At 30.2% G+C, this 72,089-nt stretch overlaps 2 protein-coding genes and 3 pseudogenes across 2 annotated transcripts; 2 read left to right on the forward strand and 3 right to left on the reverse strand.

The window, feature by feature from the left end:
• Positions 1 to 3,037: 3,037 nt before the first annotated feature.
• LOC108462393 (cytochrome P450 CYP736A12-like) lies at positions 3,038 to 7,582 on the reverse strand (annotated as a pseudogene).
• Positions 7,583 to 8,332: 750 nt separating this feature from the next.
• On the forward strand, positions 8,333 to 26,922 carry LOC108461778 (uncharacterized; annotated as a pseudogene).
• Positions 26,923 to 29,167: 2,245 nt separating this feature from the next.
• Positions 29,168 to 33,343, reverse strand: LOC108463465 (cytochrome P450 CYP736A12-like). Its single transcript, XM_017763402.2, has 2 exons — positions 32,558 to 33,343; positions 29,168 to 30,307 (listed from the first exon to the last, which is right to left on the reverse strand). Exons 1-2 carry the CDS (start codon positions 33,245 to 33,247, stop codon positions 29,474 to 29,476), a joined length of 1,524 nt encoding a protein of 507 aa, XP_017618891.2. The 5' UTR covers positions 33,248 to 33,343; the 3' UTR covers positions 29,168 to 29,473.
• Positions 33,344 to 49,228: 15,885 nt separating this feature from the next.
• On the forward strand, positions 49,229 to 51,612 carry LOC108463243 (laccase-17-like). The gene is made up of 6 exons (XM_017763184.2): positions 49,229 to 49,397; positions 49,474 to 49,625; positions 49,753 to 49,997; positions 50,089 to 50,217; positions 50,322 to 51,284; positions 51,375 to 51,612. The coding sequence occupies exons 1-6, from the start codon at positions 49,287 to 49,289 to the stop codon at positions 51,503 to 51,505; spliced, it is 1,731 nt and encodes a 576-aa protein (XP_017618673.1). The 5' UTR covers positions 49,229 to 49,286; the 3' UTR covers positions 51,506 to 51,612.
• Positions 51,613 to 65,608: 13,996 nt separating this feature from the next.
• On the reverse strand, positions 65,609 to 68,257 carry LOC108462392 (cytochrome P450 CYP736A12-like; annotated as a pseudogene).
• Between the last annotated feature and the right edge of the window lie 3,832 nt (positions 68,258 to 72,089).

The raw sequence follows: 72,089 nt of genomic DNA on the forward strand, positions 1-72,089 counted from the left end.
AGGCCATGTGGATCAAATGGGCCAAATACCCAAGCCATGTGGGTCACACGGGCCAAACACCCAGGCCGTTTGTATCCACATGGGCGTGTGGGTCAAAATTTTGAAATTTTGTATTAATATTTTTCATACTATTATTGTTATATTTTAGGTATTATATCTCTATTTATATTTATGTATTAATATCATTATTTTACTATTGCTATATTTTTCATACTATTATTATTATCACTACTATTACTATCATTTTAAATAGTTTTGCATAATATTTATTTATTTACTACCAATTTCTTTATTTTCAAATACTTTTAACTTATTTATTATTTCTCTCTTATTTCTTTTAGTTCATCCGTCTTATTTTATTTTTGCTTTTATCGCTATCGTTCACATTCGCGTTTATATTCATTCTGTCATACCTATTAATACCGAAAATTGTATTTATTTATGCATTCTTTATTATCTCGTTTCATTACGAATTTATATTTTATCCAACCCAATATTAATTCTTTCATAAAGGTGATATTTCGTATTTAGAAATTCGAGAAAATCATGCCCTAACTTACTGGGTTTCGATTTTTCTCGTTTAGCCTAAATAACAGAATATTCTTTTAAACCGCAATATGAGTTTTTGAATAAAAATGTTTACTCTCGGAGGTATGAAGTGTTGTGCCCCAACTTACCGGGTATGACAGCTTATTACCTCGAGATAAGATTTTGGTAAACAAAGGCAATATCCGGTATTTGGAAGTTCGAGATATCATGCCCTAACTTACTGGGTTTCGAATTTTCTCGTTTACCCTAAATAACCGAATATCCTTTTAAAAATGGGGTTAAAATACATGAATTTTAAATAAAAGGCAAGCTTATTCTTGAAGGCTCGAGATGTCGTGTCTTAACTTACTAGGTGTGACATTTTATTACTTCGAGATGAGAAGGTCTCTAACACCCGTTTCAATTTATTCGATCATTTTTAAATTAGCATTAATACAAAAAAGAATCGTATTTTAAATTCTTTCAAGTTTTCAAATCTTCGACACTAAGACACTAATTAATCAACTAGGTACCAATTTTGGGCGTATCGAGGGTGCTAATCCTTCCTCGTGCGTAATCGACTCCTGAACCCATTTTTTTGAATTTCGCGGACCAAAATCGTTGTTTAAATAAATCAAAATATTTATTAAAAACAACCACTTTTACGAGGTGATCCGATCACACCTCCTCAAAAAGGATTGGTGGTGACTCCTTTTTTTTTTGTTTTCATGTCCAAATAAAGTCGACCCCGTTTTTCATTAAAATAGTTTCGACATCCACGATCCAAAGGATTAAACAAGGTAATCTGATTCGATCCAATCTTCAAAATATGTTTCCCCAAGTTATATGAACTTCATTGATAGACTAGATATCATCCATATACTCAGCACAACCCATAAATACCATTTAATAAATTGTCAGCATATCAAATATGAAAATTGTCTTAAATAGTTCCAGTGGCCACTCCCTTGGCATTAAAATCTAATTCCCTAATTTCAATAATTTAAAAGTTGAAAGAGTTGTGATAAAAATTTGAAAGGATCAGAAACATTGTGGTGTGAAATGAAGATGTTTGAAAATGATTTGGATTGATTTTAAATTTGATCAATTTTTATTCCTTGCACCCAAGTCTCGAAACTTACAAAGTCAATAGCTAAATTCTATAGTAAACAACCAAGTCTCAAGATTTAAGGTACAAGTCTCGATATTTTTAGCCTGAAATGCTTAACAATGTGCTTTTATGCCTTAAGCCCTTAACTCGATGCTGGATAATTTCTATACGTAATTGCTTCATAATAGGACTTGGGTAATGGCTTAAAATGTTAAATGGGACCTTGATAATGTCAGGTTAGCTAATGAAAGTTTATAAGTCATTTAATTGTAATATCGCTTACTCGAGTAAACTTGTGGATTCTGGTAGTTCCGTTCTTAATATTTTTAGGGTCTTAGGCAAAATAATAAAATGTAAGTTTTAGGTTCATTAAAAGTTGGTAAATACTTTTTTTTATGTCCCTTAAAAGTTGGTAGAAAATTTTTTTTGAGCCCTTAAAAGTTAGAAAAAAAAAATTGGGGCCCCTTAAAAGTTGATAACAAATTTTTTTGACCTTTAAAAGTTAAAAATTTTTTTGGGCCTCTTAAAAATTGAAAAATAATATTTCGAATCCATTCCAGCTTTGGGCCCTAGGTGGCCGCACCTCCCTACGACCTCCAGGGCCGGGCTTAGATTTAGGTAAAAAATATTACATTTAATAAGAATGATGAACTTCATGTAGTTGTAATTGTGAACGTTATTTTACATTGTTGAATAGAACAATCCACTAAAGAATTTTAATTCAAATATATAAAATCTAGTAAAATTTATGATTTCAGCTAATTATGGATTTGTATTATTTTTATACTTGTAAAGCTTAAGGATGCGTTTTCCATTGTGGGGAAAAACACTTTAAAACTAGAAGTAAAGTGTTTTTCCACCATAGAAGTTAATGAAGAACACTTGGCTTTTGGAATCAAAGACAAAAAAGTGTTTTTCCACTCAAATGCAAAAGCTAGGTTTAAAGAACTTTTAGTTTTTGGCTTTTGTATTTGGAAGTGAAAAATATCAAAATATCTTTATTTATATTAATTATTTATATTTTAAAAGGTATATAAAAATTATTTGAATATCATTTATATTTTATATATTATTATATTAAATTATTTGAATATAGTTTATTTTATATTAAATTACTCAAATATTATTTATTATTATATTTAATTATTAAAATATTTTGTAAATTTTACAAATAATTTATATTTCATGTATCATAATATTAATTATTTAAATATCATATATCTTAATTAATTTTTACTTTTGACTATCATATTTAAAAAGAATATTTAAACCATCAAGCGTAAATTTTTTGCAGTAATAGAGAACTAAAATTAACAAATTATACTTTTTCATAGCACTTTCCTACCGAACTTTTCAAAACTACTTTAGTTTTATTTCCCATTGCTTTTCAAAAGTATCTTTTATGAGCATAAATAATATTTAAGAGATAAATTCTAAAAGTATTTTTAAAAAACACTTTTTAATTGCAACCTTAAGTTGATGAAAGGGTAACATAGCAACCCATAACCAAGCCCAAATGAGAACCTTCGACTGAGGAACTCACATTAAAATAATGGGACTGTGATAGTTACCTTTATTTTTTCGATAATTGATAACTCTTAATTAACACACTTTAACTAACTAAACGGTAAGTTGGGTTTGCAAGCAAATGATTAGCCCTTGGCAACGTGAGTCCAATCTTCGCAGTCATATCAAGTTCATTAGGTAACATCCCATCAGGCAACTTCCAATCAAAGCAATGAACTAATTGAGCTATAATTAAACGCATGGTGGTCAATCCCAACTGCATTCCAGGACATCTTCTACGGCCACTCCCAAACGGGATGAGTTGGAAATCATGTCCTCGAGCGTCTATGTTGCTATCCTTGAACCTTTCTGGAAAGAACTCTTCAGCATTGTTTGACCATACTTTATGGTCTCGCCCGATGGACCAAATATTCACTAAAATTCGTGACTTCTTTGGAATGAAATATCCATTAATGGTGATATCTTCTGTCGATTCACGTGGAAGTAGAAAGGGCGCCACCGGATGCAACCTTAAACTCTCTTTGATGACCATATCTAAGTAAGTAAGCTTCGGTAGATCCGACTCTTCTACCATTCAATGCCTTCCAACAATTCTTTCTAGTTCTTGCTGGAGAACAACCATTACTGGAGGATGCCTTAGAAGCTCTGCAAGTGTCCACTCAATGGCTGTAGTTGTGGTCTCAAATGAAGCTGCCACCATGTCCACCATTATGGCCTTGATGTTTTCTCTACCAATGATGTACCGCTGCTCTTCATCGTTAGGGTTAATGGGCGTATTCAACAATGAAACCATTACATGAAAGAAATCTGTGTAAGGTTTTTGTTCCTTGGCGTTAGTCCCTTGTAAATGTTCATCAATCATTTTGTCAATAATTGCGTGAAGCCCATTGCTTGTCCTCTTAAGCCTTCTTCTATATCCCTGCAGTGAAACGATAGATGGAATCTGTAATATAATATTTTATTCTTCATTTCTCTCAAGTCTTTCTGAAAATACTAGATTTATTTGGTCAATCAAATATATATATATATATTTTTAATTCGAACTAGATAATTTCTAAGGAAGGTAAAGATACAACCACTATGTCACAACTTGAGGTTCATCAAGTATTTTAATCTTTTAAAATTTATAAAATCAAATTATTCAAACATAATTAAACTCTTAAAACAGTACTTCTTTATAATTAGTCTAGACCGATTCTTAAATCAACTGTTGAATAGGTTTTCTTTTTATTTTTATGATTTAAAATAATTTATTCAATTGAAACGATTTTCAATAATTAAAGTGCAACAAATAATTTAAAAATCATAAGAACTAGTGTGACGCAAAACAACTAAAAGCATGAAACTTGACTTTTTTTTTTTAAAAAAAGGAAAGGGGTTGAAGTAATTTGTTCATGGATCGGGTTATCTATCTAGGCTCGAAGGCCTGTCCAAAATTTAAGAGGGTTTGGGCAAGAATATTAGGTTTGAAAAATGAGTTTAGGCAAAAAAATTAGGCTCATTTAAAATATGGGTTGGGCTCGAGCTTAAACATTCAAGGCTTAAGCCTGGTTCAACCCGTTTTAAAGTTTATAATACTTTATATTATGTAATTTATAACACATTAAAAATAAACCTATAGTAAATATATAATACCACTCTAATGTAAACATTAAAATAATGTTAATATGATTATATAAAAATTTCAAAAATAAAAATATATAAAATTATTAAATATTAAAATAATATAATATAAATATTTTAAAAAAATAAAAAAAATATGGACGAGCCTAAAATAGGCTTGAGTTAATTTTTTGCAAATTTAAGTGGGTTTACATAAAGTTTTAAGCTCATATTCTGGATCAAACAGAACTTGAACAAACATAAAATATATTATTATTATTATATTTAATACCGACCCATGAACACCTTTAGGTTTAGGTTGAAGGGAGAAGAGACTAGTATTTTTGGAGCTTGAATTTTTGTTTTTAAAGGTTGAACCTTGAAGTTCTAGTTGCGAGTAATTTGTGAATATTTTTAAAACTTGAAGCTCGATGGAGTAATATATTAAATATTTATTAAATTTATAATTATTTTATTTAAAATGTATTTTATGACACTCTCAATTTGTAAGTCATAACTCGGTAGTTTTTTTTTAAATTATTTAATTGTAGAAATAAGTTTTTATAAATATTATTTACTCTATTAATAACCTTTCACTTTTTAAACATAATGTTATTTTATTAAAAAAGTTATTTCATGGATCTTTCCTGACACATTATTTGCAATCCCTAATTAATTATATAAGGTTTAACTCATAAATTGGCACTTAAACTATGCTGATTTTTCCATCTTGGTATCTAAACTTTTTTCAGTCACATGTGACACTTAAATTACTTTTTTTTTTCAAGTTGGTACCTCTGTTAAGTAAATCGTTAGTCAAACCGTTAAATCTTTTTTAAAAAATAAGCTTAACCCATAAATTGGTACCTAAACTATACATTTTTTCCAGTTTGGCACCTAAATATTTTTTTAGTTACAAGTGATACCTAAACAACCAGGGGCAAAGCCAGAAATAAAATTTTAAATTTTAATAGTTTATATATTTATAATTTTTAAAGGATTAAATCAAATTTTTATAATTTTAGGGGGCCAAAGTGCAATTTTATCTTTACTAAATTAAAATTTTAAAAATTTCTAAAAGACCTAAATAACAATTTTTCATTGTCAGCCCCCTTAGATTCTCCTCTGTAAACTACTTTTTTTCCCCAAATTGGTATATATGTTAGTTCAAGATTGTGGATTGTATGAAGTTGTGATTCCACGTCATCCATATCTCATTCCAATAAGATAATGACAAATAAGATTTTTCCTCTTGATTTTTAGCATTTTCAATTGGATTTGAATTTTTTTCAGAAGAAAAAAAGCTAAAAATCGAGAGGAAAAATCTAATTTGTTATTCTCCTATTAGAAAGGGATATAAATGATATATAATCATAGTTTCGTATAATTTTTTCTCGTTAGTTCAATTGTTATTTAAACTATTAAACCTATTTTTTAAAAAGATGACGTGTTAAAAAAGGCAATATTTTTTTTCTCTTGTACATATATATTTTTATTTTTTTCTTTAAAACCAAACTGATGGTTGAACCGATTAAGTCACCAGTTCTCAATTTGATCAGTTTTTTTGGTTCGATGAAATATTATTGGTGATAGGCTTTTTTTTTTTTTTTTTAACTTCAGCTCTTGTTTTCAAGATAGATTTTTTTTTCTAATTTAGAAGGGTGTGCCTTGATACATTGGCAACATCCACTTAAATATATATATATTTCATTTTTCTCTCATCATGTATACTTGTGAAAATACAAATATTTTAAAAAAGATATACACTGGTTTCGCTAGACATAGTGATGGCACCAATAATTTTTTAAAGAAAAAACATAATTATTGGCTGATGATTGGTCGAAAAAGTTGTGACGTAGCCGATGTGTCAGATGACACCTGTTTGCACGGTAACAAACAACTCATTTTCGTAAATAAATTTTTATATTATTTTTATAAAAAGCGATATCTTATACAATTTTCATAATTTATTTATTTTTATATTATTTTGATAAAAGAAAAAAACCCAAGATGGAGCAAGTAATTACAAAATAAATTGTGAAAAAGAAAACAGTGCATATAAAATAGGATAAAATGAGAAAAAGAAAAGATATTCACCTGAAAGTCAAGTGGAGCAAGAAAAGGTAGATAATCTGATAGATTGAAAACCCCAGCCAAAAGCATGGTCTCGTCAACTAGCGGTTTAAATTGGAATTTATCATCCATAGACTGCCCGAAAATCACTTTACACATCATTACTTCAATAACCCTACCTAACTTCCGGCTAAGGTCCACCGTCTCACCCACCGTCACTGCTTTCCTCACCGATTCAACCAATGACACCACCTCTTCCTTCCTAACTGGGGCAGAACATTCGATTTTTGAAGCACTAAGGAAGTGCAAAGTGCACCATTTCCGTATAGTTCGCCAATAGGAACCGTAGGGGGGCAAAAGCCAAGCCCTTGCCACTATAGGTCAAGTACTCGGTAGATTGGAGGTTAGGCTTGGAAGCAAAAACAAGGTCATGGACCTTGAGGAACAGTTCAGTGGCTTCAGGTGATGATACCACAATGGTCGGTACATAGCCTAGCTTTATTGACATTATGGGTCCATATTTTTTGCCAAGATGGTGAAGGGTTTGGTGAGGAAGGTTCCCTAGCATATGGAGGTTACCAATAATGGGAAGAGGAGCAGGACCGGGTGGAGGCTTCCGGCCATTTTTGTGGTGGTGTCGTGGGCGGAAGAAGTAGATAAAGGAACAAAGTGGTACAAGGAGTACCAAGAGTATGGCTAACGTTGAATAATACATTTGGGATGGGAAAGGAGAGGCAGCCGATTGACAATTGACAATTGACAACCCCACCTTAAATAAGAAAGGAACAAGTAAGAGTTCCAAGTTGGTTGACAAGTAATAGTGTAAGTTCCAAGTTGGTTGACAAGTAATAGTGTAATTACAAATAAATAACCGAAATATGAACCATATATTTCTCAAACAAAAGAAGAAAAACATTAAACATTTTTATCGAAAACTACAAAAACAGAAAAAAATAGCAGCATCTTTGGTTGGCAGCCATTCCATTCACTTCAGATTCAATGTTGAACAATAATTCAATAGTTTGATTCATTAGTAGGTTATTCAGTGGAATCCATTTCTTCTCTATTCATTAAATTCATCGAATCAACATTCAGTAGAAAAAGTTAAGAGTAGCTATTCAACATTAACACAAATAGAAAATTTTTGTTTTAGTCAATTTTACCCGGTATTTTTTTTCAAACCCACTCTTAGTAATTTTCAAAAGCTTCAAAAATAAATTGCAGAACCCATTTCTGTTTCCATTTTGTTTTTACTTTAATTTTATTCCTCATTCTCTTCTACTCTCCATCAATTTCTAGAACATAATAAGAAAGAATAAAAATTCTTTTCTCAACACTTTCAGCTCTTGATTAATTTCCAGAAGATAACCAAAAAACTAAAACTAAAACCCATTTCTTAATAATAGATCCATAAAATTTGATTTGGAAAGGGAAGCTTTCTTACTCATTTTTCTTACATATAATAGATAAATAAAGGGAGAAAACAAGAAGATGAAAAAAAAAAAGCTTAAATTAGTGGCTTTTGGAGCAAGTGAAATAGTGGACAATGACGCCACCGGTGGTGGTGGACTGTTGGTAATTGATTCCAATTCATGTTAAGAGAAAATTAGATGAAGAAGATAAGTGGTTAAGAGTAATGAGGAAGAAGACGAGAAGAGAAAATATTAAAGGAAGAAGATGAGAGAGAGGAACCATAAAAAAAGAGAAAAATAAAAACACTCAAAAATAATATTAAATTTTCTATAATTAGGTGGGTGTTAAATCAATTTTAAAAATAATTTTTTAAATATAAATACATGAATTTTTATATAGTACTATATAAAAATACCCAAAAGAAATTTTGAACAAATTAATATTTGACATATAATTTATAAAAATATCTCTTGATATTAATTTTACCATAATATTCTTATTTTATTATCAAGTCTAATAAATTTAGATATACAAAATATGTATTAATAAAATAAATAAATAATATTTATCTAGTTTAAGGAAATAATATGTATTAATTCATATGTTAATAATAATTTTAGGTAAAATTTTACTAAAAATTATTAAGAATATTAAGAATGTTATTAAATTATATATTTTTATTTTTATTTAATTATATTTAGTAATAATTATATTAAAACATGATTAAATTATTTATTATTTTAATAATAATCTTAGTAAAATTTAATAACGATAATTATGTACTTAAAAAAATCATTAAGGGTACTCGGTTATTTTAGTCTTTTTCTTATACTATTACAACATCATTCCATTCAACCAAACACAAGAATGCCATTACAGTTCTATTCCATTCCATTCAACCAAACAATTGAATTACTAATTACAGCTCTATTCTATTATAACTCTATTCCATTACAACTCGATACCATTACAGTTCTATTTCATTACAGCGAACCAAACGTGCCCTAGATTTTTACATTAGATTTATTTTTAATGACATATTTAAAATGTGGGTTTATCCCTTAACTTATATATTTTTGGACACAATGTAATAGCCCAAAATTGCCCGGGCCCGTAAAATAAATAAATAAAAACAGAAATAAAATTAAGGAAATAATAAAAGTCCATTTACAATAAACAGGCCTAAAGGCCTGATGGCTACACTTGTAACCCAACTGGTCTAAACCAGAATACCCATTAACCCAGTAGCCCATTACACTTAAAAGCCCTTTAACCCGAACTAAACCCAAATTAATGAGACCCAGGAAGGCCCAATGCCTAAACTGAATCTGGAAACCCTAGGGTTTCCAGAAGCTTCGCGCCGCAAACTCCAAACATCACGCCCCTTCGTCTCGCGACATTTCAGTGACCCTTCATCGACGCCTCCATCAGCGTCGTGACTGTCGTAATCTGCACACAAATCAACACCCCATCGTCGCCGAATTTCTCGCTAGTACCTGCAAAAAAAGGAAAGAAGAACAACAGAGGCAATACAAATATGGCAGGGAATAAAATCAAGCATGTAAATATTATTTTCAGTGGCTATAAAAAGCCCGAATCAAAATGATGTAAAGGGAGATTTTTTTTTATATACAATAAAATACAGTAGTTTATCAAGGATATGAGGTCTTTTACAGGCATATATACAATAAAAATCAAGAAACAGAGGTGATTTACTTTTTATTTTGTTTTTTTGTTTTCGTTGTGAATACATACAAATATTGCTAAGAATATAAAGAAGGGGAATTTACCGATGGATTTGCGCTAAAAATCGGAGCTTTCCAGCTTCCGGCCACCGTAAGAGGCGGTGTTGACAGAGTTACGTAGGCGCGTGTAAGCCCGTAGACGGAGGCTCGACAGAGCTCCGAAGACCAGCTCTCAACCCTCTTTCAGAGGATGTTTTTGTTTTTGTTTTTTTTTTAAATCGGGTTTAAAATGATTTTAGGGTTAAAATTTGACTTATATAGCCTTATGAAAACGATGTCGTTTCGCTTAAAACAATAAGTTTCAAAAAGGCATCGTTTTAAGACTGAAGATCCGCGTGTTGACCCGTGACCCGGGGAGGATCCGCGCGTTTTTGGTAAATGGGCTAATTGCTGTTTGAGCCCTTCCCCATTTTTCATTCTTTTAATTTTGTTTAATTTTAAATTTTATATTTCAATTTGGCCCTGACTTCTTTATTTTTGTTTCAATTTAGTCCCACCTGTCAGTATAAGGCTTGTTTTGCGAACGACGCCGTTTCGGGATTAGGGCAAATTGCCCAGTGAGTCCCTTGGAGTTTTGTGCGCGTCCCAATTAGGCCTAAACCTTCTTTTGTTATTTTAAAATTAGCCCTAGAACTTTAGTTTTATTTAATTTTAATGCTTTTAAATATTTTTGCATAATTTATTTATTAAATACTTTATATATTATTTATTTTACTATATTTATATGTAAATTATTACATATTATATTATTATTTTATTTATTATATTATTTATATATCATTTTATTATAAACTATTTATTATTAAAATTTTGTAAATTATTATTGAAAATTACATTTTATATATCATTGTTTAGAGTTTAGAACGTAATATTTTAAAATTTAATGTGAAATTTTGTTCCTATTTAATATATTAATATCTTTTATAAATATATTAAGTTATTAAATCATACAATATATTTACATATATATTAACCTTTGTCTAAAATTTTCCTTTATTATTTATATATATCGTTTTAAATATTTTTACCTCATTTATTCTTTGTAAATTGTATGTAGATTTTATCCTTTTATGCACATAAATTGTTTGTTTATTTTAGTACTCTTTTTCATATCTATTTGATGTTGTTTTGATATAATAATCTTATCTCGTAAATTATTTGTTATTTTTATATTATTTTTGTTTTATACATTTGCATGAAATATTATTACATATATATTATGTAATTATATTGTTCTATTTATTATTCGCCACATTGTATTTTGCATGGAATGATAATGTTTGTATATTTACGTTTTACGATTATATATGCATGAGATATTAATATATATTATGTGAGTTATGTCATTATTTATCATTTTCTACACTATATTCACATGAAATGATAAAGCATATATCATGTAGATAGGTTTATTTAGTATTGATCTTTCCTAATATGTAAAGTACATCATTAATTTCAAAAATTATATCTTATTTAATTCAAAAGAATTTTAAAAAGTGAGGCAATGTTTTTGGTATTTAGGCATTCGGGAGGTAGTGCCCTAACATGCTGGGTTGCGATTTTCTGTTTGTCTAAATGTCTAAAGTATCCTTCTAAATAGATTTCGTAAATCACAAGATGATTTCGGTCACGAAAGTTTAAAGATATTGCGTCCAATCATGCTGGATGTGATGTTTGTACTCTTTTGGAGCGAAAGAATCTCGACTTTCAGCAAATTATTATAGTTTTAAAAAGGGGATCTTATTTCCAAATTCCTTCAAACTTTTGACATCAAGACAGAAAACTAATTTGGTACCAATTCTGGGCGTTGCGAGGGTGCTAATCCTTTCTCGCGCGTAATCGACTCCCGAACCTATTTTCTCACATTTTCGTAGACTAAAATGTTTTATAAGGTGATCCAATCACACTTAAAAAGGTTGGTGGCGACTCCCTTTTTTTTAAATACCCTTCCCTTTTAAAATCAGGTTTCGACACACAATGTATAGAATTACCTATAATTCCTCTCTAACCCATAAATAGGAAGATAATGCGTCTCAGCGCACTTAAACCCACATACTCTTGCATTGACAACAATACATATACTACTCAAGCTAAGACTCAATCGACTGCGTTAACTTATATATTGATTGAGATTGATGCTTAATCTATTTAAAAAAATTGTTTGAATATTGGTTTGCAGATGTAATACCCTAAACTCGTAACCATCGTCGGAATATGGTTACAAAGCATTACTTGACTTGTACATCAAACAATTATACATTTCATATTCATTTCTCAATCCAAACATAAACCATTCAAATTCATTCATATGGTCACTAATTTGAGCCATTGAAGCCTAAAATAGACATTAAAGATGGTTCAGGACAAAACTGAGTACTCACAAACATTTTAGAAAAACATTGAAATTTTTGTAAAGTACAGGGGACACATGCCTGTGTGGCCAAACCGTGTGTCTCACAAGGTCAAGAGACAAGCTCGTGTCTCATACCATGTGGGCATTCACAATGGGGGCACATGACCGTGTCCCAGCCTGTGTCTGAGCCCATGTAACTCACTGACTTATGTCACACGGCCAACCACACGCCCGTGTGCCTAAGCCGTGTACCATTTGAAATGGCCTCACACACCTGTGTGTCAAGCCGTGTTTTAGGCCGTGTGAAAATTGGAAGGTATACTGACTTATACCACACGGCCAAGTCACACGCCCGTGTGCTAGGCTGTGTGAAGCTACTGACTTGTTTTCTAAAGATGTTGCAGGGGAAACATGAACATTTCACCAGCCGTGTGTCACACATGGTTGAGACACATGCCAGTGTCTCTACCTATGTGGACAAAATAAGTCATTTTCCAAGCCATATTTCTCACCCAATTTGATTCTAGTCTAAATTCAACATTTTGCATATGACCATCTTGTAATAGGCATTCAAACCAACCTAAATTCAAACTCAACCACATGTAACATCATCACATACAACCATTGAATTTACTAAATGCATATTTTACCTATATCAATCTTACTCAATTCATAACCTAAGTGCTAAGAATATGTCTGTAATACCCCTACCCGTATTCATTGCCGGAATAGGGTACGAAGTATTACCGGAGTTTATGGATTAAATTTTAATTTTTTTTAACTCAATATAACCCCTTTATAGATATTTAACATTCCTTGAAATTTTAAACCAAAAACAATCCACATCAACCAATCCAATTCAACATATTTTCAAGATAAATTCATGCATATTTATAAAATAACGTCATCACATACCCAAAACCAGGTTTGTTAACCATACCAATGGCTAACTCTACATTCATTTCACAGAATCATTTACTTTATTAGCTTATACATGCCATTGATTTCCAAAATAAAGTTTCTTTATATACCAAAATCCTGAGGTTGATAGTGTGATGTGTCTCCGACCAAATCCGATCTCCGAGCTTTTAACACTACAAAACAGGGAAAAAGGAAACGGGGTAAGCACTTTGTGCTTAGTAAGCTCATGTAACAAGAATTACACTTACCTAATATTTTCAATACAGTACAATAAACATTCATATATCCATTCAATGCATTATTACCCTAATATGCACAAACTCAACATTCAAGTTAGTACAATAATTTCCATGTACCAATAATATATACCATGATTGATGAGCTCATCAATATCATAATTTCCATTTCCTTGTTATTTTTCTATATTTATCCCGTTGAATTTATCGGAAATTCGATGGATTTTTAGAGGTACACTTTTAGTGTACAATTCCGGGTCCGTCAATTCATATTCATGTGCGCACATTTCCATTTCAGAGAGCACACTCTCGCGAACCTCAACCTTGCAGCGGGATTACCAGTCCAGGCTAAATCCCCTGCAATATAAACTCAGAGTATTATCGGGATTACCAGTCCAGGCTAAATCCCCTGCAACGACAATTACTCTAACGAGCTTGGATCTGAATTTCCAGCCCAAGCTAAATTTAGACCCTAATTCGGATTACCCGTCCGGGCTAAATCCATTTTCCACATATTCTTCGGGAGGGCTATATCAAGATAGGATCACCCGTCCGGGCTATATCTTTTTTACCGTCAATTCCTTTTTAGAGATCCATCGAATTTTCCTTTCAATGTCTACTTTATCTATCAATCAACCAATCAAGGTAAATCAGCGAGATAACCAATTCATAAGCAAACTTTACTTCCAAAATAGCATAAGACTTCAACATGTATTTACAAGTATTTACACTTACAAAAACATATAACCCAAGACTCCATACTCAAAAGAGATGCTACAATAGTTTGCATCCTAGGTACATGCCAAAAACACAAAAGGGAAAAGTCACCAACTTTGAGTACGGGGTTCTTGCGGGATGCTATGTCCGAGTCTACTATTTATCTAACCTGTAACAAGTAAATTAATCTAATTATTTTTAGGTTCCAATTGTTAGCTAAGTACAATTCTAATCACCATTAATAGGAATTTCTATCTTGACCAATTAAGAATTCAATAATTCAAGTAACCTTATCGTAAGATTTATTAACAACATGGCACCCGGTGCCTAGGGGTAAACCGCAGAAAGGTTGTGCTCAATGCTAGTTGGATTAACCGACAATAATGAATGTGAGCCTAGATCTAGTTGGAAAAGCCAATGATATTGCACCTAGTGCTAGTCGGATAAATTGAAAATAATGAATGTGAGCCCAGCTCTAGTTGGACAAGACAACGATATTGCACCCAGTGCTAGTCGGATAAACCGACAATAATGAATGTGAGCACAGCTCTAGTTGGATAAGACAACGATATTGCACCTAGTGCTAGTCAGATAAATCGATGATGATAAATGTGAGCCCAGCTCAAGTTGAACGTATCAACGATTATACAACGGTTTATATCCATAATTTCCTTCATTTACCTTCCTTACATTAATTCAATGATAAGCATACATTTTATATCAATTTTAAGTTTGGAAATACTTAATTCAAGTAATAATTAGAAATAACATTAAGTTCGAGTCCATGAACTTACCTCAGATTTGTACGAAGAATTGATCGCTTAATCCAACGCTTTATTCTTCCCACGATCTAAGTCTGTACGTTGTTTTTCTTGATCTATATAATCAAATTCAACTAATTTAAGTTTCATTCTATACAATTCAATCCAAAAATAACATTATGGCAAAATTACCATTTACCCCTATATTTTTGACTTCTTTACAATTTAGTCCTTAGGCTCGTAAAATGAAATTTATGCAATTTCTCCCCTAACCAAGCCTAGCCGAATTTACTACATGCTTATAGCAGCCCATACATTTCACCATTTCTCACATTTATCATATGATTTATCACATTTCTCAATTTAATCCATAATGACAATTTTCATCAAAATCCACTTAACAAAATATGTATATCAATCAACAACCATTATTTTCATACTATAAAACTTCAAAACTCAATATGTTCATCAATTGCAAAACTCAAACAATTCAATAGTTTTGCAAATTAATCCCCTAATTAGTTAGGTTAAGCTATAACGATCTTGAAAATATAAAAATCGTTAAAAACAACACCTAAATACACTTACATGCAAGCAAAACAAGAATGGGCAACCTAGAAAACTCCATGGCTTTTCTTCTTCTTATTTTAGGCACTAGCATAGTAAAAGATGAAGACTTTTCATCTTGTTTTGTTTAAATTTTATCATTTATTACTTAATTACCTTTTTACCCTTACCTAACTTTAAAATTTACACAATTACCAAGCCATGCACATCCACTATCACTTTTAATGGTCTAATTACTTAGTAAGGACATCCACTTTAAAGTTCTATAGCTGTTTAATACTTTTAGATAATAGAACACGACTTTCGTACTTTACGCGATTTAGTCTTTTTTCACAAATCGAACACATAAACGATAAAATTTTTTAACGAAATTTTTTATAATATAGTACTATCATGCTGTAGATCTTAAAATTATATTAAAATAAATTTTCACTATTCTGATTTTACTAAAAACGGGCCGTTACATCAGATTCATGACGTTTAAAGTTGTTTCATAAAAAAAACTGAATTGTAGAAGAAAAGGGAAAAAAAGAGGTTTCGGTTGATGCAGGTGGTGTAAACAGAGAAAGCTATATACTATCGATTTTAATAGTCCAGTGACTTTAATGAAAATTTTTGAATAATTTATTAACCAAATTGTAACTTTTTTTTAGTTAAGTGACCAAAATGAAAATTTACCTATAATTTAGTAACTAATGGTTTTATTCATTTATGGTTTAGGTTTCAGACTTTATTTGTTATTAAAAACAGCAAACAATAAAATATTATTTTTGTTAATATTTATATATCTTATAATTTTTTAAAGTCATATATAATCTTATAAGTAAGTACTATTCCTATGGTGCATGGATATTTAATTACTGTGATAATATATTCATTTTTTATTTAATTAAATATTAAAAAGTATTTCCTAATTTAATCAAAGACAAATATAAGAAAATAACCACTTTTAAATATAATGAAGAATTATTAATTCTTTAAAAAGGAATTATTAATTGACAAAATATCAATATCAATGCAATTAAAATGGTTAGTAAATGTAATTGAATTAATTACAACTAGAGGTGTTCATGGGCCGGGCCGGGTCGAGTTCGGGTCAGGCTCAACTAAAAAATCATACTCATTTATTGGGCTCGGGCCGGGCTGGGCCCAAAAAATGGGCCTAAAATTTTGTCCAAGCCCTACCCAGATAAAAATACTAAAACCCGGCCCATCCCCAAACAGTATTAATTTTTATATTATTTTTAAATATATATATAATACATCAAAATACAAAAATATCAAAATAAATATTTCCCAACATATTAAAAATAAATTTTAAAAATATGTAGACTTAAATAACATTAAGATAAATGCAACTTAACAAGCAAATGCTTCTAAAATTATAAAAAAATAACAAATGCCTTTAAAATAATAAGAAAATTAACAATAAAATAAATTTTATACAATATCCAAACAATAACAACAAAATAATAGCAACATAATAGTAAAATGGTAGCAAAATAGGGAGAAAACAGCAAGAAAATAACATTCAAAAATAAAAAAAATATGCAGATTTTTTTTGTCCTTTAGTGATTCGAGCCGGGCCGGGCTCGGGCTAAAAATACCTTACTTTAACCTAGGGATAGATTGCAAAACCTCTGCACATTCAATCATGTCCTTCTACAATGGCGATTTCTAGAGAAAAAATATTTTAGTATTCCAATCTTATAGTGAATGATTTCTAGAGAAAAATATTGTATTATCTCATTAACGATTTCTAGAGAAAAAAATATTGTAGTATTCCAATCTTGAAAATTATTCGAGGAACATTCCTGTGAACATATGAATATTATGTTTAAATATGAAATATAATTCTCAAGTTATTTATTACTTCTTATATTTTATTTTTATTGTATAATAATCAAATTATTTGTTTCACTAATGATATCTTAGCATATTATGTAGTGCGTTTAAAAATAATAAAGTAGATTATATATTATTTTTATAGTATTATATATTATGATTTTTAATTCATATAATAATAATTATATTAAGAATTTTATTAAATTATATTTAGTAATAATTATGGTAAAATATGATTAAATTATTTATTATTTTATTAAATTATTTTTAATAATAATCTTATTAAAATTTAATAATAATAACAATAATCATCTACTTAAAAAAAATTCAACTAAGGGTATTCTGGTCATTTTAATTTTTTTCTTATTCTTTTACAACATCATTCCATTCAACCAAACACAAGAATTCTATTACAGTTCTATTTTATTCCATCCAACCAAACAGTTGAATTACTTATTACAGTTCTATTCCATTACAGCTCTATTCCATTACAGTGAACCAAACGAACCTTAGAGCATGTTTGGTTGAAGGTAATAGCTAAACCATTACATGCCTATTACTAACCTATTCTTCAGGCCAACTTAAACTGGCGTTTGGTTCAACGTAATACCTTATTACGGGTGGATTCCATTCCGGGCTTAAACAGAGATTTTTGGGGATTTCTATTCCGTGCCTTCTTCACCGTTTACCTATTCGTTGCTTGAAGAAACCTATTCCACCCTTACCAAAATTTCACGTCAAAAACACTCTCAATCAGCAGCCATTTCACATACCCTTTGATTCCGGCATTCCTCCCCTTCATCCAAGGTCAGGTAAACATTTTTGCTTCTTCTTCCTTCACATCATCTTCTTTCATTGTTTCATCATCTATCTCCTTTCTGCAGTTTCAACTACAGGGCAGCAAATTGACTTGGCACGAGCGCTTCTTGGTACTTTTCTTTTCCAATTTCTCTTCCGCAGAGTTTTGTTTGCTTATTAATTTCTGGGCTCCAAAGAAAGGTACCAAGAAGCGCAGATTGGGTCATTCAATCAGTCACAGAGGACAAAGAATTGGCTTCAAAGAAGAACAGTCATTCCCATGAACCTAAGAAGCTTTTGTTCCCAAATGGCTCCAAAACTTTGAAGGCTTCTTCTTCAGAGGTTGGAGGTAGTCACGGTGATGATGGTGATGGCCATGATGATGTCGAGAAGTTGAGTAGTAGAGCAATCAATGCCTCTATCGTTCTTGGATTTGACACATTTTTTGTATCCAAGTTGCTTACAATTGATCATAATTATTGGCATGTAAGTTATCTCCTAGGTTTTTCAATTTTTTTTTTTGCATTTTAATTCTATTTCCTGTTTTACTTAGAGTTGAATAATGATTCATTTCAAAAGAGCTTTTTTTTGGTATGCTCTTGTTTTGAGAAGGGTATTTTTGCTTGGTAGTAGTTTTCCTTGGTTTCACTTCTCTCTATGCTAGAGTTGGTTAATCTTTTTCGTTCGTCATTTCATGATTTTAATCTTGAAAATTGTTGAGGTGTTTATAACTTTCTAAACTAACCATGAAATCTGAAACATTGCTTGTAAAAGAAAAAGGAGGTCTTTATTTATGATTTGTGCTTTCCTGGAAATTTGAGGTTTATGCAGATTAGCTTTCAAAAACCAAGTGAAAGCTGGAGTCCTCAAAATAAAATGAAGTGAAATCTAAATGCTACAATATTGTTTTTTTTTCCTATCTCAGTATTTATTTGATTCTTATGAATGATTAACAGGGATGGACACTTTATGAGGTACTCCAATATATTCCAGAACATAATTGGATTGCATACGAACAAGCTCTTAAAGCCAAACCAGTGATAGCCAAAATGGCAATAAGTGGGATAGTCTATTCAATAGGAAATTAGATTGCACAAGTAGTTTCTCTCTCTTCTCCACTCTCTCTATTAATCCTTTAAACGTAAACATATATTGCATTCAGCTCATATTGTATAGCCTGTGTGTAGTGTTATGAAGGAAAGCCTTCAGATCGGGCCTTGTTGGATTTACTCTTCATTGATCCCTTTCTCATTATTATTACCAGTTTTGAGAGGTAATACTTGTGGTTCATAGTTTATCTGTTTTGCTGCTTTGAGTCATTTTTTTTCCATGAAGCACTGAAACACTTTGAGTTCCAGGCTTTGTTTCCTTTCGATGACTGGTGGGTGGTTCCAGCAAAAGTTATCTTTGATCAAACAGTTTGGGCTGCAATCTAGAACAGCATATATTATGTAGTTTTGGGGTTCTTGCGTTTTGAATCCTCGGTTAATATCTATAAAGAACTGAAGGCAACATTTTGGCCTATGCTGACTGTAAGAAGCTTTTCTTCTGTTTCTTTTGATGCATATTTTGGGTGTCAATGGTTGTGGTATGAATTGCAAACGATGTAGTCTACTCTACCCATGATTTTTGATATACTGGAATTCTATTTCATGCTTTATTTGTTAGAGCAGGATTTATCATATATGCTCATTTTTCTTTTACTTAATCACTATCAATGTAAAATGTCTACCTCTTCTCCATGATGTATTGGAGGATTCAACCTTTCTTAATAGGTGTACCTTAAAATCGACTTAGAAAAAAAGTTGTGCGGAGAAAGTGAAATCTGTATATTTTAATTTAGTACTATAGATCATTGGGATATTGAAATGATCAAATGACTTTTATGTACTGTTCTTCTTACTTGATGGTTAACTTAACCACTTGAATGTCAAATAATGCTCAAGAGCCTATTATTTGCCTATGCATTAGGGAATAAGAGACATTTATTTTTAGTATATAATTAGTAAAAAACCTGTCATCCTTCTTTAGGTCTTGAAGGAGGCTTCTAAGCTTTATACTGCAAGTTGGGTAAGGGATATTGGTCCTGATCTTAGACCAAACGATTCTAAGAAGGATGATGGAATTAAAGGTAAATCCAATGGAGATAAGAGTAAGAGTACAGAGATAGAACCTTCGACCTTGGAGGATATTGGTGAGGAACTTTACTTTGTGGTTTCTTATCTTGAAATGTTCAAATGTATAAGTTGTCTGTAATGAATCAAGAAGTATATAGCATGACTTGCAAAATATATGGCATATTATATATGCAATAAACCGTTAGATTAGTGCTTGAGACATCTTATGGAGGTCAAGGAACAAAGTCCCGTAATGCTTGAGTTTAGTTAGGTTTTCATTTAAATTTCCCTTTTTAGTAGAACTTTTCTAGAGGTAGCTTAGAATTTATTCTTTGATTTCTTTTTCCCCTGGCTGCTCAGAGTCATCTGTGACTGCATTTTGTTTTATTTTGTTGTTGGCACCTGTGTTCAAGTCTTATATTTTACACTTCCATTGGCATATTTTTGGTGAATCCCTTCTTCACCAGGCCAAAGTTCAGTTGTTGAGGAAATATTAAATTCTCAACTAAAATTTTTGTAATAGCCCAAATTTGACCGGGTTTAAATAAAGAAAAAATTAAATAAATAAATAAACATTTATTAAAAAAGTCCATTGAAAGTCCAGGCCTGCTGTTGCTACCCAAAGCCCAAATACAAAAACCCATATCCGGGTATAACCCAATAGCCAGAACAATACCTAATACCCCTAAGCTAAACCCAAACCCAAATAAGACTCGTTACACCCAGCAGCCCGTCAGACTCATTATGCCTGCTAGCCTAAGTCAGACCTAACCAATTACATTACAGACCTTGACCCAAAACAAAACAGCCCAAAAGGCCCAACAGACTTAAGAGAAACAGGGAAACCCTAGGGTTCCTAAATACTGTGGCGCCGCAAACATTTCTGGAAGCTTCGGGGAGTGTCTGGCAACCCCCAAATCGAGGCCACCGTTTAATGAGTTGTCCCAAGGGGCTTCAATGCTCATCAACGCCCCGATCATCAGTCGTCCCTTGGTCTGGCCCCAAATTACGTCATGAATGTTGTTGTAGGCCAATTTTGGCCCGTTTACAAAATACCCAGGCCCATTAAACCATTTAACCCATCCTCAAACCCAAAACCTAAAATTAACCTAGCCCAACATCCAAGCCCAATCCCAAAACCCTAGACTCCCACTTGCCTCTTCCCACTCTCCCATGCTGCTCGCCACCAAGACCATTCCCATTCTCCCATGTCCGTCTCGCCACCAACACCATCACACACTCCCACCGCACTTTGCAAAGACAGAGGAAGGAAGCAAACATGCAACAATAGTAAAAATAGTAAAAATAGTTTGTAAATAAGGCTATAAAAGCCGAATGAAAAGATGGTAAAAGGGGGACTCTTCTTATTTTTTTTTTCTTTCATTTTTGCAGAGAGAAATGAGCACAAAAACAAGAAAGTGAAACATTCAATCTCGATTCAATATAGTGATTCAATCATTTAAATACGAAATAGCATTCAAGCATAAAAAAATACCAAGATCAAAGGATTGAAAGCTTAAAAAAAAACCTAAGGTGATTTCTTTTTCTTTCTATTTTAAATTCGGTTTTAAGTTTTTTTAACCTATATATATATTAAAACATAAAAAAATATACAAAAGATATACAAAAAATATACAAAAAATATAAATTTTTTTTTTTTTACCTTTTCCTACCATGCACAGGTTGGCATGAGCCTCCGATGGTCGTCGGTGGCCCGCCCGGATTCCCTTCCCTCTCTCTCCTCTCTCTTCTTTTTTTTCTTTCCCTCTCCCAAATGATTTTTTGGTTATTTTAGGCCTTATATAGCCCTCCAAACGACGTCGCTTTGGGGCTACACTTAAGCCCCAAACGACGTCGTTTTTGCCATGTCCGACCCATCCGACCCGACCCGCTAGGAGGATCCGTGTGTTTTGTTTGAATGGGTTATTTATGCGCGCGGTCCTTCCGCTTTTTCAAGGTTTTACAATTAAGTCATTTTTTTTATTTTCAAATTGGCCCCATAAATTTTCGCTTTTCGATTTAGTCCCGCTAATGTGCTGCATTTTAATGGGAGGAATAATTACTGTTTCGGTCCCCTTTGTTTTATGCGCTCAAATAAGCCCTTTTTCTTTATTTCCTTTCACATTTGCCCCGAACTTTGTTATTAGTTCAATTTTAGTCCTTTTTATTTGTTTTGTTTCTTTATTAAATATTACATTTTTGCATTTCAATATTATTATTATTATTATTATTATTATTATTGAAATACATTAGTGTATATCTTCATGTATGTATATATATATGTAGTAATGTTTCTATTACTTTATTTTAATATTTTTATTATAATGGTTTTGTGTTTCAATATTATTATTATTATTATTATTATTATTATTATTATATATCCTTGTTAGATGTATACATATGTATATTACTGTTTTTAATACCTTTATTTTAATATCATTTTATTATATTTACCTTTTGGTATTGTATTACATGGTTATTATTATTATATTTATTAGTGTATGCCGTTTACCCCCGTATATATTTTTAGTACGTATTAATAGTCAATTTTTAATATATATTATATGAATAATTCATATATAATATTATGTATATATTTTAATATTATCAGTTATATATACTATATGATTTCTAATACTATTATTTATATATATATATATATATTTTCTTAGTACCACATTATGTATATATCATGTATATATTTATTTTACCCATATTGTATTTATTATTAATTTTAATACATTTATTTTATAGTCCGTATGCATATACCTTTCTTATTTGTATTATTTGTGTATGTTGCATTATTGATTTTGTATTTATTATTTTCCTATTGCTACTTATTATATTATTATTTGGTGTATATATATCTTTTACTATTATTAGTATAAATGTATTTTCCTTGTCCATAGTATTCTAATATTATTGTATATGTTGAATTATACTATGTGTATTTGTATCTAGTACGTATATATTTAGTAATATTGCATATATATGTCTATTAGGCATTATATTTTCATACATCATGTATATATATCATATATTATATTTTTGCATATTATCTTATGTATATATTACCTTATACTATTATTACTAAATGTACTTTATATTTGTTTATGTTTGGTTTTTATTTATCTTTTAAATATTATTATTGTTTTACTCTGCTCTAGTATTATGTTAATATTTTCATTTGAAAATGTCATTGTTTGCATATTTGATTTATTTCAAATTCTTATTTCATGAATAATTTTTATGTTTTAATTATTAGTTGAGGCAATACACGGTTTAACGTTAAGTCGTAAATTTCATCGCTATGTTGGATGGAATTAGTGGCTCGTGTTAAAACGGTATATCCTTCTCAAAAATCAAAATTGAAAGTTCTCGTCTTTTAAATTGGATCACGATTGGAATTTAAATTGAACTAGCATTTTTGAAAATTAAGACAACACATGTTTAAAAGATACCAATTTTGGGCGTCACGAGGGTGCTCATACCTTCCTCGTGCGTAACTGACTCCCGAATCCTACTTTTTCTCTGATTTAACGTAGACCTAAACTCGTCCTTCTTTTTAAAGAAAATAAATTTATTAGGTGTCCGATCATACCTATAAAAAAGATCGGTGGCGACTCCCATCTTTATTTCTTTTTTTTTTTTTCAGTTTATGTAAAAAAAAAATCAAACTTCAGTTTTAAAGTTCTCAATAAATTGCCACAATTAGCGACCCCAAACCAAAATTTTTTTTTACGTCGCGACAAATGTCATGACCATCACCAAGGCTCCATCAGCGCCGTGATCAGTGCACGCGTCTACACCAGCATGGTCACTGCCGGATCCCTCGCTCGATTGCCTGCAAGAAAAGGAAACAAACAGCAGATACGCGAAAAAGCAGAGTAGAAAATGGCAAGGAAATCACAGCACATCAGTCAAAGATACAAGAAATCAGAGATTTCTTTCCTTATGTAACAAATCAGTAGGCTATAAAAAAAGCCTTTGTAACCCTTGTAACGATTACACAGATACAGAAATAAAGAAACGAATACAAACAGTTTCAAAGGTGAGTGACTTGTTCTCTATTTTTTTTTAGCCCATATATATGAACTGTTTAGCAAAATACTAAGGGTATTTGAAAAGGAGATGAACTACCTGTTTTGGATCTGAAGAAACGAGGATTTTTAAACCCTCCGATCTTCAGTATCTGATGGCCCTTAGGGCGGCGTGGTAGCGTGGGACCGACACGTGGCGCACTGAAGGCCGTAACCGAGCTCCTTCTCTCTCTCTTTCAGAGAGAATTTTTTAATTTTTTTAAAAAAAAATCGGGGTTCAAATGAATCTTAAGCTGAAAAGGTAGCTTATATAGCTTGAACGAAACGGCGTCGTTTTGTGACCCACAGGATCCGCGTGTTGACCCGATTACCCGGGGAAGATCTGCGTATTTTTTAAAATTGGGTTAATTTCCTAATCGGTCCTTCTACCCCTTTTGTGTTTACAATTAAACTTTATTTTATTTATGATTTGGCCCTATTATTTCATTTTAGTTTTAATTTGGCCCTGACAGTTGTTAAATTATATTCTGAGAAATGTGGCCGTTTTAAGAATAGGGCATTTTGCCCAGTGAGTCCCTCTAATTTTACGCGTGTTTTAAATAGGGCCTCAATTCAGTTTTGTTTCTTTGAAATTCGCCCTGTAATTTTGTTGAATTTTAAATTTAGTCCTATATTTATTCTATATATATATATATTTTATATATTGATATTTATTTTTATCCTTATTATTTATATTATATACTATAAGATTATTTTATTATACATATATTATTATTCTTCATATTACCTATTATTTTTCAAATTATTTTACATCATTATTTTTTATATTATTATATTTTTACTTGTATTATATGTTAATTATTTATACATATAAACTTTCATTATTTTATATTATATCTATTATATATCTTATTTCCTATATATTTAAATTATATTTTATAACATTTATTATATTTTATTTTTATTCTATATTTTTATATATATGTTATGTGTATCATATATTATCTATTATATTATTCATTAAGATTTGTAAATTAAATTACATTTTAAACTCATATTATATATATATATATTAAATTATTAATTATGTATTATTTTATAAATCCTTTTACCTACTTTTATTTTATATATATTTTTATATAATTATTATTCTCTTATAAATATTTTGTTATTATATTTTATATATTATGTAGCAAATACTATTTTAAAATTATTATTAAAATTTAGGTCTTTATTTGTGTTATGTGTATACTTTGTTGACAATAATTTATTCCATTGTTTTTATATTGCATATATCATGCGTTATTTTATATTTATTATTTGATATTACATTTCATGAGCATATACAATGATATTATATTACTCTTTTGTATGCCATACATTATTTAATTATTGCTTTCTTATATATATAGTGCATTATTTAATTATCACTTTGTATGTTTGTATATCTTGTTTATTCATTCTCAATACATGCTACATATATATCTATGTATGCATATTGTTACTATTTGCTTTATATGTATTATTTTATATGTATATATCTAATGCACGATCTTTATATCATAGTATTCATTTTTAAATGCACGTATTATTTACCTACTACAATAATATGTTACTATGTATGATTTATAATGCAATATAATTCCTCACACATCATCATTTTTTTAAAAAAAGGGCTCCAAGGTTTTCAAAAAAATATAAAGGCAATGCTTGATGTTTGGAAATTTCGAGAAAGTAGTGCCCTAACTTATCGGGTTGCAACTCTTCTCGTTGAGTTCGAATAATCAAATACCCTTTTAAGTTTTTAAAGGTTTTCAAAATGTAAGTGACTGTCATGGAATTTCAAAGCAATATGTCCAAACTTACTGGATATGGCGTTTTGTTGTTTCAAGATAGGGATTTTCGAAAGGCTAACTCAATGTCAATATTTTACGAGTGAGTTCCAATTTTCAAAATCCAAAATATTTCAAAGAGGATTACGTCTTAAAATTTCTAATTTCTGACCTTAAAGACATTTGATAATCAATTTGGTACCAATTTTTGGGTGTTACGAGGGTGCTAACCCTTCCTCGTACGTAACTGACTCCCGAACTCGTTCTTTTGATTTCGTAGACCAAAACCGATGATTTTAAAATAAAATTGTTCTAAAGGTGATCCAATCACACCTAAAAAGATTGGTGGCGACTCCCGTTTTCATTTTTTTAAAGTCGATTCCCATTTTCCAAAACTCGATTTGAAAATGATTTCGACATTTTTTAGGCCAAATTTCTCTCTTCTCACCCTTTTCTCTCTCTTATTTTCCTGGTATTATAGTTTATCTTGTTGAATTTTACATTGTTTTGATGTTGTCTATGGAAATGATTTAATAGTGATTCTTTGCAAGAGGAGGGATGGAGACTTTGAGGCCCGCTTACAGAGGTTATACATGACAAGGGCTTCGCATATAGAGATGCTCTTAAGAGTTTCATAGAAGGATATCAAGAGGGTATCCAGCAGATCATGGAGAAAGAGGAAGATTCTTCTAAAGCACGCAAGAAGGCAATCTCGATACAACTTGATGGTCGATAAGTGCATAATCGAAGATGCATGTGAGTACTTCTCCAAAGATACCTATTGTAGATACAAGTTTGGAGATTTGGTGGAGCTAGGTTGGCATGAAATCACAAGAATGATACATGTCCCGAGAATTTTCTGTATTGAGAAAGTGACCTTTAGAAACTATAAGTATAATGGAAATCTCCATTGACAATGGTGATGCTCTTTCCTTCATCACAATTTAAATGAAATGAGAATGTGAAGTGTAACATTATATTGTTTGTTATATGTAACAAAGTATCGATTAAAATTATTACTTAACTCATAAATTAACATTTAAATTATATCATTAATTCTATTTTAGTGTCTAAATTTTTTAATCACAAGCTATTTATTACTTTAATACTTTGTTTTTTATTGTAGAATAATTAAATTATTTGTTTCACTAATGATATTTTAGCACATTAAATATGTATTGCAATTTAAAAATAATAAGGTAAGTTTTATATTATTTTTATAATATTATATATTATGATTTTTAATTCATATAATAATTATTTTATTAAGAATGTTATTAAATTATATAATATTTATTAAATTGTATTTAATAATTATTATATTAAAAATGATTAAATTATTTATTTTTATTTTATTAAAATATATTTAACAATAATTTTATTAAAATTTAATAACAATAACAATAATTGTCTATCTAAAAAAATTTAAAGCATTTTCAACGGTTGTTTTGGTTGCTTATTACAATGCTTTTTTTTGTCTTGGCAGCCCTTTTTTTATTCATCTTGTGGATGCTATTAAAATGTTTTATTGATCAGAGTGATGAGGGGCGGATCTGGGTAGAATCACATTTTAGGGAAAACTGATGATTTTATTTCGTAATCTTTTCAATGTAAATACCAGCTCCTACCATACACTCATTTGTTGTCTTATTCATGTACAGTTTCTCTTTTCTTCCCCTTTTTTTTTTGGTGGTTGAATTAAATATGAGAACTATGGGAAACTGAATAGAATATTTAAGGATATCAAGTTATTTCATTAACGCATTACTTTAACCTAGGGATAGATTGCAAAACCTCTGCACATTCAATCATGTCCTTCTACAATGGCGATTTCTAGAGAAAAAATATTGTAGTATTCCAATCTTATAGTGAATGATTTCTAGAGAAAAATATTGTATTATCTCATTAACGATTTCTAGAGAAAAAAATATTGTAGTATTCCAATCTTGAAAATTATTCGAGGAACATTCCCAGGAACATATGAATATTATGTTTAAATGTGAAATATAATTCTCAAGTTATTTATTACTTCTTATATTTTATTTTTATTGTAGAATAATCAAATTATTTGTTTCACTAATGATATCTTAGCATATTATGTAGTGCGTTTAAAAATAATAAAGTAGCTTATATATTATTTTTATAGTAGTATATATTATGATTTTTAATTCATATAATAATAATTATATTAAGAATTTTATTAAATTATATTTAGTAATAATTATGGTAAAATATGATTAAATTATTTATTATTTTATTAAATTATTTTAATAATAATCTTATTAAAATTTAATAATAATAACAATAATCATCTACTTAAAAAAATTCAACTAAGGGTATTCTCGGTCATTTTAGTTTTTTTCTTATTCTATTACAACATCATTCCATTCAACCAAACACAAGAATTCTATTACAGTTCTATTCCATTCCATCCAACCAAACAGTTGAATTACTTATTACGGTTCTATTCCATTACAATTCTATTCCATTATGATTCTATTCGCCATCTATTCTATTCCATTACAGTGAACCAAACGAACCCTTAGCTTTTTGAGTCAAGACTGGGACAAAGAAAATGTTTTTCCATTCGAATACAAAAGGTAGGATTAAAGAACTTTTGGTTTTTGGCTTTTATATTTGGAAGTGAAAAAAACATCAAAATATCCTTATTTATATTAGCTATTTATATTTTAAAAGGTATATAAAAATTATTTGAATATCATTTACATTTTATATATTATTATATTAAATTATTTGAATATCATTTATTATTGTATTAAATTATTAAAATATTTTTATAACTTGTACAAATAATTTGTATTTCATGTATCATAATATTAATTATTTAAATATATATCATATAATTTAACTAATTTTTCACTTTTGACTATCATATTTAAAAGAATATTTAATCCATCAAACCTAATTTTTTGTAGTAATAGAGAACACTAAAATTAACAAATTACAGTTTTTCATAGTACTTTTCTACCAAACTTTTCAAAACTATTTTGGTTTTATTTCCCATTGCTTTTCAAAAGTATCTTTTATGACCATAAATAATGCTAAACAGATAAATTCTAAAAGTATTTTTGAAAAACACTTTTTAACCACAATAATGAATAGAAAACTAACCCTAAGTTGATGAAAGGGTAACATAGCAACCTATAACCAAGCCCAAATGAGAACCTTCGGCTGAAGAACTCACCTTAAAATAATGGGACTGTGATAGTTACCTTTATTTTTTCGATAATTGATATGTATCTTAATGTACCCTAACTTAACACACTTTAACCAACTAAACGGTAAGTTGGGTTTGCAAGCAAATGATTAGCCCTTGGCAACGTGAGCCCAAACTTTTCAGTCATATCAAGTTCATCAGGTAACATCCCATCAGGCAACTCCCAATCAAAGCAATGAACTAATTGAGCTATAATTAGACTCATGGTGGTCAACCCCAACTGCATTCCAGGACATCCTCTACGGCCACTCCCGAACGGGATGAGTTGGAAATCATGTCCTCGAACGTCTATGTTGCTATCCTTGAACCTTTCTGGAAAGAACTCTTCAGCATTGTTTGACCATACTTTATGGTCTCGCCCGATGGACCAAACATTCACTAAAATCCGCGACTTCTTTGGAATGAAATATCCATCAATGGTGATATCTTCTGTCGACTCACGTGGAATTAGTAAGGGCGCCACTGGATGCAACCTTAAACTCTCTTTAATGACCATATCTAAGTAAGCAAGCTTCGGTAGGTCCGACTCTTCTACCATTCTATGCCTTCCAACAGTTCTTTCCAGTTCTTGTTGGAGAGCAGCCATGACTGAAGGGTGCCTTAGAAGCTCTGCAAGTGTCCACTCAATGGCTGTAGTTGTGGTGTCAAATGAAGCTGCCACCATGTCCACCATTATGGCCTTGATGTTTTCTCTACCAATGATGTACCGCTGCTCTTCATCGTTAGGGTTCATGGGTGTATCCAACAATGAAACCATTACATGAAAGAAATCTGTGTAAGGTTTTTGTTCCTTGGCGTTAGTCCCTTGTAAATGTTCATCAATCATTTTGTCAAAAATTGCGTGAAGCCCATTGCTTGTCCTCTTAAGCCTTCTTCTATATCCCTGCAGTGAAACGATAGATGGAATCTGTAATATATTATTTTATTCTTAATTACTGTCAAGTCTTTGTGAAAATGCTAGATTTATTTGGTCAATCAAATATTTTAATTTTTTTTAATTCCAACCAGATAATTTCTTAAGTAAGGTAACGATATTACCAACATGTCACAATTTGAGGTTGAACAAGTATTTTAATCTTTTAAAACCTATAAAATTAAATTATTCAAACATAATTAAACTCTTAAAACACTTCTTTATAACTAGTCTAGACTGATTGATTGAACCAGCAGTTGAATAGGTTTTTTTTATAATTTTTAAACAATTTATTTAATTGAAATGATTTTAATTTGAAAAATCATAAGAACTGATGTGATGCAAAACAACTAAAAGCATAAAACTTGAATTTTTTATTTTAGAAAAAAGAAAGGGGTTGGAGTAGACTTGATCATGGATCGAGTTATTCATTTAGGCTCGAAAGTTCGTCCGAAATTTAGGAGGGTTTAGGCAAAATATTAAGTTCGAAAAATGAGCTTGGAAAAAAAATTAGGCTCGTTTAAAATATGGGTTGGGTTCTAGCTTTGAACATTCAAGGCTTGAGCCCGGTCCAACCCGTTTATACTTTATATTATGTAAGTTAGAACACATTAAAAAAAAAACCTGTAGTAAATATATAATACTACTCTAATGTAAATATTAAAATAATATTAATATGATTATATAAAAATTTCAATAAATAAAAATATATAAAATTATTAAATATTAAAATAATATAATATAAATATTTTTAAATAAATTAAAATAATATGGATGAGCCTAAAATGTGCTTGGGTTAATTTTTTATAAATTTGAGCGGGTTTGAATAAAATTTTAGGCTCATATTTTGGATCGAACCGAACTTGGACAAATATAAAATATATTATTATCATACTTAAAGACCGACTCATAAACACCTCTAGGTTGAATATTTTTGAAGCTTGAAGCTGGATGGAGTAATATATTAAATATTTATTAAATTTATAATTATTTTATTTAAAATGTATTAAATGGATAATATACTTAATATATCTATGCAACTGAATTTTATGTCACTCCCAATTTGTAAGCCATAACTAGGTAGTTCTTTTAATTATCTAATTATAAAATAATTTTTATAAATATTATTTACTCTCTTAATAACCTTTCACTTTTAAATATAATATTATTTTATTAAAATATTATGAAAGTTATTATTTATCAAAATATATAATAAGGATCTCAACTTATAAAAGAGTTATTCCATGGATATGTCCTAACACATTATTTATAGTTCCTAATCAATTATATAAAATTTAACTTACAAATTGGTACTTAAATTATACTGATTTTTTCATCTTGGGACTTAAACTTTTTTAGTCACATGTGATACCTAAACATCATTTTTTTTTAAGTTAGTACCTTTATTAAGTAAATCGATAGTCAAACCGTTAAATCTATTTAAGAAAGAAGCTTAACCTATAAATTGATACTTAAACTATACATTTTTTCCAGTTTGACACCTAAACATTTTTCTAGTTACAAGTGATACCTAAACTACCAGGGTGAAGCCAGAAATGAAATTTTAAATTTTAGTAGTCTATATTTTTATAATTTTAAATGATTAAATCAAATTTTTATATATTTAAGAGGGCCAAAGTGTAATTTTACCTTTACTAAATTAAAATTTTAAAAATTTCTAAAAGACTTAAATAACAATTTTCCATTTTAGAGGTGTTGGGCCCCAGCTATTGTCTTCATGGTAGACTTTTTTTTTTTTTAATTTAGAAGGGTGTGGCTTGATACATTGGGTAGTATCCACTTAAAAATATATATTTCTTTTTTCTCTCATCATGTATACATGTGAAAATACGAATATTTTAAAAAGATATACACTGATTCCGCTAGACACGGCACCAATAATTTTTATAAAGAAAAAACATAATTATTGGTTTATGATTGGTTGAAAAAGTTGTGATATTGCCGATATGTCATATAACCCCGGTTTGCAAGGTAACAAACTAATCATTTTTATAAATAAATTTTCTCAACCCATTTTTGTAATTAATTAAAATTTTATATTATTTTTATAAAAAATCTACATCTTATACAATTTTCCTAATTTATTTATTTTTATATTATTTTGATAAAACCAAGATGGAGCAAGTAATAACAAAATAAATTGTGAAAAGGAAAATCATATAAAATAGGATAAAATGAGAAAAGGAAAAGGATATTTACCTGAAGGTCAAGTGGAGCAAGAAAAGGTAGATAATCTGATAGATTGAAAATCCCAGCCAAGAGCATGGTCTCGTCAACTAGCGGTTTAAATTGGAATTTATCATCCATGGACTGCCCGAAAATCACTTTACACATCATTACTTCCATAACCTTACCTAACTTCCGGCTAAGGTCCACCGTCTCACCTGCCGTCACTGTCTTCCTCACCGATTTAACCAATGACACCACCTCTTCCTTCCTAACCGGGGCAAAATATTCGATTTTTGAGGCACTAAGGAAGTGCAAAGTGCACCATTTCCGTACAGTACGCCAATAGGAACCGTAGGGGGCAAAAGCCAAGCCCTTGCCACTGTAGGTCAAGTACTCGGTAGATTGGAGGTTAGGCCTGGAAGCAAAAACAAGGTCATGGACCTTGAGGAACAGTTCAGCGGCTTCAGGTGATGATACCACAATCGTCGGTACATAGCCTAGCTTTATTGACATTATGGGTCCATATTTTTTGCCAAGATGGTGAAGGGTTTGGTGAGGAAGGTTCCCTAGCATATGGAGGTTACCAATAATGGGAAGAGGAGCAGGACCGGGTGGAGGTTTCCGGCCATTTTTGTGGTGGTTTCGTGGGCGGAAGAAGTAGACAAAGGAACAAAGAGGTACAAGGAGTACCAAGAGAATGGCTAACATTGAATAATACATTTGGGATGGGAAAGGAGAGGCAGCCGATTGACAATTGACAACCCCACCTTAAATAAGAAAGGAACAAATATGAGTTCCAAGTTGGCGGACAAGTAATACTGTAATTACAAATAAATAACCAAATATGAACCATATTTTTCTCAATCAAAAGAAAAAAAACATGAGCCACAAGTGGGGAAAGAAGTAAAGAGTAGATTTTTACATTAGATTTATTTCCAATGATGTCCATGCCTTAACTTATATATTTTTTGACAGAATGTATAGAAGATAATGTATTTTAGTGCACTCAAACTCATATATTCTTGTATTGACAACAATACACATACTAATCTATAGTTTTTTTCCAATCCATAAATAAGAAGATAATGTGTTTCAGTGCACTCAAACTCATATACTCTTGTATTAACAACAATACACATACTAATCAAACTAATACTCAATCGACTATGTTAACTTATATATTAATTGAGATTGATGTTTAATCTATTTAAAAAATATCGATTTGACATTCATATGACAGTTTAATATTTATATTTATGATTTTTTTATAACTGACCCAAATAAATTGATTATTTACGAAATTGATTTAGGTGCAAAATCTTATACAAAAATAATCTGTTTTTTTACATTACATGTTGATGTCGGCCATCCATCATCCCTTAATGATTGCTCGATCTATAAAAAATAAATTTTTTGTGTGTTCACGGCACCGGTATGTATTTTTTTTTCAAATACACTTAAAAAATACAGACATTCCAGGATTTTAAAAAAAATATTTTAATAGGTGTGGACATTCTCGTTGCTGACACCGGTTGAAATTAAAAAAATGATTTTTTATTTTTTTTAGTGTCAACATTCTCTTTGCTAGTGTGGTTTTTGAATTTTTTTTGCCAGCGTGCTTTGGTTGCCAGGATAGGTGAAAAGAAGAGAGGAAGAGAAGAAGATAAGGCAGCTTGAGCAAGAACAATATAGACATGGAAAATATAACAATTAATGATAACAATAACCAAATTAATTAATTGTAAAATAAATAAGAAGCTGTGGAGTTATACCTCGTATTTTTCAGTTTTTCTTCTCTAAATTAAACTCTATTTTTTAATTTTTCACTTAAAACTCCAATTAGTGTATATTATTTTAATATTATTTGACCTATGAATTTAGCTATAAATATGTCCTTTTCCACTTTAAGAAAATAATCCATTACACATTTAGGTATTAACTGTTACAAGCTTTCGGAAAATTTTGTGTTTACATTTTGAGAGTTCTTATTTTGGGTTTCAGGATTTAGTTTTATCCCTATCTTTTGTACTCTTCATTTTTGCCATTTTAGTGAAATTATCTTTACTCGTGATTTTTTATCTTCTTCGGAAGGGTTTTTTCACGTAAAATATTTGCATTCGATCTTTTCAATTTCCTTGTTATTTTATTTGTTCGTTGCTTAATCCAGTTTATCTCCAACAAAAGCCAACATGATCAAATGAAAGGACAAATAGTTAACAAAAAGAGATAGTAAAATAATTTTTTGTTCGTTGCACTATAAAAACATGTCATTTTGGTACAAAATTTTACACTCGGGATATTTTCGTACATAAACAATTTATTTAGGTCAATTACTGAAAAACCCCTATACTCATCCTTGCTGAAGAATTTTTTTAAAATAAATTTATATTATCAACACTTCAAGAAAAGAAGTTTAAAAACAAAAATTGTTGAAAAACCCCTATACTCATCCTTACTATTGGATTAAAAATTGTTAGCAATATCAACACGAGAGACTCGAGTTGAGCTTGTTTATTTAGATTACTTGTGTGGCGTATTTGGAAAAATAGAAACCTCTTTATTTTCTAAGATATTTCTATGAATTTGAATGATATTATTAGGATTCTATACAGCTGAGCTAATCAATTTATCTCAATAAGTAGAGCTATGTCGAAAATGGCATCTAAATCTTTGTGTGCGCTGTTAGTCCCAAGTATGTGTTTTTATCTCAATACGGATGGTGCTGTTCAAACAAACATTGGGTTATCTGCTGTAGGAGGTGTGATTTGGGATGAAATTGGGAAGTGGACATTAGGATATAATAGGTTCTTGGGGAAGTGTTATGTCTTTGTTATTGAATTGCGGGAAATCTTTGATAGTTTGCTCTTACTTTATTTTATGAAGACGAGTGATTTATGCGGTACACTCCTATAGAGAATAATTAGATAGCAGATACATTAAACAAAATGACTTTTGTAAATGAAGAAGAGTTATGTTTATTTAACGTTCGTATTTGAAGATTCAAGAAATTTTAGAAGATAATAGAATAAGGGGTATTTTAACCCCGAGTACTCCTACATAAATCTTTTGGTATTTTTGTCTGTTTTCTACCAAAAAAAAATGTTAGCGATATAAATATATTTATAAAATTCACATTTACGATACGTAAAATATGAATAAATAATTATCATAAATTTAAATTTTATGTTTTTAGTAACACTCAATTTAAAATTATTTATTGTTAATTAATTAAAATAATAGAAAATAGAAAGCCCAAGAAAAATGTGGACAAATTTTAGTTGATAACAATTTCCCTCCTTGCTTTCACCATCGGGAAATAATCAACTCTCACCGTCCGATAAAGACTCCAACCGACCAAACCTAACCAAACCAAACCCAACCACAAAAGAAGTAATTACTATCTAAAAGTACAGCTCAGGTAATAGTAGATATTAAATCCTCAAGGACCACATGATTCATGAACGGGAAGCCTCAAATTATCATTTTATTTTCGATATTTCGAAAATATTTTATTGGTTTTTTTATAAAATTAACTCAAAAATTTTAATTATTACATAGATGACTCATTTTTTTATTAAACACGTAAATAACCTAAAATCTACAGTGAAAGTTGGTAGAGTCAAAAGAGTTTGACGCCACCAACATGTCATGTCAGTAATCGAGATAAAAAATTAATTTTTTAATAGAGTTATGTAGAATGACGCTATCTAAATAAATATCAGAAAAATACTATAATTTTTTAAAAAAATAAGGGTTTAAAAAAAATTTATTCTTCTGGTGGAGCCAAATAAATTGGCACCACCAATTTCCAAACTATTTGCGTCATCCTTTTTGCAATGTGATTTTTTAAAGTTTTTAAAATTTTAAATATATTAAAAATATTAAATATAACCAATTTTAAAATTTTAATACATTTAATATATTTTAAAAATATATTAAAATTTTAAATATATTAAAATTTTAATATTCTTAATATATATTTTAATAGGTAAAGACAAAATTTTTTTTTAATATATTTAAGATTTTAAAAACTTTAAAAAATTAAATATATTAAAATTTTAAATATATTAAAAATGTTAAGTATAACCAATTTTAAAAATTTAATATATTCAATATATTTTTAATAGGTAAAAAGGATTTTAATATATTTAAAATTTAAAAAATTAAATATATTAAAATTTTAAATATATTAAAAATATGTGAAGTATACCAATTTTAAAAATTTAATATATTTAATATATTTTTAATAGATAAAGGTAAAAAGATTTTTTAATATATTTAAAATTTCCAAAAATTTAAAGAAAAAAACCTCATTGCAAAAGGGATGACACAAACAGCTTTGGAATATAGTGGCGCCAATTTATTTGACTCCATCATAAAAAAAAAAAGAAAATTTTTTAAACCCCCATTTTTTATAGAAATTATAGTGTTTTCCTAATATTTATACAGGTGGCGTTATACTACATGGCTCTACAAAAAAATAATTTTTTTATTTCGATTGCTGACGTGGCATATTAGTGGCGCCAAACTCATTGGCTCCAACTGTAGATTTTAGGTCATTTATATGTTTAATAAAAAAAATGGGTCATTTACATAATTAATTAATTTTTTTGGGTTAATTTTATAAAAAGTCTATTTTATTCAACATTAAAATAATTTTAATAATTTGATCACTATTTCTATGATCCAACGATTGATATGATATCATAAGTTCATTGTGATTCTAGGAGTTTAAATGACTACTTTTATATATTTTTAGCTTTTTATTATGTTTTTAATAATTTTATATTATTTATAAATTTTATAAGTTTTATAAAATTCAAATATATTTTATTACTTTTATAATTTTATAATTTTTTATAATATTTATAAGTTTTTTTATGATTTTTATAATTATTATAAGTTTATATAATTTCAATATTTTTAAATTGTTAATGATATTTTTCTTATTTTTAATGATTTTTTATATATTTTTATATGTTTTATAAAATTTTAAATATTTTAAATATGTTTTATTCATTTTATATTTTTTTATAATTTATTAGATTTTTAAATATTTAAGTTATTTTTATAATATTTATAAGTTTCTATAAATTTTAATATTTTTATTATTTAATAATTTAATAATTTTAATGATTTTTTAATAAATTTTTATGATTTTTAATAGTTTTTATGAGAAAATATTAGATTAAATAAAAATTATCACATGTTATTATCTGATTGATCCGTCATGTCACATCTCAAAAATTGAGTTAGTAGAAATTTGGTTAATGAACTGAGTGTGGTCACGCCCAATTTTTTTTTAGATAACCTTGGTACATTTGTCAATATATAAGTATCAAGTATAGTGATTGAATAGTGGTAGAGGTGTCATTGATGATCTGAGTTTGAATCCCTTCTCTCTCATTAATTTCCATTTGGTGTAATTTTGCTTTAAACCTTAGTAAAAGTCACACCATATTTTTAAAACAATTGTTGTAGGAATGTGAATAAGGAAATAAGTTGATTTAGTGGTTAGGAGCTTAAATAAATTCCTAAATGTCTTAGGTTTAAGTATTCACACTCTCAAATTTCTCCTTATTTGATCCTTTTTTGTTTTTTTATCTCATTAACATGCCTATTTTCTTCACCTTTACCTTGTGTGATGTACATTGAACTTGGACAAGGTGAATTACACATTTTGTTTTTCATCTTTTATTTTTCTCTCCATATTGGAGCCCCTCTCTTTTGTTCCTTCCCTCTCTTCATTTTTTCTTTTGTTTTAGCCACCAACCACCACCTTTACTTTTTTTCTTCTCCTCTCCTTCACCACCCTTTGCCAACGAAACCCTACCATCACCACCACCACCACTAGACCTCCTTTTTGTCACTACTCCACCTATTCATTTTGCTCCAACGTCACCCCTTGCACCACCACCTTGCATCATCGGGGATAAAACCTTCTTTTTTTTTCATTTTCTCTATTTTCCCTTTTAATTTTCTCCTTCTCCTCTCTAGTGTCGCAACACTCTTCTTTCCCTCCTCCCTAGTCGAGTTCTTATCGGACTACTGTCGTCGTCATTGTCGTTGCTGCGGCTCCACTGGCTTTGGTTATTCTTTCTCTTTTCTTCATCATTTTTCGATCTCCATCACTCCTATAGTAATAAAAAAAATCCTATATCCCTATTTTAATTAGTTTACTTTTTTTAAAATATTATACTTAATGACTCAGTTTTACAAGTGACTATTTTTCTCTAGACTTGGTTTCCTCTCCGATTCTCAATCCAACCAATATAGAGTACGTATAGTGGTTGAATGAAAACCACTATTCCTTCCCTAATTTTTACCTTAGGCCGAATGTGTATAAAAGATCATGGTGTATTTTCCTTCAAGTATTAACATCGTGTTCTACATTTGATTAATGGCCAATCGATACCATCCCGAGAAACCCCTAACGTTGGCAACGAGATCACAATTTTCAATTGATTAATTATAAGAGTAACCTATCGATTAGATCTACGTGTGGGAGCTCTGAGAGTGGTGATTGGCTTTGGATCTACTACCATGTGTGGGTTTAATCTAAATAAAATTAGATATACATTAACTCTAGTATTTAAATAAATATTGTTATTTGTATTGTGTTTTATATAGATACTTAAAGTATTCCAAAAAGGGAGATTAAACCCATCGATGTGTATTATACAAATTAAGTAACCCCAACCAATTAGTTTATATGAAAAGTATGTTGTGTGGTTATGATTTTTACTGTTTGAAAAGTATGTTATTCTCATTCTTATGTTATGTGATATATTGACATAATTCATTTTACATGAAAAATAAATTGTGATATTTTGAGATATTGGAATAATACATGAATCACATGTTAAACATGCCCTACATGATATTATGTGTTAAAGAAATTCGATTTGTATGTTTCAACATGCCCAATGAGATAAGTGAAAGCTTGAAACCAGAAAAATATGTATATATATGTTCATTGTGGCCTTATCACATGCATTGGGTAGAACATTGCAAGGAGGAATAATTGGTGGCTTCGCCCATAACCTATATGGCAACTTGTCTGCAAAATTGGTGGTTTATCCACAACCTACATGATAGCTTGTCTGTGAATATTGGTTGCTTCGTCCACAACCTACATGATAGCTTGTTTGTCAATTTGGTGGTTTATCCACAACCTACATGGTAGTTTGCTTACAAATATTGGTGGCTTCAACCACATATATTGGAGTGATTGGATGGATGAGTTCTTAGGAACTCTTTTTGGAGTGTAGCGGTGATCGGGAGGATGTTTTATAAAAATTTGAATAATTGTTTTATAAAAATTGCATTGCCATGATCATGTGCATAAAATTGATTATGTTGTATGATAAGTATGTGCTTATGGTTATTCAACTGCTTATAAGACTCACACTGGGCTTTAAAAGCTCACCCATTTAGTTTCATAATCTTTCAGGTGATTCATGGACGTAGGGTTTGGATTCAACATTCGGAGGAGCTTATCAGATGGAACTTTAATAAATGGATTATAAACTATTTGAGATGTCATTTTAGACTTTGGACATAGAACTTTTTATTAGGTTGTTCCTTTACTTTATAACTCTAAATTGCCATGCATGCATGGTTAATGGATTTACAAGTATTTTGAATTATTGAGTTTATTTAAATTAATTATAATTTTTACTTGATTTTAAATAAACTTTGTGATTTTCTAAATATTTTTAAAAGTGTGTCTGCGAAAGATTTTTACCAAAATCAATTTTAAGAAATAATTAAAAATATTACAAATTCTTAATTTAATGATTTAAGACGAGACTTGATATAAAATGATACTTTTCAAATACTTGGTATTTAAATTTTGTTAAGTGTTTTTCAAATACTAAATTACTCGGTATTTATATTTTAAAGTTTTCGTAAAAACAACTAAAACCTAATTGTATCTAACAAGAAAATGTTTTCAACAGTTGTAATGTGACTTCTGAAATTCGGTCATAACGTCTAGGCCGGGTTTGAGATGTTGCACGTCAATTTATTTTAACTATTAACGTGATCAACCACTGATTTCATTAATAGAGAGGCTTAATTAATTATTTTTGTTAACAATAAAAGCTCAATTAGGTGTGAATTTAATACAAAGCTTACTTGATTTTTCACATTTTTGTAATTTTGTCTTGGCATAAAAACTTTATTTAAGAGTATATGTAATAAAAGCACCATCTATCCCATCAAAATAAACAAAAGTAAAAGAAGTCCAATTCGAAAGCTTGAGCGTTACAGTATCCAACTTAAAAAATGTTCTTTTTAAAAGAAAAAATCTTCAAAAAAAAGCCTTTAAGCCAGTATTTTTTGTTAATTTTTTTGTCTTCTAATAAAATATCTAGTCCATTATTATCAACAAAAAATAATAATTAAGCTTTTGTCGTTAGTTAAAATAATCAATTAAACCCTTTCGTTAATGTAATTTATGGTTGACTACTTGATTGTAAAAAATAAATTGATAAAATGAATCAAATGATGACATATGATAATTTATGATTTAATATGATATTTTCTCATAAAATAAAAGAAATTATAAAAATTATAAAATTATTAAAATATATAAAAATATAATTAAATTGATAGAAAGTTATAAAATTATAAAAATAATAAATATTATAAAATCAAATTAATTCTAATAAATTGTAAAAAAATTATAAATTTAACAAAACATATTTAAAATCTTATAAAAGCGTATAAAAATTCTTTAAAATCTTATAAAAGTTCAATAAAAATATTAAAATTGATATGAACTTATAAAATAATCATAAAACTTGAATTGAATCAAATTAGTAGATTGGACTGGTTAAACAAAATTGACAAGGGTACTAGTCCAGAGAAAGCCGTTACACCAATTGACTTGAAAACTTGATGTTTGAATCGTTTTTACTTTTTTAGTATTTTTTATTTTTTAATGTTTTATTTAATTGAAATGGACGGACTGATTGAACTAGTCAAACTGAAAAACAAGTGGACTAACTAGTTCGTCTAGTAGTCTTGCTCTGAAAACTTTGGTTAGAGTATTCATACTAATGGCCCCTTTGGATGGGTGTTTACCTCCAGTGCAGTGCATTTAGCTTTCTTTTTGTGTCACGCTATAGTATCGCTACAATATCTAATCTCATCGCAACCGTTGTTTTTACACTAACTGCAACACCTCTAACCCGTATTTGTCACCGGAACGAGGTTACGAAGCATTACCGAAATTTACAGATCAATTAAACAGATATTTCACCTCATACAATATTCATATCAGAAATCAATTAATAAGTCCCTTATATGAACCCTCGAGGTCCAAAATATACATTAGAAACAAGTCGAGACTAAACTGAGTACTCAGAGAATTTTTTGCAAAATTTCAAAATTTTTCCAAGGTGCAGGGAACACACGCCCGTATGGTCAGGCCGTGTGGCTCACACGGCCAATAAACACGCCTGTGTGGTCAAGCCATGTGGCTTACACGGCCAATAAACACGCCTGTGTTTCAGGTCATGTGGGCATTTAAAATAGGGCACACAGCAGTGTCCCAAATCGTGTCCGTACCCGTGTAACTCTCTGACTTGGATCACATGTGGCTTGGTCGTGTGTAGATGTAGGGGTCACATGGCCAAAGCACACACCCGTGTGCCAGGCTGTGTGAAAAATATTGAGCATTCTATTTTGAATTTTTAAAATGCAGTATACACATGGCAAGACCACACGCCTATGCGCTAGGCCGTGTGTCACACACGGCTGAGACACACACCCATGTTTTTGCCCGTGTGGACGAAAATAGGCCATTTCCAAGGCCACTTACCCAAATTGTCTTTTACCTACATCAACACTTTAACACATTTACAAGGCAATACCAATCATTCAAATCAAGCTAAAACCAAGTTTAATACATGTTATAACATCCCATATGTCTAAGTATTCAATTTCCCTTAATTGATCCAATTCAGATACATGAATATCTTACCAATTATACTAACTAAAATCAATTAATTATGAACCTATATAATCTTCATCATAAAACCAATTCAAAGATTCATCAAACACATTATGACCATATATAAACACATCAAAATATGTCCATCACAAGCCATTCTAATGGCTAGTTACAACCAAACATTTACATTGCCATCATTGGTCATGTTTAGCCTATACATGCCATTATAACTAATTTTTTTTTGTCATATATATACCGAAAAGTCTGAGGGATAGTGTGATATGGTTCTGACCAGCTTCCAACCTTTACGAGCTTCCAAGTACTATAAAGCAGAGGAAATAAAATAGAGTAAGCATTTTATGCTTAGTAAGTTCATATAACAGAAAATTAATTAACTTACCATCCATTTACATTTAAAGTAAACATGCAAAATTCATCTAAAGAAATTTGGCAATTTGCCTAAGCACATATAACCTTAAAAAACATATTAGCCATGTACTTCATATGAATATCAAGAACCAAGGATGAGTTTATCATGTAACAATTTTCATATACATATGTTTTCCACATCATATAACATATACATTTCCATAATAATTCATCTCAAGTTCAGATTAGCCCATGTCAGAACTTTGCCCGTTGAATTTATTTGAAATATCGATGGATACATAGGTAGTACACTTGAAATGTACAAAATTGTAATCCATCAATTCACTCATACAAACACATAAACATGAAGCTTATGTGAGCCATATAAAGGGAAGCTTATCTGGGCTGTATAACGGAAAGCTCATAAGAGCCATATTAAGGAAACTCATGCGAGCTAATAACGGGTAACTCCAAAGAGCCATTAATCAAGAAGCTCTGGAGAGCCATTAATCAGGAAGCTTACAAAGAGCCTTTATTCGAGAAGCTCACGAAGAGCCATATATCGGGACGTTCATAAGAGCTGCAGTGTGTCCACAACATATGCAAGATCACAACCGATTGGGATGCTCCAAAGAGTTACTAACGGGAAGCTCGCTAAAACCGTGTAATGAGAAGCTCGAAAGGGCTAATAACGAGACGCTCTTTCGATCTGTGATGTGCCTGCAACGTATGCAGGACCACGACCAATTCGGGAACCCTGTATCAATCGAATCTCATTTATCCAAATAGGACTTAATATTAATCGGACATTGTCAGATATGTGATCAATTTTATATGTATGATAATTTCAAAATTCACATATACAACATTCAATTCAAACATATAAATATACACAATTTAGTTACACGAACTTACTTTGACAAGTATTCGTATACGCAAAATCTACTAATTCGACACTTTTTCTTTTCCACGATCTAACTTCGTATTTGAGTTATCCGGATCTATACGAATGAATTTAATATCAATTTAATATAATTCATATTCAATTCAATCCAATTCACATTTTGAAAAAAATACCATTTTGCCCCTATACTTTTAATTAATTTTGATTTCGTCCCTAGGTTCGGAAAATAAAATTCATGCAATTTAATCCTTATTCCAAGCCTAGCCGATTTTTACATGTAACAATAACAACCCATATATTTCAAAAAATTCAAAATTTTTCGATGAATTTTACATTTTTACAATTTAGCCCTTAAATCACAATTTCATAAAAATTCACTTTACAAAAGTTGTTTATCTATCAACAACCTTTCATTTTCTACCATAAAACTTCATAATTCATGCATATTCATCCATGGAAAAACCGTAGTACTTTGATAACTTTACAAATTAATCCCCGAGATACCTAAATTAGGCTATTACAATCTCGGAAATATAAAAATCATTAAAAATGGAACTTGAATACTCACCTAATTGAGCCAAATAAGCTTGCTACCTTCAAGCTTTTCTAACTAGGGTTTTCATGTAAAATAATTTGGGAAGGATGATAATATGATGATATTTTCATTATTTTATTACTTATCATCTTTAATTATTTTTAGTTTCCAATTTAATCTTTTTCTTTATTTAATTTTCTATGGATGAATCATCATACTTATCTACTAACTCCTCTTAATGGTCTATTTTCCATATAAGGACCTCAAATTTTGAATTCCATAGCTATTTGATACTTATAGCTACTAGAACTCAACTTTTGCATTTTATACAATTTGGTCCTTTCCATTTAATTAGACATGTAATCGGTAAAATTTTCTTAACAAAATTTAAATACGACATTCCTATCATACGGTAAATCATAAAATAATATTAAAAAAAATTTCTTTAGAACTCGGATTTGTGGTCTCGAAACCATAGTTTCAATTTCACTGAAAACAGGCAGTTACACTAACCGTGGGTAAACGCACTGTTCATCTAAAGGGGCCCTAAGATATTCTAATGATTGGATAATGAAATTTTGGTTTGATAGTATCTAACTATACCAAAAATACTTTATATCATACAATACTTAGCAAAAAAAAAAAATCACTTTCAATATCCAAACTACTGTACTGTACTTAAAAAAATTAGAGATAAAAGTTTTAAAAATAAAAACAATAATTTATCAATAAAAAGGAGAGGATCCCACAATTATCGTCTTAGTTTTGAAATATTGAGAACATTTTATTTAACATGAAAATGACCCTAACGATCTGATGACTATTCTCATTATCCGATGATTGGTGTGATGTCATGTGCTCATTATGATTTTAGGGGTTTAAATGACTTTTTTATTTTTAATGTTTTTATGATCTTTATAAATTTTTAGTAATTTGGATAATATCTTATAATTTATTAGAATTTATTATATTATTTATATGTTTTAATGAATTTTTATAAGTTTTATAAAATTTTAAATATATTTTTAATATTTTTAATTTTCAATAGTTTTGATGATTTATTATATATTTATAATTTTTATTATTTTTTTATAATTTTATAAGTTTATACCAATTCCAATATTTTTAATTTTTTTAATTTTCAATAGTTTTAATGATTTTTTTATAAGTTATTAAGAATTTGTATATGTTTTTAAAAATTTAAAATATATTTATTTATTTATAAATTTATTAGATTTTTATATTTTTATAATATTTATGAATTATTATTTTTATAATTTTAATATTTAATAATTTGTTTATATTTTTTATTTTTATAATTTTCAATGATTTTTATAATTTTTGTGATTTTTAACGTAAAAATATTAGATTAAAACTAAAGTGTCACATATCATAATCTGATTAGTTCGTTAATTTAATTTAATGGTCAACAAAGTCAACAACGAATTCCGTTAATTGAGAGGCTTAATTAATAATTTTGTTAACAACAAAAACTCAATTGAGTACGAATTCAATATAAGAGTTATTTTTTTGTATTTTCTTAAAGGCTTTTTCTATATATAATCCTTTATTTAAAAATATATGTAGTAACTGTACTATTCCCATCAGTTATATGTAATAATTGTACTATCTATCCCGTCAGAATTCCAATACCAAAGCTTGAGTGTCTCACTATCTAACTTAAAAAACGTTAAAAAAAAGCTTATATACGAAAAAGGCCAAAAAAAAAAAGCAAAAAAAAAAGTTTCTATATTAAATTTGCACTAAATTCATTTTTTATGTAAATTAAAATAATTAATTAAACTCCTCTGTAAATGGAATTCATAGTTGATCATGTTGATAGTTAAAATAAATTAACGGACCAATTAGATGGTGACATATGATAACTTTTGCTTTAATTTAATATTTGCTCATAAAAATATTAAAAAATATTAAAATTATATAAACTTATAAATTTTTAAAAGTTATTGAAAAAGCTTAAAAATTATAGAATATAATAAATATAATAAATTCTAATAAAATTTATAAAATTAATAAAACATATTAAAATATAAATTTTATAATAATGTATAAAATTCTTAAAAAACATATAAAAATCATAAAAATATAAAAAATTTTAAAATTTTAAAATCAATATAAACATATAGAAATTATAAAAATCATAAAAACTTGAATCGAATCGAATCAACCGGTTGAATCAGTTAGATTGAAATAACAATTGTATAGGTCTAGAGAAATCCATTAGATCGGTTGACCTAGGAATCTAGGCTTTTTTTTATTTTAAAAAAATATTTTTTATTGTTTTATTTGACTGAACTGGATGGACGGTCGAATTAGTCAAATCGACGAACTGATGGCTTGATCAATTCAACCACTAGTTTGGTTCTAAAAACCTTGGTCAGAATTTTTCATACTGACATATACTAATAGTTGGATAATGAAATTTTGGTTTGATAATATCTAATTGTACTAAAAATACTTTATATCATCCAATACTTAGCAAAAAATTTTCCACAACTTGATTCTAGCAACATTTAGGATCTCCACTAGCTACTTTAAGTGGTAGACTCTTATATTAATTGAAGATTTAAAACTGTTGCTGCAATATAAGATAGGTGCTTGGAAGGAACGATAGGGTAGTGGGCACTTCTCTGGCACCAAATTGTAAATAGTAAACAAACAAAACACACATGTAGTTTGGTTTTTTTACGTTTATGGAGCCTAGTTCAGTGAGAAATATCAACTCTCTTTAACAATAAGTAATTCTAACCTATCACACATCCTGTGACAATTTTCCTCACATTTGCACCTTGAAGATCAATACGATCAGCATTAAGTCCACCCTTGTGAACTCAGCAAGTAAAACCACAACACAAATGGTTTTACTATCAAATAGCACCCTAAGAAAAGTTCCTTAATCGAACAAATTTAAAGCTCTCAATTCTTAGATAAAGTGGAAATATGAAAATTTAGGGATAGGGTAAAAGCACATAATATTTGAGTTACCTATAGCAGAAACTCGACTCAGCACTTGATATAATGTCAAGTTTTGATTGATTCAATGAGACAAAATACATCATCAACATGCGACTGCTAAAACTATAAAATAATAAATAGTATATCGTGCTAAGAAAAAAGTGCTAGATACCGGTAATGGTAAGAGGAAGGATGAGTAATATACTCTTAGAAGACCCATAACATAAATGTGTTAGAGTGTTATAATTATGGGAACACTCTTAGGATCTACCTATGTGAGTGTGAAGCGTAGCCGCTTCTAAGAGCTTTAGGGCTTGACCTTAATAGCACTCATGAAAAGAGGTTACAAACACATGACCATAATAATGTCCATGAATACTCTGCATTGACTACTGTTGTAACCATTGTGTGAGATGTGTTCGGTTAATTAAATAGAATAATCGGTTCAAAACATAATCTACTATGAAATTTTGATTAACTTTAACATGTCTTCACTAAGTAAATGTTCAATTGTATAACACTTTCACTTATGCAATTGATTACCAAGATTATCAAAATCTAAAATATTTAAAAAATGGGAGGAGATTGTTGAAACATATTCAAAATACTTATAATGTTTCAATAATTATAATTGAAAAGTTAACTCATTAATTCCTATAAATAGGAGTGGAAACACATGTAACTCATGCGTTTTTAAGTTTTTAATACTTTATATTATGTTATTTTATATATTATGTAATTTAGAACACATTAAAAAATAAACCTATACTAAATATATAATACTACTTTAATATAAATATTAAAATGATGTTAAGATGACTATATAAAATTTTCAAAAAATAAAATAAAATAAAAATTAAAAAAATTAAAAATAGTATGAACTAGCCTAAAATGGGTTTGGGTTATTTTTTTATAAATATGAATAAGTTTAGAAAAAATTTTAGACCTAATATTTCAAATCGAGCTAGGCTTGAACAAATATAAAAAAAAATATAATAACATGTTTAAACACGCCAGGACCCAACCCTTCAATACCTCTATATGCATCAAGCCTCCTAAACACCTCCACAATGATCATAACCGTCACAACCAACTCCCCTCATTTATTTATTAGCTCTTTTAAAATATATCTAACAACCCTCCGTTTCTTTAAATATGACCCATAAAACTCAAAAGACATACTTGAAGCTTGCATGATCTTGCTTTGATCTTTGCCTTTTGTTTTTTTGGGAGAAAGAGAGTGGTTGGCATCTAAAAGTCCAATTCAGAATTTGACACAATTAAACAGTTTGATATTACATTCCCAATATTTGATCAAGCCAATCTTCAGTTTATATATATACCCTTTAAAGAGAAGCTTAATTTTTGTAGCTGTTGGTCTGTTTTTGCTTGTAGAACAGTTGCTTCCATGGGGGTTTCCTCCTTGTTCCTCCATGACCTATTTCTTCATTAAAATTTAAAAGGATATTGCATGAGATCTAACTTTGAAATGACTGCTTGATGTAAACTCTGAAATTTGCTTTACTACTAATATATGGTAGGTAAATGTCAGTGTCATGTTTGGGGCTAATGATATATGATACTATCAAATGTTACAGAATTGCTTCGTTGGTTCCAAGTTTCACCCATGAAGATAATGTGAGTTTTGTGCTATTAACATAGAAATAAGTTCAGAATCACGTCCATTATGGGATATAGAATAGCATTCATGTAGTATAGATTTCATTGTTTAAATATAAAGCTTTGATTTATCTTTGACGCCACTCTAAAGTTGCTCTAACAACTGGGTCTGCATCATACTGAAGTCTAAAATGAAGCTTTGGGTTTCTTTATATATATATATATATATTAAACAGAGATAGTTTCCATCATCTAATTAAAAAAAAAGTACACACCAAACACCCCTTTGCCTTTCACTATATATACACTCTTTTGTACTCTTCAATGAATACATACTCAAGGAGTAGTTCATAAGTTCACTCAAACGGAAGAGAAATCAGACCAAGAAAAAGAAATGGGAGTTTTTCTTCTTTCATCACCAGCATTTCTGGTTTTCTTCTCATTTTTCACTTTCTGTCTACTTGTTGACCCCGTACTTGGGATCACCAGGTACTACAAGTTTGATGTATGTATTAATTTGATAGGATTATCAACCAAATATATGTTTGATTGTGACTAGGTGTACCTTCCCCATTTTGTAGGTCAAGCTGCATAATGTAACACGTTTGTGTCATACAAGGAGCATTGTTTCGGTGAATGGACAATTTCCAGGGCCTCGCATTGTAGCAAGGGAGGGTGATCAGCTTCTCGTCAAAGTGGTCAACCATGTGCCTAACAATGTTTCTATCCACTGGTATTGAAGTTTACTTTGAAAATGACATTATGCAGATATTACATTTACATGCTGAATAAATTATCTATGCTTCATGAGGGAAGGTCTAAAGTTACATGCTAGATATGGTGATGTCTTTTCGAAACAGGCATGGCATTCGACAGCTTCAAAGCGGTTGGGCGGATGGGCCTGCATATGTGACTCAGTGTCCCATACAAACTGGCCAAAGCTACGTTTACAACTTCACCATTATAGGCCAAAGAGGGACTCTCTTCTGGCATGCCCATATATCATGGCTAAGAGCCACTCTTTATGGTCCCATTATCATTCTTCCCAAGCGTGGCATACCTTACCCTTTTGCTAAGCCTTACAAGGAAGTTCCCATTGTCTTCGGTAATGAAATCATAATGAACCGATTCATTAAGATTCTACATTTATTTTGCAAACTCAAATTGACATGAACCCCTTTATGATAAAATTGCAGGAGAGTGGTTCAATGCAGATCCTGAGGCTGTTATTAGCCAGGCACTCCAGACTGGTGGGGGTCCAAATGTCTCTGATGCTTATACCATCAATGGTCTCCCTGGACCACTTTATAACTGCTCAGCCAAAGGTAATAAATAGCTAAAATTTTGTCTTAAGCTTTAGACATACACATACATGCACACATACATTATAGAGCTATGGGATTCGCTTGTGGACTAACAACTTTGACAGATACATTCAAGCTGAAGGTGAAGCCTGGAAAAACTTACCTTCTTCGTTTAGTCAATGCGGCACTTAATGATGAGCTCTTCTTCAGCATAGCAAATCACACACTAACTGTTGTTGATGTTGATGCCGTTTATGTTAAACCATTTGAGACTGAAACACTTCTCATCACCCCTGGTCAAACCACAAATGTGATCCTTAAGACTAAACCAAGCTATCCAAATGCCACTTTCTTCATGACTGCTAGACCATATGTGACAGGCCAAGGAACATTCGATAATTCAACTGTTGCCGGTATTTTAGAATACGAGTCACCACCCAATAGCCTTCATTCGAGCATAATGTTGCCCTTGTTTAAACCAATTCTACCTGCTTTGAATGACACTTCCTTTGCTACAAAATTCGCAAGTAAACTCCGTAGCTTGGCCAGTGCACAATATCCTACCAATGTGCCTCAGAAGGTTGATAAGCATTTTTTCTTCACTGTTGGTCTTGGAACCAGTCCATGCCAGCATAACCAAACCTGCCAAGGACCTAATGGAACCAAGTTCGCAGCTTCAGTGAATAATGTATCGTTTGCAATGCCGACTACAGCATTACTCCAGGCTCATTTCTTCGGCCAATCTAACGGAGTTTACACCCCTGATTTTCCTAGCAGTCCTATAACTCCATTTAACTATATAGGCTCACCACCTAACAATACTATGGTAAGCAACGGAACAAAGGTAGTAGTGCTTCCTTTTAATACTTCCGTGGAGCTAGTTATGCAGGACACGAACATTCTTGGAGCTGAAAGCCACCCTCTTCATCTACATGGCTTCAATTTCTTTATTATCGGCCGAGGTTTTGGAAACTTTGATCCAAATAAGGACCCCGCAAAGTTCAATCTGATTGACCCTGTTGAAAGGAACACTGTTGGTGTGCCATCAGGAGGTTGGGTTGCAATTCGTTTTCTAGCCGATAATCCAGGTAAGTGACATGTTAAACACCAATTAGATTCATCAAATGCTTGCTTTGAGTTGATGATGACCATTGACAACAAGAACCACATGCATGCAGGGGTATGGTTCATGCATTGCCATCTAGAAGTGCACACCAGCTGGGGCTTGAAGATGGCTTGGATTGTCTTGGATGGTGAACTTCCTACTCAGAAATTGTTGCCTCCACCAGCAGATCTTCCTAAATGTTGATCGATATGACACTTCTTGTGTTCATTTTGGCCAAAAACCTGCCTGAACTTTTTTTTTTTTTTTTTTTTGTTTCTGTTTTTGGCATTGGCCTATCAATGGTCCAAATTTGTTTTCTTGATTCTTGCGAAGTTAGGACAGTCAGCAAGCAATTTATTTTGTAACAGGATCTGCAAATTGTCAATACAAAGAAATCTCAATAATTTATTGGCATCCTTTTGTTCATTCAATCCTAGCCTCTGAAGCATATCTGTACAATTTGCAACTCCTCCGCACTAAATTTATTCCTTTATTTTCGTTAAAATACCATTTCCCTGACTGATCAGCTCAACCTGAATCATACCAACTTAAATCTAATATATTCTTGGATAACTGGATTATCTTTCTAATCGTTGGAACATTTTGATTTTCAAAATATATATAGTGTTTCAATAGTTGCAAATGAATAGTTATAAGTTAGCAAAAGTTATATCACTTAATTACTTAACAAAAGTTGTCACTATTTATAGTGATTAGTTATGTCTCTTAGGCTCCGTTTGTTTGACTGAAAATAGTTTCCGGAAAATAATTTCTGGAAAATGACTTACTGTTCTAGAAAAAGAGTTAATATTTTTTGGTGTTTGGATGAATATGTGCAAAATATTTGTTGTTGTTTGATAGATTTCCTAAAAATATTTTATAAAAATTGTTTTCAATAAAACAAACATACATTTGAGATTTTATTATATTTTTATTGTTTAATTGAGTTTATTTCCTAAAGCTTATTTATATTTTAATTAATCATGTTTTAGTTTTAATTGATCTTAATTTACTTAATTAAACTTAATTGTTAATTTCATACATTAAGAAATATAAATTTATGTTTAATTAAGTTGAAAGTGGTAAATATTTATTTTGAATATTATTTGGATGAGTAAGTTGAAAAATGATTTAATTTGATAAAATTGAAGGACCAAATTGTAAAATTTGTAAAATTTTGAAATCTAAAGGTTTGAGTAGTGAAATCTGAAACAATGATGTAGTAACTAAAATATATGGTCATGAAATATGAAAATTTGGAAAGTTGAGCATAAAATAGTAAATTTTGAAATTATAGGGATTAAATTGTAAAGATTTCAAAACTTGAGTTTTAGGACTAATTTACATTATTTGAGAATTTACAATTTTGAAAAATATAGAATATGAAATTTTAACTGTTCAAAAATCAAGGACTAATTTTTTGGAAATTTTGACAATTTTAGTTGTAAGGACTAAATTATAAAATCTAGAAATTTTAGAAAAGGGATTGTTTTGTAAAATTGTACAAAACGAGGTTTAGGACTAAATTGTAAAATAAGAAAATCTACTTTTGAGGAATTAAATTGTAGTCTAGTAAAAATTTTGATTTCAGGGAGTAAATCATAAAAAATATAAAATTAGAATATAAGAGACTGAGCTTCCCCTTCGTTGCTCTGAAAGCTTCCCCTTTTTGTTTTTTCGAAAGTGAAGACAATGAACAAAGTCTTATCAGTTTAGAAAATGTCTTACGGAAAAAGAAATTGGTAAAGACATTTTCGTTAAAAAAGTCTTGGTGTTACCCTTTTCAAGGAAAATGATTTCGTTTGGTAATTCATTTTCCATCAAACAAACACCGTAAAACAATGAAAATGTTTTACGGAAAATATTTTACATGCAACTAAACAAACCCTAAGTTTATAATATTTTATATCATGTTATTTTTATATATTATGTAATTTAAAACACTTTAAAAAATAAATCTATACTAAATATATAATACTACTCTAATGTAAACATTAAAATATTGTTAAGATGACTATATAAAAATTCAATAAATAAAAATATATAACATTATTAAATATTAAAATAACATAATATAAAAATTTAAAAAATTAAAAATAATATGGATGGACCTAAAATGGGTTTGGGTTAGTCTTTTGTAAAAATGAGCAAAATTTTAAACCCATATTTCGAGTTGAACAGGGCTTGAGAAAACATAAAGTATGTTAATATCATGTTTAGGCCCGATCTGATCCAGCCCATGAACACTTCTAGTTAGAACTCGGTAGTTCTTTTAATTATCTAATTATAAAACAAATTTTTATAAATATTATTTACTCTTTTAATAACTTTTCACTTTTTAAATATAATGTTATTTTACTAAAATATTATTAAATTTATTATTATTTATCAAAATATATAATAAGGATCTTAACTTATTTAAAAAAAAAATTCATGAATCTTTTCTAACACATCATTTATAGTCCCTAACCAATTATATAAGGTTTAACTCACAAGTTAATACTTAAACTATATTATTTTTCCAATCTTGGTACGCAAACTTTTTTTAGTCACATGTGATGCATAAACTACTTTTCTTTCCCAAATTGGTACCTCCGATAAGTAAACCGTTAAATGTATTTAAAAAATAAGCTTAACCCATAAATTGGTACATAAGCTACGCATTTTTTCCATTTTGGTACCTAAATATTTTTTTAGTTACGAGTGGTACTTAAACTACTCTTTTTCCTAAGTTGGTATATATGCTAGTTCAATTGTTAATTAAACTGTTAAGCCTATTTTTGGAAAAAAGATAATAATTAAAAATTGACATGTGGCAAAAAAGGTAAAAACTATTATTTTCTCTAATATATATATTTCTTTCTTTAGAATCGGACTGATGGTCAAATCGGTTAAGCCACCAAATTTTAGTTTGAAAAGTTTTTTTGGTTCGATTAAATATGATTAAAAATTTATAATATAAAACATTAAAAATAGATAAAACATGTTCAATTGTCTTTTTAGCTTAATTCAACCAGCTTGTATCGATTTCCGAGTCAACCAGTTCAATCCTTATTTTGATTTGGTTTTGAAAACACTAGTTATGATCAATGAAATTAATTGCCAACATCTCGACATCAAGACGGCAAATTTTAAGCCTTGCTAGTATTGTCATACATTATAAAACGAAAAGGAAATGAAAAGAAATGAAAATAGAAAAAAAAAAGAATTAAAAAATATTTTTTAAGTTTATATGACGTGGCAAATTATTATTGGTTGGAATTGTTTTTAATAGACATAACATTTATGTATAAAATGGGTAGCAAAAGAATAGTTTAGGTACCAAAATAGGAAAGACGAACAATTTCACTAATGGAGATACCAACTTGAGAAAAAAATAATTTAGATACAAAACTTAGAAAATTGGTATAACTTAAGTACGGATTTATGAACTAAGCCATTATCCAGTTACATATAACTTTAAAAAATATTTTATTTGTTGACACCACTTAAAAAAAAAACATTTTTTTACAAATGTAAAATATTAAGCTGTTAATGAGTCAGTTGACACCACTATAAAAAAATTTGTATTCGTATGGTATTTGTTTAGTATTAAAAAAATATTCATATTCTTTTGGGTGCTACTTGACTAGTGGACAACACCACTTAAAAATAAAATATTTTTTTACTTCACTAGAATGAAAAAGCTTGAGGAAATTTTAGAGTGTTGTTGACTGACACATTAGTGATACCTAAAAATATTGTAAAAACTCACCCATTTTTATAATTAATCTACATCTTATGGATTTTTTACAAAAATAATATTAAAAATAATTAATTACAAAATAGGTTGGAGACAAATTATTTAAGAAAATGGGTTGTTTGTTACTGTGCAAATCGGTGCATCTTGACAAATCGGCGGCACCAACCAACATTTCGGCCAATCATTACATTTAATTTTTTTTATTGGTGCCATTGTGTCAAGCAGCACCAATGTGTATTTTTTTTCAAAAAAATATTCATATTTTCAAGGGTCTACACCTTGAGAGAAAAATGAAAAAAAAATTTACCACTTTAATTTTTTTTTTTTTACTTCACCAAAATGATCGGTAGAAGTTGGGGGAAATGCTAGGGTGGTGTCGCCCAACACATTGGAAGCACCCACATAAAAAATATATTTTTTTATTTTTTCTCTCATTGTGTATATCCGTGAAAATACGAGCATTTTTAAAAAATATACACTATAGTGTCGTCTGACACAGTGACAACATCAATAAGTTTAAAAAAATGTAATTATTGGCTGATGATTGGTTGAAAAATTGGGTGATATCGTTGGTGTGTCAGGTGGCACCGATTTGTACTGTAGCAAACAACTCATTTTCGTGGAGGGATCACATTGTATGCAAAAAAGGCATGAGATGCATCATTGGTAGGAAACATGTGAAAAGATCCATAGCTTGAATTATGTCCAAGCTAAAAATCTCGGTCAAACTAAAAAAAAGTTTTGTAGCATACATGAAACATGATCTAGATCTGTCTACTTTTAACAAATTATATTTATACATTTTATGAGTTTTATTTAATTTTCAAGAACAAGAAACCTAATTATTTTAATTGCTTTATTGTATATTATTAGGGGAACTTAGTTTTCAAGTCTCTCACAATATCTACAAGTTTCATGCTTGCTACTGTCATATTGCTGATGATTCTTTCTGGTTCTTACTTTAAAATTCTCAAGATTCAATGTTGTTTTCATTTTGATTCTCTTATTCTTTTGACCCATAGACAAGTATCTTTGGCCATTGATTATCTTGATGGTTGCCTATTATAGTTATCCCATTATAGCTTAAACATTGAAAACTCTAACATTATTTTATAGAAGCTTTAAATTTGATTATTAGATGTAATTAAGTTTGCAATACTAAATGACCTATTGCGGTGCTGATGTGGCGTTGTGCCGCTTTTTAATAATTGTTGTGGCGTTACATAACAGATTTTATCCGCAACGATCGTGATGCGATTTCTTTGATGTGTTGCACCTATATTGCATCACGGTAGTTTCTATTTCAGTTACAATGAGGCCATTACGTTGCGTTGCGACCGCAATTTAATACTTTGGAACCGTAGTGGGCAAAAGCCAAGCCCTTGCCACCGTAGGTCAAGTACTCAGTAGATTGGAGGATAGGCCTAAAAGTAAAAACGAGGTCATGGAACTTGAGGAATAGTTTAGCAGCTTCAGGTGATGATACCACAATGTCTAAATCAATGTGAAGTCTATCATGCCACTAAGTCAATAAATATAATTTCCAAATAATTATATGCAATATTCACTTCAGGGAATATGCCAAAATCTTCAAATGTAGGGCATTTGGTCTAATGGTATGATTCTAGCTTCGGACGCGAGAAGTCTTATAACAGCTCAATTTTTAGTGGTGTCGAAAACAGTGGTTTCAGGGCCACCAAATCTGGCAAGTAAGTTTGTAAATATTATATATAATATTTACGAGTTATTTTTTATTTTAAAAAGGTTTTTGATATAGTGATTTTTGTTGTATAAATGATTTATTAAGTTCAAGTGGTTTTAGAAAATGAGGTATTGAAACCTCGTTTCTATAAACCGAGCCGTAAATATTTATAAATATTTATGGAGTGTAATTAAGGTGGTATTAAATTTTTGTTGGAAAATTTTATCGTTTCGATAGTTAATTAAGCAAAAAGGACTAAATCGCGTAAAGTGTAAAAGTTGTGTTCTATAAGTAAAGGTATTAAATAGCTATAGAACTTTAAAGTGGAAGTCCTTATACGGTAAATAAACCATTAAAGGTGATAGTGGATGTGCATGACTTGGCATTAGTGTAATTTTTAAATAGGTAAAAGTAAAATAGTAATTTGATTATTAAATTAAATTAAATAAAAACCAAAATGTTATATCATCATTTTGCTGTCTTCTTCACGAATGAAAAGGAAAAAAAGAAGCCATGGATGCTGGAAAATTTCAGCCATGTTTTTTCATTGCATGTAAGCCCTTAAGCTATCAATTTCTTGTAATTTTTATGTTTTTGAGAGCGTTGCAATTAGGTTCAACTAGCCCGTACCTTTGATTTTAAACTGTTAAAGATTTTGAATGTTTCCATTGATGAATCTTGTGATTTTTGATGTTAGATGATGAATTTGGAATGTTGATTTATATTTAAAAGTATTTTGTTAAGTGGTTTTGATGAATTTTTTGATTAGGGACTAATTTGTTAAATTAATAAAAGTACAAGGATTAAATGTGATATTTTTGCATAAATGGGATGTTTTGGATACCATGAATTTTTTTCTAAGTTCAATTTGGGGTAAAAATGGTTAATTTGCATGTTTTGGGCTCAGGGACTAAATTGAATAAAAGTAAAGCTTTAGAGATAATTTTTAAAAATGTCAAAAATGAAAAAATTGTATGAAATGAATTTTTTATTGTCTAAATTAATATATTGAATGAAATTATTAATTTAGATCAAGATCGGGTGAAAAATCGAGTAAAATAGTAAATTATCAAAATGCCCCTGAACTTTGGTATTTCTGCAATTTAGCCAGGTAAGATTTTATGAACTATACTATGTATATTGTTGATTAAATTGGATATATATATATATATATATATATATATATATATATGATATTATACAATTTAGCTTATAATGAAACGAGGAAAATTCAACAACGCACAACGACTATTGAGTCTTGTTTGAACCTTAGGAATATTTAGAATACGAATGACATGTCATTAGGGGTTACCGTGTTATGGGTGCTGGTACCGATGGCTGAGTTTCCAGCATTTGTTGCGGTTACTTGACAGCTTGTGTTAGCAGCACCATGTAGCTATGTCTTGACTGACAGCTTGTGTGAGCAGACCCAGTTATGGCTCAAGTGAGAGCATTGATATGAGATATGAGATAGTAGTGGCTTCGACCACGTATAGGCACATAGTGTGCGAGACTCCATTATATCCGATATTATTCTAAGTGGTGTAACGGGAAATATGCTATTACGAGACGCTATGAGTTTGATACAAACTAATACTGGTATATACATGAAATATATGGAAATGATGGTACATGATATATTGATATATTGAAATGGATGATATATGTATATGATGAAACGGTAAGATAATGATATGTATCATGACATGCACATATATGAATATCTTTGATATATTGATACATGATAATTATGTAAGTTGAGATGAGTAATGAACTCAATTGTGACATGTTGAGAAAATAAAATTATCAATGTTGAATTTATATGAAATATGTTCAAGTAGGCTAACATGTGTTGCTGTTTGATGCTTAGGCAAGTGCCAAGTTGTTGGCTGAATGATATTATGTTTACATATAAGTCATATTGAAATGGTAAGTGCTCAAATGAAAATATGCTTGTACTCATGAAAAAGTGATAATGTTTAAAAATTATGCAAATTCTTAGGAAATGGTTTATCATGTGATTAATTCTAAAAGAGCTATGCTTAAATGCACTAGCTTGTGGCTATGGTTGATGATATTGTTAGGATTTTAACCCGATTAAGTAACGAACAAGAAAATAACAGAATAAATTGAGAAATTGAACACACAAATTTAACGTGGAAAAACCCTTCTAAAGAGGATTAAAAAACCACGGGCAAAGATAATTTTACTATAATGGCAAAAGAACGAAGAGTACAAAAGATAGAGATAAAAACTAAACCCCGAAAACCCGAAAATAAAGAACCCACAAAACGTAAACACAAAATTCTCTAAATGTGTTATGAGTTCTAATCTCTAATGGGTGTATTTTCTAAGGTTGTAAAAGAGCCTATTTATAGGCTGAATTCATAGATCAAATAATAATAAAATAATCTAAACTAATCAGTGTTTGATTGAAACAAGTAAACAGAGTTTAATTAAAAGACTATTTTTCAAATTTGACTGAAAATAGGAGTCATATTTAACAAATCTCCACCTTGACTCATATTTCCACAACGCCATCTTTGCCAAAGCCCGCCATGAGCCTATCTTGAACTATGCAGGGAATTTACTGAGTCGAATTTGTGCTTAAAAACTGGAAGACTTCTAGCCTTCGACTTGTACACTGCCAAATCAAAACTAACCCGGGTTTGTTTTTCACGAACACAGTGACCTAACTTTTCAAAACCTGCATCTAAAAGAGAACCTCTCTTCAACGAAACAGTCATACCTTCTTCCCTCCTATGACCAAGTTGCCTCCGCTCCAAACAAGTTGACTTCAACTCCGTAGCAGACGAGGACGTCCGATTTCACCGATCCACATATAACCTTCCAGAATATAAAGACTGCCGGTTCTTTTACCTTTTAACAAAACGAGAGCTCCATGAGATACTTTAATACCGCTCGACTCGATGTTGATTTTGCATCCTTTCAAGTCTAAAATACTTAAGGAGATGAGATTCTTTCGTAAATCAGGTACATATCTGACATCTGAGAGTATCCTAATCGTCCCATCGTGCATCTTAATTTTAACAGTACCAATACCAATTACCTTACTAGATGAATCGTTTCCCATGCGCACAACTCCACCTTTAATCGAACTGTATGTGGAGAACCATTCTCTATTGGGACACATGTGGGAAGAACATCTTAAATCTAGGATCCACTCGGACGTGAGCTTGGTGTTATCACTTGTTGACACTAACAAGAAATCATCCCCATTTTCATCGGCCAAATTAGCACCAGCTACATCTTCCTCGTTACTCTCAGCAGCTTTTTTATTTCGCAGTTTATAACAATCTGCTTTGACGTGACCTAACCTTTTACAATAGCGACACCTTTTATCTCGTTTCTTTGATGCTACCAAAATGAAAGCTTGCCTATCTGTCTTGCTATTCAAATGAAGCTCATTGTCGAGTTTGTCTCTACTCAACAAATGACCCTTCACATCTTCAAATGAGAGTTTGTCTCTGCCATAAATCAGGGTCTCCCTGAAAGACTTGTATGAAGGGGGTAAAGAGCACAATAGTAGCATAGCCTGATCTTCATCGTCAATATGAACCTCAACATTCTTTAAATCATTTAAAAGAGTAATGAATTGACTGATGTGATCTCTAAGAAGCTCACTTTCGTTCATGCGAAACGTAAATAGACGTTGTTTCAACACTAAACGGTTAGCCAGAGACTTAGTCGCATAAAGAGTTTCTAACCTTTTCCACAAGGCAGATGAGGTCTTCTCCATCAATATCTCCTGCAATACCGTATTCGTGAGGCACAACTGGATTGCAGATAAAGCCTTGTTATCAAGTTCTTCCTATTCTGTTTTATTTAGATTCTCAAGCTTTTTCCCGATAACAACCTTTTTCAAGCCTGATTGAACTAGAATTGCCATCATCCGAACTTGCCACAGATTGAAATTTGTCTCACCATCGAACTTCTCAATTTCAAACCTTGTTGTTGCCATCTCTGAACGGGCTGATCTATGAAAATTGAACTAGCTCTGATACCACTTGTTAGGATTTTAACCCGATTAAGTAACGAACAAGAAAATAGCAGAATAAATTGAGAAATTGAATACACAAATTTAACGTGGAAAAACCCTTCTAAAGAGGATAAAAAACCACGGGCAAAGATAATTTTACTATAATGGTAAAAGAACGAAGAGTACAAAAGATGGAGATAAAAACTAAACCCCGAAAACCCGAAAACAAAGAACCCACAAAACGTAAACACAAAATTCTCTAAATGTGTTATGAGTTCTAATCTCTAATGGGTGTATTTTCTAAGGTTGTAAAAGAGCCTATTTATAGGCTGAATTCATAGATCAAATAATAATAAAATAATCTAAACTAATCAGTGTTTGATTGAAACAAGTAAACAGAGTTTAATTAAAAGACTATTTTTCAAATTTGACTGAAAATAGGAGTCATATTTAACAGATATGCTTGTGTCTTGTGTACTATGTATATGAAATGAGTGATGAAAAAGAGAATGATGAGTTGAATTGATGACGTTATTTAAGCTAAAGAAAGTAAATGTAATGGAAAGTAATGACATGCAAATGAAAGGAAGAAAATTGAAAGAGATTTAAAGTTTTCATAAAATCCTACTTTGTTAAGGATGATAGGTATAAGTGATGCTGTGGAATTATTCAATTTCTAAGTTGTTGAATTTGGTTTCATGAATCATGTGGTATCGGTATATGATTATTCTTAATATGTATAAATTTCATATTTGAAATAGATAGATATGATTAAAGTTTATACGAGCTTACCTTAGCATTATTGCTTACATAGTTATTTTTCTTTACTTACAGACTATTGGAAGCTCGATTGGGTTGGAAGCTTGTCAGAGATTTATCACACTATCCAGCGATTATATCGGTAGATTTTGAGGTCTTGGTTAAGGTTATAATGGCATGTATAGGTATTTTGGCTAATGTTAGCCCATGTGTTTTGGGTGTGGAAATGACTATTTGGTTAGTTTGCATTTTGGCCTTGTGTTGGTAAAATGATATATATTATAAGGTGAATATAATTAGCCTTGTAATGGTTGATATATGACTTATTATGGTTGAATGATGGTAGATAGAAAAGTAGTTGAATGTGCATATTAGATATGACATATAACTTGTTGTGAATTGGTGTTTTCCCATATTAGGCATATATGTGTTTTGATGCTATTGATTATGTGGTATGGTTGGTACCAAATGGTATGTTTTGGTAAGTGATTTACATGTTGTGTAATGTTGCAAATTTAGTTAGAAGTCAATCAATTATTTTGGCCAAATTGAGTACATGGTTATACAACCATACATGTTTTAAATGTTGTCATTTGAAGTGCCTTTGGGCATATTGGTTGGATGTTATTATACCATATGTGTTTGGTTTGATTAAGCATGATTTTGGTGGCTTTTGAGGGCTCACGTATATGTGCAAAAGGGATTTTAGGTACATGTTGAAAAGGACAAGAAAAATGGTTTGTAAAATAGCCTATTTTCGTCTACACGGGCAGAGACATGGGTATGTGTCTTAGCCGTATGTGACATATGGCTAAATAACACAGCCGTGTGTCCCTGTAGTTTTTAAAGGGTTGCAAGTTAGGTTTTAAGCGGCCTGGCCACACAGCCGTGTGACCCCTGTAGTTTGTAAATTTTCATTTTTTCCTTAAAATTTCTATATGTTTCTGTTTTAGTCCCGATTTATTTCTAATGTGTTTTTAGGGCTTCGGGAGATCGTTTAAGGGACAATATGTATGCTATTGATTGGTTTTACTGTGATTGATGATATGAATTAAATGTTTTATAATTTTTTATAGTCCTGAAATGTAAACTCTGGTAATGCTCTATAACCATATTCTGACAGCGGATACGGGTTAAGGGTATTGCAAGTCCCGAATTTAATTCAAAATACTTTTAAAACCCTTTTAATAAGAGTTTTGCATAATCATTTAACTACCAGAAATAATTGCCTAGGTCGTGTATAGAAACAAGTCTATACTAAATATATCAATAAATATCACATCTCAAACATAAAAATATAAAATAATGAAAAGCTAACGAATTTTTTATAACCATCATCATAAACATGTATGAAATTTAATTCAAAATCCAACCATTCAAGCTCATAGAACTTTTCATTTACAATTGTTCATATCATTTCTCTAAATAATTAACATATGGAATAATATAAAAGCGTATGAACGACTACCTTTAACAATTCTTTGAACTAAATCAAATCCGAATAACCATAAAAGTCATTGGTTTATTAACACAAATTTGCATACTAGATATGTTTTAATCAAATATATTATTTAATTATAAAACCTACAATAGCGACATAAATAAATCAGTTAATATTGATTTTCATGAACAAATGAAATGCTTAAAACAATATGTAATCCATGTAATCAAAACTTAAAAAGAAGACCATCTCAAAATATTTAAATCATATATCAAGTTGACTTAATATTTAAAAACGTAGTTTTTTTCTTTTCTTTTTTTGTTTTGTGTTGAGTCTTGATAATAAGAAGTAAGCAAATTAAACTTCAGTAGTAGACTTTGAATCCAACCAAAATCTATTAATAGCAAATTTTGAGAGTGAATCTTATTTTCCAAGTATACAATAGGTACGTAACCAATGACTCTTCATAAATAAATTGTCTCTCTTCTTAAAAAGTTCTCGAAAATTATTATTCTTTTCTTGCTTTTTTCATTTTTTCACTTCTAGTGGTGAGAAAAAATTATTACTACAATCTTCATGACTATTATTATAGTCCAATTTACTACATCCATGTTAAAAATTATGTCTTTTGAATTTATTACATATTGTTATATTCTCTTCAGGGAATTGTTAGGTTTCGTAGTTAAAAACTTTTGTTCAATCATAAGTAATTTTTTTTCATGATATTGCTACCATAGGAGCACATTTGAATCATGAAAAGTTGAATAAGTTCTTCCTTGTAAGGTTTTTATCAGTAATATTTTTTTACGTGATTTTAATTGAGAACTTATTTTGAATATTGTAGAGTTATACTCACAGTTTTAAAAAACTTGCAACTTCAGGTATATCAAACCATAGTGAGCTTTAGATAGATTTACCATATTTTATTTCTTATAAGTAGATCTTTAACAATTAAATATTTTGCTTTCAGCCCCTTAATGAGGATGATGACCAAAGGAGATCACAAAAATAGTCACAATTAATTCAATTTAATAACAAGAGTAATCAATAATTTAATCCTCCTTTTTTTAATCATTTCAAAATAGATATTTATAGCAATAGTGATTCATATGAAATATAAACTTTTCTTCATTCACAATCTTAGTATGAGATCCATTACAATGAATATATTTTAAAACTAATGCATTAACCATAAAAAATTGTTCTTTTAGATATTGATATATTAGGTCTTTTGGAGCTGTCAACTAATTTTGTACTATCAAATATTGAAATAATATTTGTTTATTTCAATAACAAATAAGGTAAATATTTTCTATTTGTAATGATAGAATTCATTACTACATTCTCATATCCTTCCTCAAAGAATATTAACGAAACAAAATATTTGGGCATATGCCACATATGTGGTCAATAATCTTTCATATCACATTGATAACATATGTTATCTTTAACCTTTAAAGAATTATCTTGAGAATTCTCATTGTTCTTTATTTATTATTATATTCTCACTTTTATTGGTCCATGATTATATCTTTTAATTTCTTTATATTTGCTTTCACTTCAGGGAATGCAACAAATTTGGTATGACAAACTTCTAAATCCCTCCATTGATTATTTATTTCATTATCACAATCGCAAAACATGCGTGGATTTCAAATCAAAATCTATCTATTCATATTATCATGATTAGTCTTAATTATAATAAACCTGATATAATAAATAAATTATAGTAAAATATACTTAAGATTCTTTAACATCATTGTTATCACCCTGGCTATTATCACGAGCACCATAATGCATAGGCCTCAATTGAGCACTTAAATAACAATAGCTCTAGAAGGAAATTGACAATAGCTTGAGTAGCAAATTTGAGTAACCGGCTATTGCATTGGTTGTTGCTTGAAAGGGGTAAGGCTTGGTGAAAGGGAAAAAAAAATTTGTGACTAATGAAGAAAAACAGTTAAAAGATAATCGTGCTGATAACGTGTTATAAAATAAATAGACAGAAAGTAAAGAACAAAGAAAATGAGAGAGAGCAAAAAAAAAAGCGTATTTTATTGATCAATCGGAGCATTTATAAAATTTCTTCAAATTCTCTATTTATAGGCATAAGAAATATAAATGAAGTAGCGATCTAGTTCTAATGGCTATTAGAATTTAAAGTACATAAAAATTATCTTGATCTTTATAGACATCCACTTAATAATATATTCATAACATGTATAATAATATTAATTATTTAAAAATCATATAACATAACTTTTTTTTTAGTTTTGACTATCATATTTAAAAAGAATATTTTAACCATCAACCATAATTTTTTACGGTAATAGAAAATATTAGAAATTAATAAACCACATTTTTTTACCATACTTTTCAAAACCACTTCGCTTTTATTTCCTATAGCTTTTCAAAAGTACTTTTGTGGCCATAAGAAATGTTAAACAGACAAATTCTAAAAGCATTTTTGAAAAACACTTTTTAACCACAACAACTAATAGAAAACTATCCCTAAGGTGATGAAAGGCGACAGAGCCACCCATAACCAAGCCCAAATGAGAACCTTCAGCTGAGGAGCTCACTTAAAACAACGGGACTATGATAGTTACCTTTATTTTTTCGATAATTGATATGTATCTTAACGTATCCTTAATTAACACACTTTAACCAACTAAACGATAAGTTGGGTTTGCAAGTAAATGATTAGCCCTTGGCAACGTGATCCCAAACTTCTCAGTCATATCAAGTTCATCAGGTAACATCCCATCAGGCAACTCCCAATCAAAGCAATGAACTAATTGAGCTATAATTAGACGCATATTGGTCAACCCCAACTGCATTCCAGGACATCCTCTACGGCCACTCCCGAACGGGATGAGTTGGAAATCATGTCCTCGAAGGTCTATGTTGCTATCCTTGAACCTTTCTGGAAAGAACTCTTCAGCATTGTCTGACCATACTTTGTGGTCTCGCCCCATGGACCAAACATTCACTAAAATCCGCAACTTCTTCTGTATGAAATATCCATCAATGGTGATATCTTTTGTCGACTCACGTGGAAGTAGTAAGGGTGCCACCGGATGCAACCTTAAACTCTCTTTGATGACCATATCTAAGTAAGTAAGCTTTGGTAGATCCGACTCTTCTACCATTCTATGCCTTCCAACAATTCTTTCTAGTTCTTGTTGGAGAGCAACCATGACTGGAGGATGCCTTAGAAGCTCTGCATGGCTGTAGTTGTGGTGTCAAATGAAGCTGCCACCATGTCCACCATTATGGCCTTGATGTTTTCTCTACCAATGATGTACCGCTGCTCTTCATCGTTAGGATTCATGGGCGTATTCAACAATGAAAGCATTACATGAAAGAAATCTGTGTAAGGTTTTTGCTCCTTGGCGTTAGTCCCTTGTTCATGCTCATCAATCATGTTGTCAATAATTGCGTGAAGCCCATTGCCTATCCTCTTAAGCCTTCTTCTATATCCCTGCAGTGTAATATATTATTTTATTCTTCATCACTGTCAAGTCTTTGTGAAAATACTAGATTTATTTGGTGAATCAAGTATTTTAATTTTTTTTTAATTCGAACCAGATTATTTCTGGGAAAGGTGAAGACATAACCAACTTGATATTTTAATCTTTTAAAAATCTATAAAATCAAATTATTCAAACTTAATTAAACTCTTAAAACATTTCTTTATAATTAGACTAGATCGGTCGATTGAACCGATTGGGCTAAGAGTTAATAGAGTTATCGGTCTGGAATGAAGGGTTAGATTAATTGATCCATGAATTAATACGAACTAATTGAACCGACGATTGAATAAGTATTCTCTCTTTTTTAAATATATATTTATGATTTTTAAATAATTTATTCAATTAAACGAATACTTCAATGGCTTCTTTTGAAACTTAATTATTTGTTTTCAAACTCAAGTTTTTTTATTATTATTATCAATTATTATCAATTTTTAGTGAATTACAATAGAAGGGCAAAGCCCTAACAGCAACGCGAATAGCGCGAGTTGGACCCAAGTTACACCTAGAGCGGTGAATACCCTAATCATCAAGTTAACACATAGGGTTCTTTATCAGTTTTTTTTTAACTTCAGCTCTTTGGCTTCGTGACAAACTTTTTTTTTTTTTAATTCAAAAGGGTGCTGCTTGACACATTGGCAACACTCAGATAAAAATAAATTTTTTATTTTTTCTTTCATCATGTATATCCGTGAAAATACAGGTATTTTTTAAAAAATATAGTACTGCCTAACACAGTGACGACACTAATAAAAAATTATTTAAAAAAACATAATTATTAGCCAATAATTGAACGAAAAAGTAGGGTGATGTCACCAATGTGTCAGGTGGCATCGATTTACATTGTAACAAGCAACCCAATTTCGTAAATAAATTTTCCCCAACCCATTTTTATAATTAATGAAACTTTTTATATTATTTTTATAACAAGCGACATCTTATACAATTTTCATAATTTATTTATTTTTATATTATTTTGATAAAAGAAAAAAACCCAAGATGGAGCAAGTAATTACAAAATAAATTGTGAAAAGGAAAACAGTGCATATAAAATAGGATAAAATGAGAAAAAGAAAGGATATTCACCTGAAGGTCAAGTGGAGCAAGAAAAGGTAAATAATCGGACAAATTAAAAACCCCAGCCAAGATCATGGTCTCGTCAATTAGCGGTTTAAATTGGAATTTATCATCCATGGATTGCCCGAAAATCACTTTACACATCATTACTTCAGTAACCTTACCTACCTTCTGGCTAAGGTCCACCGTCTCACCCACCGCCACTGCCTTCCTCACCGATTCAACCAATGACACCACCTCTTCCTTTCGTACTGGGGCAAAGCATTCGATTTTTGAAGCACCAAGGAAGTGCAAAGTGCACCATTTCCGTACAGTTCGCCAATAGGAACCGTAGTGGGTAAAAGCCAAGCCCTTGCCACCGTAGGTCAAGTACTCGGTAGATTGGAGGTTAGGCCTGGAAGCAAAAACGAGGTCATGGACCTTGAGGAACAGTTCAGCGGCTTCAGGTGATGATACCACAATGGTTGGCACATAGCCTAGCTTTATTGACATTATGGGTCCATATTTTTTGCCGAGATGGTGAAGGGTTTGGTGAGGAAGGTTCCCTAGCATATGGAGGTTACCAATAATGGGAAGAGGAGCAGGACCGGGTGGAAGTTTCCGACCATTTTTGTGGTGGTTTGGTGGGCGAAAGAAGAAGATAAAGGAACAAATAGGTGCAAGGAGTACCAAGAATATGGCTAACGTTGAATAATACATTTGGAATGAGAAAGGAGAGGCAGCCGATTGACAATTGCACCACCTGATACGCCAGTTTAAATAAGAAAGGAGCAAATATGAGTCCCAAGGCCATCGACAACTGGGTGAAAGTAGGTGAAAGTAGAGGTGAGTATTTTATCGAGTCGAGTCGAATTGAGTTAAAATAATTTGAGTTAGTTGAGTTGATGAATCTCATTTTAACAATCGAACTCAATTTGAATTTTTTTCAAATCTAACCGAATCGAGTTAAGTCAAGTCGAGATAACGAATCCTATTATTTTTATTCAATGTTGCCTTTACATTGACCGATTATTTAACTAATAGACGAAATAAAAGATTATTTAACTAAATAAACAAATATAATGGTTTTTAATTTAATAGTTTTGACTTTTAACTTTAGAAAATGTAAACATTTATTAAAACAACGTAGTTTTGTCTTTTCTTAATCGGATTTTTGGATAACTCAAATTGTATATTTCATATTCGAATTAAACGAAAAAATTTAATTTTTTATTCGAGTTGATCTGAATAACTTGATTAACTCAAATAACTTGAACTATTTAATTCAAAATTTAAAATTTTTATCGAATTTTACTCCCCTAATTGAAAGAAGTAAAAGTAGACTTTTATATTAGATTTATTTAAAATAATGTATTTAAAATGTGGGTTTCATGCGTCAAACTTATATATTGATTGTTATTACAAATCTCTGGTGAGGAAAATTTAGAACACACGAACGGAACTCGATCAGAAAAAGAAATAGGACAAGGCTCCAAGGCGTGTATCAAGCCACTATATTTAAGGTTATATTTGCCCCCACCTATCTTCGGTGTGCAAATGAGTTTCAAGCAAATTAACCTCGAGGATATAATAAAGCCAATGGCTATTTGCGTTTTGCACTAACGAGAATAGCTCACTATACACTGAGCAATGTATGACAAGGAACTCAATTTCTATAAAGGATTTCTGCTGTAATACTTTATAGAATAATCTAATATTATTAGAATATGAAGGAAGGAAAGAAACAATATTAGAATTTGTTGGTATGATTTCCAAATGAAATCTCATTCCTATTTATAGGAATTTTCATGTCTCTTTATAGAGACATCTTTCATCAATCGGTGTCTTTTGAATAATAATGTCTTTAAAATAAACACATAATTATTCATTTAATTATAATTATTCAAATAATATTATTTAAATAGTTATAATTCTTTTTCAAAAATCAAACAATATAATCTTTTGATTAATTACACTCATTCATTTATAGTTATTGGAACACTATAAATATTTAAAAATGTTCCAACAATCTCCCCTCATTTTCAAAATATTTTAGATTTTGATATTCTTGGAAATCAATTTGCATAAATGAAGGTATCTTATGATTGAACCTTCACTTAGTGAAAACATGTTAAAAGTTAATCGAAATTGCATGGTAGACTAAGTTTTGAACCAACTATTTCATTTGATTAACCGAACACATCTCACACAATGATTTCAATATCGGTCAATGCATAGTATCTAGGGACACTATTATGGCCATGTGTCTGTGTCCTCTTTTCATGAGTGCTGTCAGAGCTAAGCCCTTGAGCTCCTAGAAGTGGCCACACTCCCACTCACATAGGTAGATCCTGTCAAGAGTGTTCCCGTAATTATAACACTCTAACATATTTATGTTATGCTTCTATTAAGAGTACATTAGTCATCCTTCCGTTATCATTACGGGTACCTAGCACTTTAATCTTAGGATGGATTTATTTGTAGTGCTAACATCCACATACTAATGATGTACTTTGTCTCATTGAACTCAAGACTTGACGTTATACCAAGCGTTGAGTCAAGTTTCCATCATGGGTGACTCTAATTAATGGGCTTGAGTCCCATCCCTTTTGAGGTCCTCTTTACTGCATCTCTAGCAAGACTTTTTGTCAAAGGATCTACCAAATTTTCACTTGACCTCACATAATTAATAGTGATCACTCCATCAGAGATTAATTGTCGGACATAACTATGTCTTAATCCAATGTGTCTAAACTTTCCATTATATACTTGCCTATATGCCTTTGCTAGAGTAGCCTCACTATCACAACGGATAGAAATAGGTGAAATTGGCTTAGGCCATAAAGATACATCATAAAGCAAATTTCTTAACCATTCTGCTTCTTTAGATGCAGCGACTAATGCAATAAATTCTGCTGCCATGGTGGAATCAGTAACACATGTTTGTTTCTTGGAACCCCAAGAAATGGCTCCTCCACCAAGAATGAAAATCCATCCACTAGTAAATGCATGATCTTCCAAACTTGTAATCCAACTAGCATCCGAATACCTTTTTAAAACTGGAGGATATCCATTATAACACAATCCATAGTTAATAGTTTTCTTTAAGTACCTAAATACTCTATTCAAAGCTTGCCAATGCAAACTACTTGGATTACTTGTGTACCTACTCAATTTCCCAACAGCATATGCAATATCTGGTCTTGTACAAGTCATTATGTACATAAGACAACCAATTAGACTTGCATATTTCAATTGATCAATTTTCCTACTAGTATTAGATACTAATTTTACTTGAGGATCTATGGGTGTAGATGCTGGTATACAGTTGAAAAGATCAAACTTTTTAAGCACATTTTTAATGTAATGTGATTGTGATAAAGCTATAATGCTTTCATCTCGGGTTATTTTAATCCCAAGAATAACATCTGCTACACCCATATTATTCACAGTAAAGTTTTTTGACAAAAATTTCTTTGTGTTTCTATTTGTTCCAAATTCGTGCCAAAAATGAGCATGTCATCTACATATCAGCAAATTATGACACCTTTTCCATTTTCAAATTTACTATATATACACTTATTGGATTCATTTATTTTATAGCCATTAGCTAAAACAACATTGTCAAACTTTTGGTGCCATTGTTTTGGTGTTTGTTTAAGTCCATATAAAGATTTAACAAGCTTACATACCTTATGCTCTTGTCCTAGAACAACAAATCCTTCCTGTTGTTCCATGTACACTTCCTCTTCCAATCCACCGTTTAGAAATGAAGTTTTAACATCAATTTAGTGAACAACCAAATTATATATAGAGGAAAGTGATATTAAGAGTCTAATTGTAGCAATTCTTGCTACTGGAGCATAGGTATCAAAGTAATCAATACCTTTTTTTTGTGTAAAACCTTTGGCTACCAACCTTGCTTTAAACTTATCAATGGTTCCATCAACCTTCATTTTCTTTTTGAAGATCCATTTACAACCTATTGGTTTGGAACCCGGTGGAAGATAAACTAAAATCCAAGTTTGATTTCCTATTATTAAATCCATCTTATCATTTATTGATTCTTTCCAAAAAGCAAAGTCTTTAGATTTCATTGCCTCTTCAAATGTAATGGATCAGATTTCGTATTATAACAATAAGGTATCTTATTGCATATACTTTCACCTTGTCCTTCTACAAGAAACATAATGAAATCTGGTCCAAAATCTTTAACTTTTTTAATCCTCTTACTTCTTCTTAATTCTTAACAAGATTCATCATTATTATCAATTTGTTCCAATGGAATCTCATTCTCATTTGAAGAATGAATCAATTATTGTAGCTGTAATTGTCTTGATATAGAATCAAATCTATTTTCATTAAAAATAGCATCTTTTGATTTAATAATAGTATTAATTGAAATTGAATCATTTGGTTCAATTACCATGAACCTATATGCCTTGCTATTATGTGCATATCCTATAAATATGCATTCAATTCCTCTTTCACCTAACTTTTTACGTTTAGGTGTTGGAACTTTGACAATAGCTCTACAACCCCAAACCTTCAA

This window comes from Gossypium arboreum, chromosome 13, assembly GCF_025698485.1.
Source record: "Gossypium arboreum isolate Shixiya-1 chromosome 13, ASM2569848v2, whole genome shotgun sequence".
Taxonomy (NCBI): Eukaryota; Viridiplantae; Streptophyta; class Magnoliopsida; order Malvales; family Malvaceae; genus Gossypium; species Gossypium arboreum.

Excerpts from the sequence above, each read along its gene's own strand:
- LOC108463243 (XM_017763184.2), top strand. The coding sequence starts at position 49,287 with ATGGGAGTTTTTCTTCTTTCATCACCAGCATTTCTGGTTTTCTTCTCA. Across the intron at positions 49,998-50,088 it reads GGAAGTTCCCATTGTCTTCG|GAGAGTGGTTCAATGCAGAT; the intron begins GTAATGAAATCA and ends ATAAAATTGCAG. Across the intron at positions 51,285-51,374 it reads TTTTCTAGCCGATAATCCAG|GGGTATGGTTCATGCATTGC; the intron begins GTAAGTGACATG and ends ACATGCATGCAG.
- LOC108463465 (XM_017763402.2), bottom strand. The coding sequence starts at position 33,247 with ATGTATTATTCAATGTTAGCCATTCTCTTGGTACTCCTTGTACCTCTT. Across the intron at positions 30,308-32,557 it reads TTGCTCCACTTGACCTTCAG|GGATATAGAAGAAGGCTTAA; the intron begins GTAAATATCCTT and ends GTTTCACTGCAG.